This window comes from Aythya ferina (assembly GCF_964211825.1).
Source record: "Aythya ferina genome assembly, chromosome: 2".
In the NCBI taxonomy this organism is placed as follows: domain Eukaryota; kingdom Metazoa; phylum Chordata; class Aves; order Anseriformes; family Anatidae; genus Aythya; species Aythya ferina.
In genome coordinates this window covers 127579082-127651170 of record NC_140297.1, presented here as the reverse complement: position 1 = coordinate 127651170, position 72089 = coordinate 127579082, and the positions used below count along the sequence as shown (strand labels likewise).

Genomic DNA, 72089 nt, shown 5'->3' with positions numbered 1-72089 from the left:
ATCATGGAAGCCGCTGAGCCTGCAGGGGAGCAGAATTTTGGTACCCATATTTAAATGGGGTGAGCAGTTTTTCTCCATGTATAAGTAAATAATTCAGCTGATAGGGTCCCACAATGCTTAATTGTGCTTTTCTGATCAGTTTAGCACCCTTATATTTTTGGCCCATGCCTATATGCTAGTGAATCCTTTCAGAAGGGTTGCTAGTGAACCTTATATGCCAGTGAACCTGTAAGAACTTTTCATTGTTCTGTTTCCTTAATGCATATTTTCAGTTCAATATTATGGGAGCAGTCCCATACTTTGGAAGAAAATTAGACAGGAGTATAATATCTGTGATCTAGTATTCTGTGCAGATCAGACATCTGTAATAAAAGCATTTATGACAGAACAACTGGTCGTTACTCAATGTGGCAGGAAAAGACACAAAGGACCAAACACCTCCTAACTCCACTGTGGTTGTCACAGTGGACTAGCACTGTTTGTGTTTGCTTAGCAAAAAGGCTCTTGACTATAAAATGCTCAGCTTACACCAAACTTTCATTTCCTCCATGACAGCAAAAACTTTGGCTGTGCATGACAGAGAGGAGCTAACATGCAGTATACCCCATCTGAGATGGAGCATTCATGTATCTTCTTTTACAGGAATTAAGATTGTTATCTCATCATTACTATTTTTATTATCACTTGGTAAATTTTAATTGTTTTGATGTGCTCCACCTTGGTTATCACTTTTTTTCTTTTCTTTAATTGGAGAGTTCTGGAAGAGTCCTGCAGGAAGCCAGAGTACCAGAAAGCACAGAGAGAGAAGAAAGACCCTCCTGGAACAGGAGGACTTACTTTTTCTACAGGTTTTCTCTGCATCCCCTGCACATGTTCCCTGGCATGTCTACTCTCTTGGTATTTTCAAGCCCCAAGGGTTCTTGGGTGGCAGGGGAGTGTGTTCTGGGGGCAGTGCAAGGTGATGGATGCACAGCACTCACAGGTTGGCCTGATTAAAGCATGGTTATGGTGAAACAGACTCTGTAGAAGAGTTTCTGAATGTAGAGAACAAGATGGGAAATGAGATCAAGAAGCAGGAAAATGGAAAACAAAGGTAGTATATATAGGGGATGAAATAAATGCATTAAATCCATAATAAGTTTTAAGCTTTCCCCTCCTCCAGCACCTTCTTATCAGATGGGTTTACAACCACAATTAATCATCTCAGTTAAACTGCTGTATAAGCAGGAAATCCTACTGAAGTGGTACCATTCCCTACCAGATTTTTACAGAAACATTTCCTTGTGATTTTCTGCTTTATTAGGATGATACCACAGTCTTGTGGTGCACCCCCTGAAACCTAAATCCAGTAAGAAGCATAAGTGTTGCTAGAAATTTCCACAACAGTGACACTTGAAAAAATGTCTGAAATTCAGATGGAGCTGGACAGCAAATTTATTGAAAAGTATGCAAAAGGGGTTCTAGAGTACTGAACAACTGCAGGGTTTAAATTATGGCCTGTAAAGCATGGTCCCTATGTGTTGCCTCACTGTGGCAAGCAGGTAATGCTTTATTTGGAAATTATTAGGAAGGCATGCCTTCCCACTAAATGATCCTTACAAGCTCCTTTTGAACAATAATACATTTAGCATAAGAATTTGGACTCTGGAGTTACTGAACTTTATGAAGTTGGCTTTGTTTCACTGTGGAACTCTTAGCTTAGAGCGTTTCAGAGTTCTGGCTTTGTAAACACATATGTGAACAAACTTGCCAAAAATAGAAGTGAGATGCCACTCCATTTTTTTTTTTTCTTAAATTATTTTCTATCATTAAGTGTTTCAAGAATCTTTTTGCCATAGCAACAAAAAGAAAAAAGCTTGCTTATTAGATTTTATATGTCACAGAGGGGAAATAAAACCAAACAAATATTACGCTGCACATCAAACCATGCACATACCCAGCATATTAAATAGGGAAAAAAAATCTAATAAAGCTGGATTCTCTCTCATGAAACAGGGAAACAAAATTGTTAGAGATACTGCCCAGATATTCAGATTCAGCCATCCAAGGTTATCCCTGGGAGGCCTAAGCATTCAGGCAGGACGGTTATCCAGAACAGGAGTGTAGAAGATGAATGCTGAATGCATGACAGAAATAGGTGTTGTATGAAAGCCTCAAATAAAGACATTTTCATTCTCATTAAGAGAAGTGTTCTGAAAGTTCTGTTCAGTAAATAAGTGCTTTCGGTGGCACTGATGCCATTCTTCCTCGTAATTGCAGTCTCACTGTACAAACAGTCCTATATATGCAATATCAGTTACATTACATGCTTTAAAAATGTGGATAGACCCCCATGGTTTTGTAAGTCAGGCTTTTTGAGCAGGTTGCATAAGAATTGCAAGAAAATAATTTATTTCCAAAGGTATCCTAAAAAAAAACACACCACCACCACCAACAACAAAACACTTAGTAAATGTATTTAAAGTCAAGGAAATAACAGGCTTAGAAGATGTTAATGTTAGTTTATAGTTTGCAATGTGCCTTAACCCTGCAAGACTTTTAGATTTAGTTCTACCACTGTAATTGTCAAGATTAGTTTTCTCTAATTGCTAGGTTCTCTAGTCAGTCCAGTAGTCTTTCCACCAACATCACTGCAATCTTCTCCCTACAGCTCTTCATCTAGCAACTAATTTCAGTTAGAAGGAACTGAACCTTATACAGTCATCAGTAGGAAGCAGGAGATTACATGGAAAGGTTTATAAGAAGGAGGAACCTTTTCCCATTTGCCCACGGGTCACAAGATTTCTTTTATTAAAACTGGGGATAATAATACCTATCATCTACCTTTCAGGTGAATAGCTAATAAATAGTAGCTGACTGCTGGAATAAAGAATGTACTCAAAAGCTGTATGCTATTAGCATCCAGCTGAAAGAAAAAGAGTCTTCAGTGTAAGACATTAAAGGGTATAGAAACCTCATAGAAAGAAAACACAGGTCTATATTACCAGAGAATCAAATAGGGGACTAATGAACAAGGGCCTGATGTACTGAGAACTCAGAGTTCCCAATGAAGTCAGCATGAGCCTTAGTTGCTTAATATATTTTTAAAGCAAGTCCAATAGTTGTTATTTGTAGGAAACAGCAGCAATAGCATGTGGGAGGCAAAGAACAACATTTCCATTAGTAAAGAAAGATGTCTTTGTTACCAAAACTGTAAAAAAAAAACAACATAGTTAAACCTTCGTTCATCTGAAATATACTGACAACCTGCTATCTCTCTCAATGACTTAAAGGAGGAGGTAGTATGTTTTTTCTCAACATTTAGAAAAGTGTTAAACAGCTTTCCACAAAAGACAAATGTTCAGTACTTGGCAGAATTTCTAGATGCTTGAAAAATTTGAAATTTCTGGTGAACATGGAAGCATTACATACGATCAAGGTTCTAATATCAATGTCACATGAAGAATAGAATTCCTGTTTTATGTCCTGTGATAGTCCATCATCCATTTAAATGCTAATAAGACATATGTATCTGGGTTTACAACTTGTTCATGTTAATCTTTTAACATCCAGCGGCTGAAATTAACATTTCAGTATCTGCTTATTACTGAAATCAGTGGGCAAAAACAGGGCAATGATTATATAAACAACGATTGTTATATGCATGAGAAAATCAAGCACTAAGTTCTAGACATCACAAGAATTTTGCAGGCTGAAGCGGGTTGACAATTTGACCACAAGGCTACCCTGGTTATTCTGTTCCACTGTACTTTTTTTTTTTTTTTTTTTTTTTTTTTTTTTTTTTTTTTTTTTTTTTCCCCAAAGGCAAGTATCATATTCAAGGCCCAACTGAGTCAGAGCCAATGCCAGAGTTTTCTTACAGTGTTATGGGTTTCCAGAGCAGAACTGGGAGCTGGTATGGTTGTGGGGAGTCAGTTATGGGTGAAGCCATTCACACCTATGGACAATACAAGGTACTACCAAAGTCAGTGTAGTATAGAAAATATGTAAGAAAAGGGTGAAAATAGAGCAATGGAATAGGTCAGCCTCTCTTCTGCTCCTCATTGCCTTGTTGCCTAGAGAAGCTGTGGTTCCCCCATCCCTGAGGGTGCTCAAGGCCAGGCTGGATGGGGCTTTGGGCAACCTGGTCTGGTGGGAGGTGTCCCTGACCATGGCAGGGGTTGGAACTGGGTGATCTTTAAGGTCCCTTCCAACCCAAACCATTCTGTGATTCTGTGGTCTACCAAGAGGGAGGGCACCCACAGTGTCTCCACTGCTGTTGCTTACAGAAGGAGATATTCACGTGTTCCTTTTCAGTTTTCTTTTATTTTTCAGTAGATCCGTTAATGCAAATTATCAACTAAAGAGCCAGATATACGAAATGAAACAAGCTGACTGTGGAAGAAATTCAACTTCTTATGCTAACTAAGGATGTAGCCAACATTATTCAGTGTCAGGATATGTAGGTTGTAACACATTAGGTCAGATTTCTGGCACAATTTTTATGCATGGGTGGTTTCAGACATCAAAGGGAATTGCAGTAGATTTATTTCCACAGAAAGCAGGGCAGTTTCTCTTGCCAGTTCCACATTGGCTTGAGTTATTGACATGTGCTACCCAATTGTTAGTCACATATGCTGTAGACATGCTGGAGCTACCCAACACCTGAGGAAAAAGTTGCGTATTCTTCCTAAAAAAAAACTAAAAAGGTAGTGTCTTGAATAAATGGCAGCAAGATTTGACATAAGAATCTGTAGTGTACACAAAGTATTGAAGAATCACAGACTCATTTTCATGTTTGTCAGCAGTTACACACCTTTCTTTGACTGCACTGAAAATGCTTTGATAAGTAGCAGCCTGGCAGTGGGAGTAAAGTGTTTGCAGTGTTGTGTACGTTAATTATTAATTGCAAATAAAGACTGAGCTAGCACTTTTTTGTTAACTCCTCTATAGTTGTCTGTCATGATAATATATTCCCAGGCTTAATTTGTTTAGATCTACATAGATCTTGATAAACAGTAGATAGATGCTGTCACATGAAAAAGATAAGACGCCCATGAGCAGCAAGCACTTAATAAACTTCAGGTGTTTTACAAACAATGTCTACAGATCAGAGTTCACGAATCAGAAGGAGCATAAATCCTGATGTACTTGAACTTCTCCTTCGAAGACTGCAGTGGAATTATCCACATGAACATTTAACTGAGAATGAAATAAGTGTAGCAGTCATGCTCCAGAGAGCATAAAGCACCAGTAATAACCCCACCAGTTTCAACACACCAGTCTGTCAATCTAATGGTAGTTTTTAAACTCTGGTGTATCTTTCAAGGGAAGGACAAACCTTGAAGGAAACTAAAATGTGTCACTTTGGAATGACATAGAGAAAAATTTGGTCTTAATTTTTGTTTTTGTTTACTATGATACAAAAAACATATCTCAAGTTACTTAGTGATCTCTGATGAACACTGAAAAAAATGTTACAGATCTCAGTCCAAGCCCTAGTTGCTTTAATGATTCCTGTAACCACACTGAACACAAAAAAGATGAGATTCCTTGCTTAGTATTTACATTTGGTTTGGATCAACCCTCTAGAATTCTTCAGAAAACTTATCAGTCTGATAACGTGCCCATCTTTCAACATGCTAGCAGAAAACAATGAGAAAAAACAGTAATTCTGCTTCTTTCTTGGGGAATAGTGGCAAGGAAAAAAAAAAAAAAGCTACTTATTCCCTCCCAACCAAATCTTTTTTTTGCAAAGGCCAAGAAAGTATAAATAGAATGGTACAAAGATGCCAAATTTCCATTTAACAGTGCAGAAAGTATACAGGTTGGTTGTTGGCTTCCCTATGATGAAGTTCCCCTGCTATTGCCATTATGTGGCCTGAAATTTCTGTAGGTATCCCATTTGCTTTGGTTCCTGCAAGAATTATCTCTGTGTCTTATTTATATTCTGAGCCTTTCTCACACTGGAGAGGCATAGTCTCTATGTTCATGCTGTGAGGTCTATTTAACTCTCAGTTTATTCACTGCACAGATGATGTGATACTGCTGCGGCTCCCTCATGTTTTTGGCACTTGCCTGGACTGATGCAGTGAATTCAGCTGCATTTTAAGGGTGAAATCGCACTTCATCAATACCCATTTTAAAGTTTGCTCATTTTACACACCATATGCAAAACCAGTGTGGTCCGACTGCCAGTGCACAAGTCAGGTCTGGGTAGCTGGATCTTTCCCTCTGGTGCACTGCCTCTTCCTCAGAGCACACAGAGAAGGGTTTTAAGTTCTCTGACACTAACAAGAAGATGCTTCTTGCCATGCTTGTGAGAAACCTGGTGCATACATGCCCAGCCACTTGTGCTGCATGAGTGAAGAAGGGGATTGGCTCCAAACTGCTCTTCCTGATGTATGTCTGCATGCGGAAATGGTTCTGGTTTCAGAGCCAGGAGCTACCAAGGTTGCACCAGAGGGGCTCAAAGAAGTGTCCTTGTCCCAGGATGTTCCCTACTTGACAGCAACACTGCTCTGTGTTCAGAGCTCTTAAGCCTAGAAACAATCTGCCGCTTCAGGCACTGATTCAGGAAATTTTCTTTTATTTCTCCAAGACAAATGCTCTCCAGTCACTGATACAGAGACAAACAATCCCCTAAAATTTGACAAATCTGGATGATACTTGCTGTTATAATTGCAGTTTTCTGACAAAGGAGAATTTCATAACCTTTAGTCTCCATTTCAGTCAATCAATCAATCAATCAATCAGTTATTTTCTATCAACTGTACTGTTAACAGTTATGAATTGTATCTACCTCATAATAGAAATTGCTTAACTTCTGATCATACCGAGTTTCTACTGATCAAATTCTAGATAATGCCTAAAGAGCCAGATATTTTAAACCTTATTTTATCAAAATACATATTTTATCCAGTCATAGATTTTATTTTCCCACTTTTTTGTTTTTCTTTTTAATTCCATTTTTACTCAGCCTATTTCACAATTTGGAAGTTGATAGGTTCATAATTTCCCAAATTTAATATGTTATTTATGCTTTTATTTCCTCATACTTCCTAATAAATAAATAAACAGGGTATGAATTCGTGAATGTGATTTTACTTATTAAACACAATCCTAATCTTTTTTCCTCAGGGACAATTTCCTCTTTAGTCTATTTTACTAATTGTTGTTTCTTTTCCCCTTCCTAATTTCCTTCCAGGAGATCCTTCCTGCCAGTCTCCTAATTTGACTAAACGCTAGCTTTTGAAGTCCAAGGTCCTTAATGAATTTCACTGTTTGTGACCGTTTTCAGCAGTTGACCTTCCATCTTTAATTCTTTCACTTACTCAAAATCTGGTCCCCATTTAACATCTTCCATTTTACCAAAAAGGGTTTTCTCACCTGTCAGTCTGCCTGTAACCTACTCTATTTCCTTCTCCAAACTTCTCTCTACCCCTTTCCTGGGTAGGACTAGATCCAGTGAACCTGATGTGAAGATCCCACACTTCCCATTGGGTGAGCTGAACACCACTGCTGCCTGCTCTGTCTGTTCAAAGACAGAAAGCCAAAGGATTTTCCGATTTTCCCCATCTTGCTCACAACCATTTGTTATTACTACTGTTTCTTTTTTTTTTTTTTTTTTTTTTTTTTTTTTTTCTTTCTTTTGCCTCTCAGCAAAGACAGTCGGTCAAATCTGACTCTTCCTTCTCCTTGAACATAAGTGTATGGAAAGTTCCAAAATTTAGTATGTGCATTCTGTCCATATAACAGATAACTTACTACCTTTTTTATCCCTTTCTTCTCCATCCTTCCATACTGGTATCCTAACCTTGTGCCTGGTGCTGGTATTTGTCAGAGACAGCTGAGCAGACTAGATTAATCATGGCTGATCCCTGGCTGAAGCAATTCCACCTTTCTTTTGAACTTTTTTTTTTTTTTTTTAATTTATGGGAGCCTATTTATTTATTTATTTATTCTATTTTTTCCTAGTGGAGGTGCTCCTATATAGTGAATTTGGATTTACTGAAAATAACTTTTCTATTCATAGCTATAGACAGCTTAGAAGAATCTCCAGAATGAAAAAAGTTTGCAGAAAAGTTGAAAACAAAAAGCACAAAGAGTTTATTTGTTTTTGGGGTCCAATCCTAGAGAAAATTCCCATTAAACTCACCTGCACAAGGAATGGAAGATTATCCCCCATCAAGTTTTGTAGGAAATCTAACCCCACCCAGAAAAAGAAAGTGTTTCCAGTCTTTGTTTCATATAATTATTTCTATCTGTCCTCTAGAACATGTGTGTTTCTTATGACCACAGTATATTCAGTCTTAGTTTAAACAGTGATAAGTATATTTATAGATCTGTGTAAAACAAAATATTACTAGCATGTCAGCATTTGGTTGATCTTCACATTCTTGGCTTAAAAATGGTTTAAAATAAAACACACATACAAAGCAGGGTTGTTTTTTTGGCTCCAGTTTCCTCATTTTTGCCCACAACAGACCTGGCAGATGTGGGATAGTTGGAATGTGCATATCTAACAATTCTCTTCTGTGCCATCATTTGAAGCTGTAGGAGTGCAGCTATTTGGCTGTAGCACGGAACAGAGTGATGAATGTGATGAAATACAGATTTCATTTATGACCAGGGGATAAACGCTATTCAGGTCACGAAAACAGATTAGTGCATGGGGACAAAAAGTTCATGAAGAATTCATTTTTGGAGGTAGAGAGAAGGGTACTAAAGAACTGCAGCGATTAAACTGAAATGACTTGGTAGTTACTAGGAGTATATAAAAATAAATACGAACCAGGAACCACAAAAGGATGCAGGCTTCTTAATTGCTGTGGCCTTGGGATGGCCTTGCTGGAGAGTCACAGTCTGATTAATCATGATAACAGAGAAATTGGATTGCTTCATGGAAGATTTTACATTCATAGTGTTGTGGAAAAGTTTAAAATTGTTTCAGGGGCCTCATACCCAAGATAAACCCAAAACAAATGAAAAGAAATCAGATAGCTGTAAAAATGAGTTATGAACCAAGACCTTCTCAGATGACTATTAAGCCTTGATCAGTTTATAACAGATCAAAGAAAGTCCTTTCCAGCTTAGGCAAGACTGTTACAGCAGAAATTGTGTTCTTATCAGAGCCAAACCCTTATCCTGAATTCAGATGCAGATGCAAGCTTGATAAATGAATCTGTTTTTAAAGTTGTCCGCTCACAAACCTAAATGTGAGCAAAGGTGTTTTAAAGATGGATTCATGGCATATAATGCCCTGCATCTGTGTGCTGGATCAACTTAAAAATAAGGCTAAAAAGATATGGGTCTTTATAATGTTCAGAAAAAGAAAAGAAAAAAAAATCAAACTGGAAAAACAGTTGTTGCTATTTTAGGAATAGTGGTCCATTCTGAATTTTTCATGAGAGTTTGGGGAGAGTTTTTCTTAGGTAAGAATTTCAGTACTAAGTAGAGAGATATTGGGTATATCAGATAAAAACACTGCTAAGATCTTAATTTAAAATCAAACCTGTTTTCCAGTGTATGTATCAACTTTTTCACCAGCTTAAATGTTTCTTCCAGCAGGCTGTTTTCCATACAGCATTTTCCACAGACCAGGGCTCAGTGGCTGGCAAGGCAAAGAAATTACAACTTTCCAAGTCAGAAGCAGAGAAGAGGGAAATACTTTCTGAAAAAAACTCTATTGTAACCCACATAGTTCCAAAAGGGTGTGTTGTACTGGAAAATCTTTCATGTGAGAGAGCAACCTGATTGTGTGAGGTCCTTCTCACAGATGTCCAGGTGGGGAAAAGGCTTGGCAGCTAATACCGGAATGATATGACCCAGCAAAAGCCAGGAGATAGAGATTTTCCTTCCACACTGGAAAGTTTAAATATTGTTTTGCCTCTTGTCAAAAATGTAATGGATCTGGGAGTGAATGAGGGCAAGCCTTGACTCACTGTGGGAAGGTGGATGTGGGTGTGCAGAAGAGGGCAGAGGACAATGAGAAATAGAGGACTTCCAGCCTGTTCTGAATGTTGAAAAAAAAGCTCAATGTGAGCTGGCAGTACACACTTGCAGCCCAGAAGGCCAACTGCATCCTGGATTGAATCAACAGAGGGGTGGTCAGCAGGGTGAGGGAGGTGATTGTCCCCCTCTGCTCTGCCCTTGTGAGGCCTCACCTGGAGTGCTGCATCCAGGTCTGGGGCCCCCAGCACAAGAAGGATGTGGGGTTGTTAGAGTGGGTCCAGGGGAGGACCACGATCAGAGGGCTGGAGCACCTCTCCTATAAAATAAGGCTGAAAGAGCTGGGGCTAATCAGCCTGGAGAAGGCTCAGTGATCTCACTGCAGCTTTTAAACAGTTATAAGAAAGAGGGAGAGCAGATAATGATAGGACAAGGGGGAATGGTTTTAAACTAAAAGAGGAGATTTAGATGAGATGTTAGAAGGAAATTCTTCAGTCAGAGGTTGGTGAAGCACTGGCACAGGTTGCCCAGAGAAGCTGTGGATGCCCCATCCCTGAAGTTGTTCAAGGTTAGATGAAGTCCTGGGCAACCTGATCAGGGTGGCATACCTGCCCATGGCAGGGAGGTTTGAACTAGGTGGTCTTTAAGGTGCCTTCCAAACCAAGCCATTCTACAGTTCTATGATTCTATGATGATTCTGTGACACCAGCCATTGGCCACCCTTCTGAGAGCCCTGAGATTCCCTGCCTTTTACACAGGGAATATTTTCCAGGGACAGGTTCCACTAGTTTTGAGGCACATATCCACATCTCCAGAGACTATCAGGGAGTTCACAAGTGACTCTGTTGTCATAAAGTTTTCCAAAATATTGAGGAATGGTATCTTGCTATGTCAATATAACATAAAGCACGGGAGGGACATGACTCTGGGCTGAAGGAACTCTGTTAGCTCCTAATTTCTCCACTGGCTTTGGTGGAGTTAGTCCATTTTTTTACTGAGCAACATTCAGCATCTGGCAGAGTTTGCAGAACTTGTCTAATCAGATCCATTTTGATTTGCTGTTTTCAGCAGCTGAGACATTAAAACCATTTCACCACAGTCACCAGCTCCAGGATTCATAAGCAGAGAGTGAAGACATGACTCGTTCTATAATGTCATGCATTCCCATGGGAAAATATACGCCTTTCTGTGTGTACATGTGTGTTCCCCCTCCTCCCCCCCTTGCACAATATTTCTTAAGCTATTCCTTGACCTGTGCTCTATAGTCGGGTAGTTCAACATGCATTTGTTGCATTACTTCTGAGCCTAATTTTTTTAATCATCTAATGATGATGGCTGTCCTCCTCCAAAAACACTTAAATACAATCAGATCCAATTGGTCGGCTTCATTAGAGTGCTGAGCCAGCACGTTGTTTGAGTGCCAAGAGTCAATGAAGCCAAAAATCAGGGTCAAAAGTTGCTATTAGTTGGCACATACCTCTGGCAGGCTTTATAGAATATCCTGATTAAAGCACTTGTTAAGCCTTGACTGAATTCTTTTTCCTCTTATAAATACAGTTTTGTCAGATTTCATTTTTTACTCTCCACACGCCTTTGTGAAGAGGCCTGTGATCAGGATGATGGAGTAGCAACCTGAAGCAAAAGGCAGGATTTCTGTCATACCAGAGGGATTTGTGTCACTCTAGATTATTAACTACTCTGGTGACAGGTGCTATCTTCTGCATTATCCCATGACCATTTCCATGGTACGCCTCGACCACCATGCTGCAATTGCAACATCAAGAGCGGCAACTTTGGGAACTGCTGTTGCACTTTGTCCATAAAACCACCAGATGGTGCAAAGAAATAAATCACCATCAGATGAAAATTTCACATCGGAGCCCATTCCAGCCTGAGCCACGGCTTAGTGAAGCTTCACCTGAATCCCAGCAGAGATAAAGTGAGCTCTGACTGAGAGAAACCAGATGTGATTTTGCAGGCTTTTACGGCAACCCAGGTAGACTGGTGGCTTAGTTTAGTTTTGCTTTCAAGTATTAGATGCAAAATTCAAAGACAATCAGACAGAAAGAAGAGCAATTATCTCAAATTTTTGCAGATCGTAACAGAGTTCAGTGTATGTTGAAATGTGGAAGGCAGGAAAAGGCAAGCACTATCCCGTCACACTCAGTTGTATTTCAAAGTTCAACTTCATGCAAATCTGGGATTAATTGATGGATGAAATTTCTGCCCCAGATGGTGAATATCCTGCTGGTTCTTTGGTTCTTATGCAATTTGTAGTCCTTGGGTTGGATCTGGAAAAAAAAAAAAAAGAAGTCAAATTCAGCTTTTCTGGTCTGTGCTTGGCCCAGGCTCAACAGTTTGAAGTCCAGATCCTTAGGTGTGAATCAAACCTCTCATCCAGGCATTTGGCTTTTGGGTGCTATTTGGACCCGTAACTGATCCAAATATGACACAGTACAGCTGAGCATGTGCTGTTCTGTCACAAAAGGAGGTAATCCAAAGGTATGTGGCTTCAGAGCTTTCCCACTGAACCGGAACACCATTAAAAGTATCATTGATAGAGCCTGTCTCTTCAAAATGAGTCTTACGTATTGTATTATTTGCCTGGTGTGTTTTACATTTGTATTTTTCACCCATATGACAAACAAGGGCTGCAGTTCATTATACCTCCTTTGCTTAACAATGTTTTCCTTGCTCAGAGGGATGCTGGAGTACCATATGCTTGTTACTGCAGGAGAGTGAAGTAAATGGAATACTCATTGCCTGTGATAAAATTTAAGCATTATAAGCTTATCATGCATCCTTTTATTTCTCAAAATTCTTAGCATTTGTAAGGTTCTACTGCATATCCCTTTGTATAAAGAAAGAAGAATTCCTGTACAGATTATGCTCATTATTTTATACAATTTGTGTAGTATTTGTCCTGCTGTGGGTGCTCTTTTATTCTGAATTATGGTGTAGTTTTAGTTATAATGCAACAGCAGCAGCATTAGAATTAATAATATTATGTTTCTGTATCACAGGATGCAGAAACCAGAGGTGTAGCCTGCCAGATCTGCCAAGGATCATATTTGCCCACCCCACCAAAACAAATATCTCAGGAATGGAACAGCAACACAACTAAACTGTAGTGAGGGTTAGACCAGCTATGTATTAGCCTAAAACAGGCTTTCATGGGGTAATGTCAAATGTGTAAATGACAATCACTCTTGAATAAATGAGCAGCCTAGGTAGCATGTGCCTACCAACCTTAGGCAGCAAATTACACTGCTTCTTCACACAGTGAACAAAGACAAGACTTACAGGGACAGAGTCTGCTTAAACTAGACCCTTGTGCAGGATGGCTCCCCACAGGGTCTGTACCTCTTCTTGTCTCTATTGGAAGTTAAAGATACCTAAACACCTCCCATGATGCATATTTTCTACTGATTACTTGAACTTTTCAATTTTAGGTGGGATTTAGTGAAAGGGAAGACTAGCTGCTTGTTGTTCTCTTTCTCTTTCTCTTTCTCTTTCTCTTTCTCTTTCTCTTTCTCTTTCTCTTTCTCTTTCTCTCTCTTTCTTCTCTTTCTTTTTCTTTTTCTTTTTCTTTTTCTTTTTCTTTTTCTTTTTCTTTTTCTTTTTCTTTTTCTTTTTCTTTTTCTTTTTCTTTTTCTTTTTCTTTTTCTTTTTCTTTTTCTTTTTCTTTTTCTTTTTCTTTTTCTTTTTCTTTTTCTTTTTCCTTTTTCTCTCTTTTGGGGACAGCTTTCCTTAATAGCTTTTCTTTGATGACTTGTTCAAATACGAACTTCCCTGCCTCCTTTGGAAGAACCACAGGGCAAGCAGAAGCCATTACAGAACAGCCTTTGTTTTTTCCAGCAGAAGTTGCATTTTCCTGCTGATTTATACCTCCCAAGAATTAACCTTGCTTTCCATGAACATTGACTGCAGAAACAGTCTTAAAAACTACACTCACAAACAGAAGTCTCAGCAGTACCTGGGCATTTATCTAGCTAGTGACATTTAAAGTACACAATTCAAATGTCATCATTTCTATAGCAAATGATAGCTATAAAAATGCCTGTATAATTCACAGAATAAGAAAATTAGCTACTTGCTTATGCAAGCTTCACATTTAGAAAGAAGAGAATAAATCTGTGAAATAAATTATTTCTCTCAAAATAATCTCTTTAGCCCCAGTCTTCAGAAAGATTCTCTCCATTTAGATCTCTGAGTAGAAAATTCAGCTATCCTGCATGTAAAACTTACCTTTGATTTATTTTCTGGAAATAATTATTTCTTCAGCAGTGCTGCTGAAGAGGAAAGAGCTGGATTCTGAATGTCATGAATCACAAAATCTTTACTGAATAATGTTTCAGTTCTCTCTAAACACATTTACCAAATAAGTTTTATTGTAGCAGGGAAAAGAGTAAGTAAGCACTTTGAATCAATAACATCTCTGAATGTTATTGAACCTGATTCTGAAATCCAGAGCAATAGCGATGCGTACAAATAAGAATACGAAATATGTATGATGATAGGTGATGTCATTTTTGGCATAGTTGAATGATGTAAAATACAAATAGGTAGCATTCACTTAAATATGACTAAAGCATATGATGAAAGAGGAAGAGAGGATGCTTAAATTGTGTATGATGCTACTGTAGAGCAGTTATTCTCACAAATAACATTGACCTATTTCTGTCACTGATGTCAGGGTCAGGGAAGTTTATTCCTCAACAGAAGAGAACTTAAAAATAGTGCTTGGAGCTCAGGCTGAAAACTTGGAAACTTCTTCTGCATGTAAGTATTAGGAAGCAATGAAAATATTTCAGGACATATTATTAGAAGCTTACTATTTTTCATAGGAAAATGAAAGGAAAATATGTGATGGGGTCACTCAAATTTTCTTTCTAGGTTGAACAATTTTCCCAAAGGCTCTTTATTCCACCACACACCAGCCAGTTAAAGACTTGAAGTCCTAGTATTTGGCTTATGTCCACATGACAAAAAAAACTCAGAAAGGAAGACTTCAATTTTTGCACCAGAACTATATTCAAAAGGAGATGAAAGGCTCTTGATTTTTTTTTTTAAATACTTTTTCTCTTTCTTTCTCTCATTCTTTCTCTATTTCTTTCTTAAATGCAGACAGCATGTCTGAACTGAGGGAGTGCTCCAATAGAGTGCTGCATATCCTGCATGAATATGCATAAAATGATGAGCGACAAAGGATTAACCACTCTAAAATGCCAATGTCATCATTTATTTTTCACTGTCAAAGAGCAAATGCTCGCCTGCAAAAGAAAGGCCAAAGGAGCTGTATTATCATAAAGTAATCACTCTCTCAGAGACCAGAGCTTGTTGGCTGAAGTTCATGCCTCCCAGTGCTCAAGGGCTGTGATGATCTCATGTTATCTGAACTTTTGTGTTTACTGCTTCTTCTGCATTGGTTACTAAGTGGCAGAGATACATTAGGGTACAAGAAGATTTTTTTATATACTGAATTTATGCACATGATCTTGGAAACTGAAAGAAAGGTTCTCAGCTGGCATACTACCTCACAGACTGCTGTGGCACCATGTTGATTTACATTTCCTGACAATACAGACTGCTTACTGGAAATGCTTTGGAGGAAGAAGGCTTATTTTCCTAAGCTTTTCAAGAACTGGGGAACCACTGCCAGTATCTACCAAACCTGCAGATGATGTAATTGCAGAAAAAGAACTGGTGAAATTGTGAAGGGAATTGACTTCAAACTAACTGTTTGCAGAGAAATGTTTAAAATTGCGGATGCCTCTAGTACTGGCTTACAGCCCAGCCCAGATCCTTTGGTGAATGTAGCAAAACTCATGCAAAGATATCAGGATTGGGTTCATATATTTTTGGCTTTTAAATAATCTATTCCCTCTCTGCAGTGTATATAACATACATCTGAACACTTCATATAACATGATTTAATGAAGTTGTGACTACCCTTGTTTGTTAAGGAAAAACTCCAGACAGATTCTTGTTGGAGAGATAGCATGCCATCAAAGGATCTTCCCTGACTACTCAATTGTTATTTCTTGCCCATGTGATACTGCAACTCTCTATAAATTGTTTTGCTTTTTAGGACCACTGTATGGCTAAGAATGTATGTGTGCTGTGCTTGCAGAAGGTGTGGGAGATATTTGTGTATGGTATTAAAGAGTTACAATCTGTAGGATAGGGATGAAGAACAATGGTTTTATGAAGGTCCAGGTGGCCCAACTGCTAGCAAAAGGTAAGAGGAGGAGCTTCAGGAGACAGGTGGGCTCACACAGGATTGATGTTGTTAATAGGATTAAGAAAAAGTGATGTCATTGATAAGACCAAGAAAGAGTAATGCCACCGAATTAAAAGATGGGTCAAGATGGTCTTCAAAGACCACAGACTGTAATCTGAAAGATAAAGGACACTTGTGGTTGTTCCCCAGATGAATATCTAAGGAACATCCAAGTGCTCTGGGAAGAAACCTGGCTCCACTCCTCAGTGACTCAGTTAGACACCAGACAGAAAGGTGTGCAACTGAGATCAGTGAACTGCAGAGACTAAGTGAGCATATGTTTGCTCCTGCAAGCAATTTTATCTAATAAGAATGTAAGAAGCTCTTCTTCTTGTAATGATATTGCTTATTTAAGATACAATGACTCTAATGTTAAGAACTGTTGGCGCTCATTGTATTAAAAGGTAACTGAGTAACTTAACATTGTGCATACATCTCTCTTCTTGGCCAAATTCCTTTCATTACAGTTACTGTAAGACTTTTTGCCAATGGGACTGTAAGAGTTAAAACCTGTTTTATGTTTGCTAAATGGTAACTACAATTTCACGGAAAGATTATGTGCATCAGTTGGCACATTTTCCAGTGCCTAAAATAATAATAATAACAAAATAACAACAATAATAACAATAATAACAATAATAAACACATATTAGGCTATAATAATGGAAGTGTGGTCTGGGGAAAGCACACCAAAACATGCCAACAACTACCAATGCTTATAGAGTTTTTTTTTTTTTTTTTTTTTTTTTCTGGATTCTCACTGGGTGTGAATCTCATGGCTAAGTTATTGTGGTTCTGAACCCCGGCTAACAGATGGTATTTTAGCACTAGCTTAGGGATGTGTTTAGCATAGACACATAGTTCTCGGTCAGTAGGCAGTATGAGCTCAGTCTTGTCCTCATATGATTTTGCAGACATGCTGTCTGTTGCATTTCTGTAAGACTGAAAAAAATATCACTAATTACCATATAAACAATCTCTGAGATCTTAAGGGCTAATTTCTTCCTTCCTGGTATCTTCAGCTTTCAGCCTAATCCTTTTTAAGGGCAACATTTGTTTATAGAGCATGCTAAACTTACAGGTTGCATATGACTTAGTCAAGTCATATGTTTTCTTTCCATCCTTTATATATTCAAAATATGTATTTGTTTTAATGCATTCAAAAAAGTTTATGTGAGCAATACTAACATAAGTAAAAATCCAAACACATTTCAATACCTTCTGTATCTAACAGGTTTTGTTTTGGTTTGTTTTGTTTGTTTTTTCTTTCATATTTAGTCTTCAATTCAATTCAAACTGTTATGTCTCAACCACCTCTCAATAATTCTGTTTTTGGCCTATCAGTACTATTAGTTAGCTACTCCTTTTGAACACTAAACATTGTATTTCAGGATAACTTTCAAGCAATGCTATACTGGATTATAGCTAAACCTTGGTCTTTGCTGATCCATCCTCCACCTGAAAACAACTGTGTGGTCTTTTTCACATAAGCATTTTGGCACTTAATGATGGATTGTGGTATTTTACTAGCACTGAATCCTTTAACACACTTCAACAAGAAAATTAAAAAGAAGACCTTAAACACATCTGTGCAATTAAACACCCTAAAATATTGCAAGAAATAATTATTTCATGAATAGCTAAGCAAATTAAATCTAGTTTCCTATGTACTTGTGTGCTACATTCCTTCTTGCACTCAGTGTAACCAGCTCCTTCGATATCTGCTTTATGTTTGACTGAAAAAGAAGTGGAAGAGTGCACTGGTCAAATGGATGCTGCATCACAGAGCAGAAACACAGCTGTGTTAATACGACCTTTTCTTCTTAGGGGAACTACTTCAGACTTTCTAAACACTTTCTAATTTTCCTAAAGCTTACAGGAATTAAACGCTTTCAAGGTTTCTCTTTCTGTGTCAAAAATACTTAATTTCTCTCTTTTTTATTTTCCCCCCAAATAGATGTAAAATCTCCATGCCTTTGTCAAATGAATTAAATAAATAAAAGAGAGAGACAGGCAGGCAGGGTGTGTAAGTCTGGCTTCCTTGCAAAACCTGGTTAAAACATCCACTCTTTCAGCAGACTTCATGAATAAATCTCCTAAATCTGCATGCTACATTTTAAAACTGCCTTACCAAAATATATAATTGGAGGTGTCAGAAATGTTGTCCTCTGTTATTTGTGCTAACTGTATAATGCTGGTCAAACACATTGCAATATTTAATACTCCTATTTGAAACATTCAGGAGATTTAAGCCCACTTCTTATTTCCAAATCAAAACTGGCATAAATGTATGACTACTGTTCAATGTAAAAAATAATTAAAAAAAAATCAGTGTCAATGAAAGATATTGAAGAATTTATGACAATGAAAATATTTGCTAACATCTTTGGCCATACTCTTGTAATTATGTCAGCTCCACCTGGCCAAAGTCCTGTAGGACTGCCCCTTGTCCAGAACTCCAGAGCTGCAGCTGGAAAACCCTCAGTGATTCCCTGTCACTTTCAAACATTACATTAAGAACTTTCTTCTGACAGTTTTCTAGCAAACTTTGAAAACTGATTTTCCAGATATTAGGGCAAACCTGCTGCTGCTGGCAGCACAAAATAGAAATCGACATATTTTGAAGAGAAAGAAGGTATCTGCCCCTATGTTTCTCTGGGAATCAGCAGACCTGTGGAAAACCTGACAGGCACCTGGTAAGAAAATGGGCTAATGCTACATCCTCATGGAGCTGGACTGAGTACTTTCCAAAGGTCTGCTGTGCTCCTTGAATCAAATGCAATGGGAATGTTTTGTCCATTTCTAATCCTTGCTGGAACCAGTCACAGTTTCTGGAAGGTATTTGCCTCTGGGCTAATAACATTCATGCATATCAGCTGGGTCCAGGACACTTTGGCACAAAATATATGCCAGAATAATGTTGAAGAAAGGTTATTAATTGCTATCACACAGAGAAAAAGCAACATTATTGGCATGGGAAAGCACACTCCAAGAGGTGGTCTGGCATTTCCTTTGCAGTCATTTGATTGCCATTTCTTTTTTTATGATCAGGTATCATGTTGGATGTTTTTCTTCTTATGAAGGGCATATGTTAAATACAACATGAACTCTCTGCTCCAAATTCCTATGTAGTAATGGAAGCCTAGAGTTAACTCCACAGTTTTCTGAATCTGGTTTATAGAGCTTAATCAAAAGAGCTGCATAGCTCTTCTCATGTATTTAAGAGGATTGTAATATAAATGAAGCAAAGGAAAAAGTGGGTCACAACTTTGGCAACCCTTTTTTCTTCCCTCTATTTTTGGTCTCAGAGTTAAAGCTTTCAACATTTCCTTGTACGGACAAAACAATTAATAAAAAAACAAACCTTGCAGTGGAGGCAACCATACAACTAAAATTACTTTACTTTACCAGTGAGGAAAATACATTAAAATGGGCAACAGCCTGTAAAAGCCTCAATATCATACCACATATGGTGTGAACTGATAACATTAGTGTAGGTGATCTGCAGATAATGTCTGGGAAATGTTAACAGTAAAACTGTATGTGCTGAAGGCCTCCAAAGTTTAAATAAATACTCCGAGTAAATGTTATGAAAACCTCTACTCCTTTCACGAGAACCTGTTCCAAGAAGGCTAAATGAGATATAGTTTATTTACATGAATCCCATTCTGATCTTCAATAAAAATAAAGTACAGGCTGTGTTGGACAGGATGGTATTGCACACTTGAGCAGGAGAGGGGACAAATCCTGTTCATCTCAGATATATGCCCAGCCTGGAAACTGAAGGTATTACCTTCCTAGAAAGGCAAGCAAAATTTTGTTCTATGTATGCTCCAGTTTTGCAGCTTCCAGAGTGCTTAAAAGTGCAGGTTCAATTGATCCTCCTGTTGGAGGGAATCCAGCTTAACATATTCCCTTTTTAAAATCTATAAAAAGTAAAAAGGAAGGGAACCTGTTCTGAAATGCTGTGTTCACAATGAGGGAGAGGGTTCCTCTGATCACGGCTCGGCAGGACACTGTTCTGTGCTCTGCAGACCTTATGTTTGCCATAGTCTGGCTAGGAAATAAAAGCAGAGAAGGTTTAGTGAGCTCATGTGAAGGAGCTGGGACATGGAAGCAGGTCTGTGGTGTTTCTTGGGCTGGAGGACAAAGCAAGTCTTTAGTTGGGGATAGAGACACGAAGGTTCAGATACGGCAAATGGATTTTTTTTTTTTTTTTTTTTTTTTGAGCAATTACAGGAACAAGGTTTCATTTCTTGTCTCCCATCTTCCTAAGAACTCTTTCTCTCACAGAAAATGCCCAGCCACCCTCCTGCATCTCCCTGTTTGTGCAGCATGTGTGGCCAACAGAAGAGGAAGCAGGAAGGAAAAGGGCAGTGTCCATGGACGTTTTTCCATGGTGGACTGCAGTGCAAAACCAGCTGGAGGAGGGAGAGGCAGGGGAGGAGGCTTGTTGCCAGCCTGGGGTGGGTTGACCAGGGGCCAGGGTGGCAGGGCGTCAGGGAGCAGGGAGCCACCTCCAGCCTCGCCGCTTGAGGCCTCCCTATAGGACTTCAGCTCCTGGCCAGGAGAAGGTCCCAGTGGGATGAACACAAAGTCTGGCTCAAGCCAGCTTTCCTCTCCACCCCCTGCTTCTCCAGACCTCATTTACACTCGACTGAAAGTCCCACTGTTTTTTATTTACAAATGTACATGTTCCTTTCAGGTTCTGGATCAAAGTTTCCATAACCCCTGAATATCATTTAACATGGCAGGCCACCAACATGCACTGTAGGCTGTTCTTCGTGCTCATGGGGAATGGGATCAGGCCTTGATACTGTAATTGCAAGACATTTCAAGCTGGCATAGAGGTGGGGACAATGCAGAGAGAGAAGCAGATGCTGGGACCATAGGGAGGGCAGAGCTGCCTCATTCAGGGCCAGTTGGTGCCATTTTCTGTCCGAGAGAACTAGGCCATTTGATTCACCCTATAATCATTTTTTAAGGATTCAAGCCATGACATGACCAAGCAGTTAAAATCATACCCGAATGATCCACGTTTTCAATTCTCGATTTTTAAAATCTGAAATTTTAAAAACAGAGCCACATTTGTCAGTCTCTAATTTAAATGAACATCTTCAGTTTCATAAACAATTTTGCTTTTGGGCTGATGTCAGTGGTGTGTCAGGTCTCATATTTATGACAGAGTTGCAGAACCTGAATTAAATAAATAATTCTGAATCATGAACATGTTTCACTTTTGTAGTAGTTTTTACATAAATAAATATTTGCATTTGATTAGTTTTAGCTTGGTTACATGACTGTGACATTAGCTTTTCTTGGTGTTCATTTAGTATGAAATAAACAACAAAGAAAAAACATGACACATGACAGCCATATAAAATGGAGCTGGATAAGCAAATTGCTCTTTGGATTTTTGTGCTATCTAACTTAGGCAGAATACCTAAAGACAGGAAATAGACTTTTGTTCTTTGCCAGGCAGTGTGCCTATCTATAAACAGGTCACACTGAGGGGGGAAATAACAGTGAAGAATGTTTGAAATACCAGTTTTTCCCTTCTGGCTTGTGTTCATGCCTGTTTTTTTTTGCATGATCCAGTTTTAAAAACCTCAATGCTAAAGACAATGTGAACTGTACATTGTGTCTACTATCATCAGAGTATGATAAAATCACTTTTGAGATTTTTTTTCTATATTAACAATTCTATTGCTATATTTTACATAAGTGAGGCACAATTTATTTTATTTTATTTTGTTCTGTTTTGTTTTATCTACATTGGCACACTTGATATTCCCAGAATATTCACCCAATATTGAAATTTTTCTATCAGGTGAAGTATCTGTGACAGATAAACTTCTGAAAAATTGACAGTTTCAAAACAGTCCTTTGTCCTCACAGACTGCCAACCTCAATGACCTAGAGTTAAAAAAATATTACTTTAAAATAAACTAAAAATATTAACTTGAGTATTACTTAAACATCATGCTTCCATTGACACAAAATCTGACCAATTTCAAATTTCAAAAATTTAAATATTTCAAAAAATTGACCAATTTCATTCACCTGCACCATTTCCTTTCATTTTTATTAGTTGTCCAAATCTTGGAGGCAGCTTTGCAAATTCCAGTCTTGCTTTTTTTTTTTTTTTTTTTTTCAGTTTGATAGGTTACACTGAAAACAGATAATAGATGCTAGGTTTTTCCTGCTACATTCGCAGTACTGCCAACCACAAACATAAGGAAAACAGGAATATAATATTCATAGCCTTGAAATGCTGTAAAAATCATGAAGAAGAAGAAAAAGTGGGTTATTCATATATGGCTTGGGATTTTTCAGCTCTGAGATTGTACTTGTCTCCCTCTTTTCCTTCTTTGTCCACAAGTAAAAAGTTGAAGCTTTGCTTTTAATGCAAAGAGACCGTCTTGTGAAATAGTTTTAGCTTCCAGACAGAATTGTGAAGCTTTAAGAAAAAAAAAAAACACATTAGAAGTAGTGAGGCCTGTGATGAAATTGTGAGAACTGGCAACACCTCAGACAGATTTGTTCTACATTTCTATTGAAGCTAAAATGAAAAATGCCAAAACTACGCTTCTGGTACAAAAAGTGATAAACCAGCATGAAACAGTCTTGCCCAGTCAGCTTTTTTTCAGAAATGAAGGACAAGTATCTTGTAAAAGATCTGCTCACAGTTCCAATGAAGTTTAATTACAAGATCAGCTCTCACTGACTCTGGCATTAAAATAGTGTGCTCACTTAAGGGGTTGTTCAAGGGAAGAGAGGGTACTCTAGTACCAAATTTAATTTTGGATATTCTTGGGCTTGAGAAGCCTGTATCTCTTTAGAAGCATGCTGACATAAATATTTTTCTTACTGCTTCCTTATCAAGATGAACTTCTGCTATTGGCTTTGTTGTGGAATATTCACAAGTTACGCTGAATATTGTGCTTTCATTTATGTTTAAGAGAAATTGATTTTAGCAAGTTAAATGATTAGCAATTGTTTAGCAAGACAAATTAAACATTTAAGAGAAGCTGAATTTAGCAAACTAAATTAATTTTTTGAAAATTGTTCAAGAAAGTGAGTTTGTTGGGCAAGGGGTCTTAAGCCAATGTAAGGTCATGCTGCCATCAAAAAAGCCAGTGCTGTCATCTGCTCTAGTTTGTACATGCCCACCATGTCCTTCTTGTTAGCACTGGCAATTATGCAGTCTCAGAGCTGATGGATCTCCTTGTACAGCTGCCTGACAATCAAATCGGTCCTCAAAAAATAAATACATACATAAAATATTAGCATTTAGTTGACTAATTAAGCTGAGCCTAGTCTCTGTTTGTCTCAAATTCAGACTCGGTAGCAGAAATGTGCTTGCAGTGATTGTGGAAAGGAAGGACTACCCTCTCAGTATAAACTCAAACTAATCCTGAAATTTAAGCCAATCCTGCAACTGTACTCTGACACTATAAATTTGTCCAGAATAGGAAAGCCTGGGTGGTTCAAATTGTGCCGCCTTTCCACTGCTTTGACCTTTAGGAAACCCTTCCAACCTGTGCAAACTGGCCTTAAGAAACAGAACAGATGAACCATCAGTTCTCAACTGGTGGTGTTTTACTTCCTGCAGGCACAAATCACTCTACCAGGTGCTGGAATCATCTTTCTTCCTTAAGTCTGCATTGTACTACTGTAGTAAAAGTGAATGTGATCACAGTAAAGAATGGTTTAGAAGTCATGACAGCAACTAGCTCAGCATTAGCTTCTTCATTCTATCATAGTGAAAAACTTTAAAAATTTTAGGGTGTTTGTTTGATCTTTACTGTATTTTATTTTCACCTGCCTAAAATACAATTTAGTTTAATATTAAAGACAGGGTTCCATTAACATTCAAATGAGCAAGCTGAGATTGCTACCAATACAAGGTTTGTAACTTACAGTAGCAGAGAGTTGTATGTACTTTAATGAAAAATGTAAGCCATTGATTAAAAAATTTCTATATCACAAAGCAAATTCCTCACTACCTTCCTTGACAGCAAGTAAAAATGAGTGCTTGAAAATTTAAGAAAGAAAGTTTTCTATAATATAACCTGAAACTCTTCTGTGGAACAGAAGATGTATCTATTTGTGTGGCACTGATCAATTTTGGCAAATACCTGATGAATTCTTCTGTGTCTTTTACTTTGCTGCTAAATGGGGGCAGTGAAGCCAAAGTTATTGCATGTAAGTGATATGTAAGTCCAGATACACCAACAACCTTTTAATGTAAACAATTGACTACATAGCAGTTAGAACACTTTGACATGCTGTTGTCAAGAAAACACCTATTTTTTTTTCTCATCAGCACTAGTTATATACTTGATAAATATCGAGCAATTAAAATACATTCTAAGACAAATCCTTTGCTAACCTCAAACTTACAATATTTCCTTCCCATGTGCACCAGGCATCTGTAGTTTCTATCCTTTTTCATTGTGTAGCAGGCTCTTGTCACACTTTTTTGCCTGTTTTTCTTCATATAGTGCACAATCCAAAGAAACGATATGGACAGAGTTCATCATCTCCATTTACTCACTGTAAATAAGCTGTGCAGAGTGTTCAAGTCCAAGTAACATATAAACATCGATGTTTGACAGAGTGCCGGTGGCTCTAAAGCAGAGAATACTGTCAAGGTCACTAGATGTTTGACAAGTTGTGAAAGGAATTCTTTTCACTTCCTATCACTGCAGACATATTGCATTAGTTTGAATGTAAGGAGAGCTGCATTTAAAGTCATAAAGTAGTACTGGTCTAATGGGACCTCTGGTCATCATCTAGCCCAAGGCACAGACAAGTTTCAGTTTACATCTGGTTGCTTGAGGTCTTGTCCAGTCTAATTATGAGTATCTCAGAAGATGACAGTGGTCATTCAGATGAGACCATGAGCAGTAGGGTAAAGCAGTGCTTGGAGTTTTTGCTCCCGTCCTTTTGAAACTGAAGGTCTCTCTATTTCAGTTCACTTCATCTTGAGGATAAGATGGTAATCAAACACTTCTGTAGCTCAGTCTGTAGCACAGTGATGAGGGTTGTGCAAAAGGCTTGCGTAGCCATGTGCAACGATTTTAAAACACCTTGTTAACCTGGACTGTCTGACAGAAAAAGGCCATTTGTTTTGTCATCCCTATCCTGGGAGAGATTACTGGGAACTAGTGAACCTGCAGTGCCACCCAAAGTGTGATGTAGCTTGCCAGATTGCTCTGGTGAGCTGTATCATTTGCTTGTGGTCAGACTTCAAGCTCTCCAACACAGCACTAGTCCATACAGATGTCCATTTCTGAGACTGTGTTGCAGCATTGTTACAGGGATGTGTTTGTTAGCTTGCGGGTGGTTTGGTTACTACCGCCAATAACTCAGTCTGTTTACAAACATGCCACCTTTTGTCTTAGGATGCTACCAAAAACTGGGACTGCCTTACGCTGTGTTGTCTCTGTGTGTGTCATGAATCCATATGCTACTTGTTCAGGGATCAGTTTTAGTCCTACTGCTTTAAATGAGCTCTGTTGGGAAGTACTCATCTTCTACTTTTAAATCTGGTGATGTATAAAGCAGTAAGACCCCATTTATATATATATATATATATATATATATAAAATCCAATATATTTATATAATATAATATAATATAATATTATATATATATATATATATAAAATCCAATCCAAAAATAAAATATATATATTAAATCCAGTTCCTACCTGAAAGTCACAGAATCATAGAATATCCTGAGTTGGAAGGGACCCATAAGGATCATCAAGTCCAACTCCTGGCACCACACAGGTCTGCCCAAAAGTTTAGACCGTGTGACCAAGTGCACAGTCCAATCGTTTTTTAAATTCAGACAGGCTTGGTGAAGTGACTATGTCCCTGGGGAGCCTGTTCCAGTGTGCAACCACCCTCTCAGTGAAGAACCTCTTCCTGATGTCCATCCTAAATTTCCCCTGCCTCAGCTTAACACCATTCTTGTGGGTCCTATCACTGGTGTTTACAAAGTGTAGGTCACCTGCCCCTCCACTCCCCCTTGTTAGGAAGTTGTAGACCACGATGAGGTCCCCTTCATGGGGGAGAGGGCCTAATGTTTTTGCTGGAGTTGTACAAGTGATTGATCTGCTTTTTGTGAGCAGCAAATCCTGTTCTGCAGACAATGAAAACCTTTTAAAGTGAAGTGTCCATTTCCTTACCCATTTCCTTACCAAGACACTTCCAGAGGGGATGGGAGCTGATTTGTAAGGAGGCCAAGAAACTTAATAACATAGAAAGGAAACTTTTTTTTTTCTTTTTTTCTTGTAAATATTTGCAGTAAAGAAGATGGAGGCTCTTTCAAGCATGGCAGCTTAATGGAAACTTCCATTTCAATAATTTTTTTATTTTTTATTTTTGGCATAAACTGTAGAAAAACCTGCTTAATTCATGTTTTATTGTGGTACCACTTCCAAACCTGTTTTCTTTTCCTCGTAGATAATGAAGTTCACTTTTTTTTTTAAATTATTTTACATCCTGTGCTATGGGCACTTGTTTTATGCACACATGTAAGTGTGTACACATGGGAGCACTCTGGGAGAACTTTTTCTCTGAGGACAAGACAAGGAAATGGTGGAGGCCAAGTCTGAAGTCTCCTGCTGTCAGTGATTGAGATTCAAATATTACTTGGGTAAGCTCTGAGCCTTTATGTGAACATCGTATATCAACTGTGGATATGTCAAGGCCTATAATATTACACAGAAGCTTCAATATCTCTATGCATTAGAAAAACCATTCTCATGACTTTGCCCCTTGGGCAAACGCTGTCACCTCAAAATGGGATAACTTATGGGACATTGCAAGTCTAGAGGCTGTTGGCTATTTCTTTCTCACAGTGCAGTTTGGTCCCTGTGGGATATGAGATGATTATTTTGATTTCATCCCTAGATTTGCCCTCATCACTAGTCTTTTCAAAATAAGAAAACGTGATGAATCAGTTTTGTTATTCTTATCTGTTGATGCCCCTGTAATTCTAGAAGATAGAGTTATTCTTGGCAGAATAGATACCGTCTTCCAGCAATTGTACTCTAGAACAGAAATAAATGAGAAAAAAAAATCTTTTTTTTTTTTTTTTTTTTTTTTTCTTCTCACCCAGTAGTTTGGAGCATGGGAGAAATAGAAATGGGAATGGATGATCCTGACATAATAATAACTGCAAACATATCCCAGCACTGGACTTCAGGTCAAGTAGAATTACAGAGATGAAGAAAAAACAAGTATGCTAAGAAATAGAACAAAATACATCAACTAAAATTATACCAAATTTGGAAAAATCTTTTGTGCATGAGCTTGTTTGTAAAACTGATGCACTACCCATCTCCGGCAAACTACTGAGTATTTTTTTTTCCAAATTCTATCACCACTTACCCTGGGAGAAAATGTTTGCTGGAACTTGCTGTATTTCTACCAGACTTTTAATTATCCTACTGGGATGCTATTTACAGCCAGCATTTTAAGGCGAGTCTTGGAGGTGCAGTTCCCATTAGCATTAATGATGTGTGCATACTGTGAAGATAACTATAATCCCTTTGCAGATTAAACACTTGGTGCTGTCAAAACTTTTCCTAATGTTGTAAATCTGAAGTCATTCCTTCAAAATGGGTGTATATATATTTTTCTTCTATATGAGTGATTGCAGTATTTTTGACTGCCTTGGGTGAACAGAAAGATCTCTCTAAGATTGATGTTGTCTGAAAGAAAACATAGTTATGAATGGGTGGCATGGTTAGTGTAGGTGTTCAGGATCTTTGAATGTCACAACAAAGAGTCTCTGCAATATGTTATTCTTGGAGATAATACAGTTAAAGTGTATTAAAAGATTTTTAAAAATATTCTTCATACTGATAGCTAGATTGCTAGAGAAAAGGGAAGGGAAGGGAAGGGAAGGGAAGGGAAGGGAAGGGAAGGGAAGGGAAGGGAAGGGAAGGGAAGGGAAGGGAAGGGAAGGGAAGGGAAGGGAAGGGAAGGGAAGGGAAGGGAAGGGAAGGGAAGGGAAGGGAAGGGAAGGGAAGGGAAGGGAAGGGAAGGGAAGGGAAGGGAAGGGAAGGGAAGGGAAGGGAAGGGAAGGGAAGGGAAGGGAAGGGAAGGGAAGGGAAGGGAAGGGAAGGGAAGGGAAGGGAAGGGACTCCCATTTTGTGTGTTTATACATTCAGTGCATCAGGAGGACAGTTTTGTGAGTTTCATGAATTGTGGACAAACACAGAATATGATCCCAGAATATGATATGAAAAGTCATGTTCATGTGCAGATAATTGCATGTGGAATAAACATGATAAACGTGTTTCAGACATCGAGACAAAACTGCGGGTATCCTCTACCCTGGAGACTTCTGCTTTCCTCCTAAACCAGAGAGAAAGAAATACAGCCAAAGTACTGACATCTTCAAGTTAGATAACAAAACAAGACATTTAAGAGAAAGAGATAAACAAATCAAGACACAATGAAGGCCTAAAATAATTTTTCTCTTTAATATTATGCAACTACATATATATAATACATACATTTAAACACAGAGATATTGAGATAAATTCATGCCCATGGATAAGTGGGTTTTGTGGGTGGGAAAAGCCTGCACTAGTATTGGCACTGACTGTTGAGATGTCTGTTCTGCTTCATCTGCTGCAGGCAAAGCTGAACTGTCTCCTGTCCAGTGTGGGGCTGTGTCTGCTTTTGAGATCCAACCCCTCCTCCCCAACAGGGTGTAAATCCTAGCCACATTATTACCTGTGTAAAACACTGCCTCTTCCTTCCAACCATGCAGTGACAGTAAATTATAAAATAGTTTTTAAGGGTCATACATATAAAGATTTAGCTTTTTCAAAGCATCTTCATAACCTCTGCTATTGTGTTATCAGGTTTTTGAAGTGTAGCTTCTTTCTTTTTTCCAAATCGTGTGGTTTCAACAGAAACTCAGTGCTTGTAGGATACGTACCTTCTTTCAAGTCCACCTTTTATCAGTTGGTTCTGACAAAAGTGGAAAGATCAATAAGTAAGTCTTAATTCAGCAGAACATGCAAACACACACTGAATTTGAAGGATATAATTGTTTGATTAAGATCAATGGGGTAGTTCACATTTACACATAAGTCGAGAGAAAGCTTTGTTTAAAAACTGAAATCCTGTTTTGATGTGACCAATCTGACAACAGGTACACACAGAAGGTGGAAGACGGCACCTCCAACCCTCTTTCATAATATTTGAAAGTATCTTTTGAAAAAGAGAGAGGAAATACTGGTGTTACACACCAAGAAGTACACCAGGAAGAAACCCAAATTCATTCAGGGCCATTTTATGAAGCGCTAAGCATCCAGAGAATTTCTTAGTATATGAACCGGTCAAAACACTGGGTGGCAGATCTCAGTGCAAAATAGCATATTTCCATGGAAGTCACGAGGAGCCACGCCAACTGAGGCAGGGGATTGACCTCTTCTTTAAAGATCATATTATTTATCTTTAAACTATACTGAGGTTGTGTAAGTGGAACTGCAAAGCACTCAAAAATATTTATACTGCAGCAAGGGGGCCTTTTTGACTCCGTGATCACCACTTCTGCCCTCACTTTCAGTCAGTGCTTCAAATAAGGAAGTATCTGTTACAAGTAGCCCAAAAAAGGAAGCACAAAATAGTCCTGACAGTGGGGTGAGTGCTAGGAAAACATAAACTCTCTCCCAGGTCCCTCACGTGCACTCCTCTGCCAGTCTGTGAGGGGCCTCTTAACTCCCTAAGGAAAGCATTCAAAACTGGAGGTCGAGGTAGCTTGCCAGGCAATAAGTCATTCAAGGTCTTTGCTGAAACCTTCCTCAAATCCAGCTGGCTGCCTCCACCCACGTACCACAAACCCGGTACAAGGAGCGCACAGGGCTGTCAGGCAGTGCCTGGCCATGCCAGGGGCACAGGGAGCTGAGGAGGCTCCTGAGAGAGGCCTCGAAGGTTATGGTGTGAACAGATGGGTCATCCTAGGGTAGATCTCCATGACAAGCACATCCACTGAACTGGATCCGTCACTAAAGTAAATCAGTAGCTAGCAAACTGGTTTCCCTGCTTTATAAGACAAGTTTCTGCCACATGTATGTATTATAGTTCTGTGGTGTCTTAGTGTATATTGCTGTCAAGATAGATTTGAACACAAAGAAGAAAGCAGTAGTGACTAGGCTAACCCCATACTTCTGAGCTTCTCTTGCCTACAGAAGTGCCTACACATCTCTTGTGGATCTCCAGGTCCTGGCTCTGGTACTTGCAGTTGGAAGACTCCACTCAGATACTGTGGTGTTGAAAGGCCAGAGTGGGCCATGGTGCAAAGACTGAAGCAGAACCTCTAATCAAGCCAAGCACCAAGGCTCATCCCCACTGTATCTCTTCTCTTTGCTACCCAGCCCCATCCCTTTCCAGCTGGTGGTCACTGGTGCATTGCAGCGGGTTTGTAGTTATGCTGCTGACAGGATCCAGGGGTGAGAGACTGAAGCTACGTGTATCACAACATGTCTATTTGGATTGCTGTAGAATCAGATGACTTCTCCATTATTTCAAGCCAATGCCTGATTTCCACCTAAAAAGGTTTCCCTGCTTCAGTGGTTATGAGCTTGTGACCTCTCTTGTTTTTCTATGGACTACTTATAAGATGATTAAGAAAAGTACATTTTTGTATGCTAGATATAGTGGTAATTCTGCAGAAGCCTGTGCATCTATGGGAATATTTTAGGGACCTATAACTTGAGAAAGGTTGAAAATGTTTGCGACTTTAAATGTAAGTCATCTGCCTCTGCATGGGAATTATTTTGTGAAGTGTTAAAAGCCTGCATTGCACAGATGACAGATGACTGGAAGTAACCTTTTTTTTAAAACCTCTTTCTGAAACACTTGGGTTCTTCTACTGAAAAGAGTATTAGGAACCATTTTGTATATGCAGCTAGAATTGAGCCTACACTTGACATGTCTTGCTTTTCTGAATATCTGCTTCTGCTGTACTTGTCACCACATTATTAAATGAACTTCCACAGCTGTGTTTAACAACATGAATAATATTTTATTTATTTATTTATTTATTTATTTATTTATTTTAATAGGGAAGTGTGCATATTGAAAGGATGTTTTTTCATAAGTTTTTGGGGTCTCTTTTGGTAAACCTATATGCTTGTTTTTATTTAGGCAAGATCAAAGAATGAGGCGGTAGCTAGAGTATAGAAGTCACTTGGTTCTTTGGGACAGCCCTTCATTTCTGGTGGATTCCCCCCATTTTCAATATAACTTCCACACAGAGAAGCTCTCCCCTTGTAACAGAGCCCTCATCACCTCAGAGGAGTTGAATGGTTGACTAGAGCAGAGGCATGGCGTAGGACTGGACTTTGGACAAACATGAAGAAAAGTATCAAGACTGTGAGCTTGTTTAAGCTCTGAGAGGTGCCTTATCAAACATCAGATCTGACCAAAACTCAAAAGCTTTGTTCATCATTCAGCTCTTCAGCAAGAAGTATTTGGATGGATGAAATAATTCAGAATATTCTAAATGCTGCGCAGGCAAGGTGTTTTTGGTTCAGAATAATTCTCTGCAGCTTGATGGCCAGTTGTCCCTTCTGCAACAACAGTGTTCCCCTGACCTAGGTGAAGTGCCATAGCTGTAACTAATTGGGCTGAGCATGCAAACTTTCACTGCACATAGCCAAAGAATAACTCTGGCTCCAAATGTTTTTCTCTGAGTACATTTTCATGGTACCTGGCCCCATTTTAGCTTGAACAATACATTTTTTGTCTAGAGACACTAAAAATAGTTCATGTACTAATTAAAAAAAAAGAAAAAAGAACTGTGACAGAAAACAATAAAGGCAAGGAAATGTGAAAGCATTTTAACATAGCCAGCAGCTTCCCTGGCACCACTTCTAGCTATGAAGAGGGTTATTAGCAAGCCCAGAATTATATAAACAACTTCCTCTGCCAGCCCCTGTACACCAGAATCATCATTTACTTTCAAATTATTCAAGTCAGCAAAATCCACCTTTTCATTAGACCAGTAGAAAGATTGGCAGAGGTTTCTAAAAGTAGGATTATGATCAGAAAAATGACTCTCTTTCTCAACAGTTCAGCGCCCTAATTTTATAAACTCATTGTTATTCCTGCGTTCCTCGTTGACAGAAAAGGGTGTTTATCCCTGCTAGCACAGTGCGCTCATCAGTAGCAGGCCAGGCAGCTGCATTCTTCCCTGCAAAATGCACCATCATCAAAATCATCCACCATCTCCAAGATGCTGAATCTTTGCTACTGGAGGTGATAATGGAGAAAGAAATAAACAGATTGAGCTTTGGACTGTGCTAAGTGTGGTTAGAATTTAAACCAGCGAGCAGTGCAAATGTGATCTAGAGTTACTGAGAAATTTTGCATGATTTTAAATAATGAATCCCAGGAGAAGTTATGCATCTGTTCAGCTTTCTAACAGGAAAAGGAGCTGAAAGGGCTCCTACATCAAGGTTCCTATTTGCTGTAGGTGTGACGGAGCAGAGTGCACGGTCCCACGCTGCGAGGGAAGGAGAGGCTGGGAGTGTGGTAAGCTGTGGCGCTGGGAGTCCTCAGGCAAAGCAGGAGGCCCAGGTTCAGTAAATTGTGTAAGTTGGAAGGAGTGTACAGTCCTACAGAGGGGTATTATGCGCCTTGGGTTATGCAAGTGCTTAAGTGTTTTGCTGGATACAGGCCCTAATCTCTCACTATCATTGTCTCCTATCTTTAAAATGGTAATAATGATACCTCCATCAAGGCAGGAAGCAATTGATTTAGTCACAGTTACAGAAAAGAAGAGGTCTATGACTATCCAAAATAACAAAATAGCAGGAGAAACAGGGGAGTATGTGGAATAATATCCTGCGATACCAATTTTTATAAGAAGCAGTTCTGTTTTAGAGAGTGATTAAGTTAAACTGCTACCTGCTTTTGCTCTAGCTGATCATGTGCATTTGAAAAAGAAAGCTACCTACTAAACTCTGCAGCTAAGAAATGGGAGCAAAGTGTATCTGTTCCTTGCACATTATGAATAGATGCCTTCACACCTGAGCAAAGCCTCTGAAAGCACAAGCGTCCTATTTGGCCTGAAGAACCAGGACAGGCTGTCTGAATAGCAGCCTGACTTTACAGGAGCAGGAGTTAGCAAAATCGTTACTTTATGCATCACTGCTTTCACTGCAAACACTCTTTGTCAAGCACAGCCAGGTACTTACTGTGCTTTCTTGAGAGTGGTCCCTGGGGAATATTGTTCTCAAAATCACTGAGACAAACAATACCTGGAATGACATCATGATGGCATTTCTAGGTTATGGTTGCACCTAAAACAAAGATAAAATAAGAACTAATGTGGAAGGGTGCTTATGATTGTGATACTATTATTTCATAACCCATAATCTGTTTATTCAGACAAAAGATGTACTTGTAGCCTGGAAAACTAAGGGGGAATTTCCTCAAAGAGTGCTGGCTAAGCCAGTCTGACCGTGAACTGACTGGCTGCTGGTGGAGGCAGTCCTTCTTCCTGCTGCCTCACTGCCCTGGGCTACCTCCCCTTCCTCGTGCTGGCTCAGGTACTTCAGTTCAGTTCAGCTACACAAACCTGTAAAAAACAAACTCCAATAAAAGCCAGAAAAGGGATGTTTTTCAACCCTGATCTGCTTAGGCTGGGCATACAGAATTGCCTGACATTTTCTGCTCAACAGCAGCTCTGTGTTCATCCCAATATTTAGACATTTCTCCAGTAACTTGCAAGGAGGGTGGACGGCCTTTAGAAATCAGCTAAAAATATCCTGAGAGATAGCTCTGCTCTGTTCCCACTATCCTCTAGAATTCAAGCAATTTCATGCATCGTTACCAACCCCAACCAAAATCAATGGTTGTAATTGAGACACAGCGAGCAAATGTAGCTCCCATGGCAGGGCTCCATCTGTCAGGGCTTCCAGGACTAAGTGGATGCAAGGTAAAGGCTGTTTTTACAGCAAATTACTTTCCTCTGATACAGCCAGGTACTTAGCATGCTCTCTTATGAGCAATTCAGTGTAGAACAGCTCAAGCTGGTCATTGAACGTGTAACGGTATGGCCTATATAGCTATAAAAAGCCCTCTTTCATGCATCATCTACAGTGTTCTTACAGTGACTGATTGTTAGTGAAGACAAATTGCTCCTCATTTTTCTCACATATGAAGTGTTGCTATTGCTTTAAGCCACACCAGCAAACACCATGGTTTGACTATTCACTTTAGTGGGGATTAATCCTTATCAGGAGAAGGTCTGCTTTTTGGGAACAATGGGAACAAAGGCTTCTGAAGACCAACGCAGGTTGTGGCTGACTTCGGTGCTCCTAGGAAGCACATCCTGTAGCAGAATGGAGACAGCCCGCAGCCTTTGTAGTCACATCATTTACTGCGTAGTCTCAATTTAAAATTTAAGCAAGTTGCTTTTGGAAGGGCATTTCTGTAAAATAAATAAAGAGCTGTGCGCAAACACAAGTCTAAAAGGAAAAGAAATGCCCTGCAGGATCTTTGAAGTCTTCTCATTTTGTTGCCATCAGATTAACCTCCCAGCAGCAAACAAAAATGAGCTCCATTTGTGCAAGTTAGGACCTTCCAGAGAGTTTGCTGCTGAGGTGTGGGCATGTGGAATGCTATGGGCTGACAGATAATATATCTGAAAAGGACTTTGAAGTTGAGCTGAATAGTCCTTATATCAGGCCTTCAAAGGCACGGTGGCTGTAAGTTAAACTTGAAAAATAAAAGAAAGGTATTTTACTATCAAACATATATTTTGTTCCCAGACTCAAACTTTTCCCAGTTGCAGGTGTTTTCAGTCTTCTGCCGGATGTCATGGGTAGAGGTGCTCCATGGGAATGGACAGAGAGTGAGGGAGTTTGGCTCTGCTTTATGTTCTTTACAGAGAGCATAAATAACCATAGTAAATAAGAGAGCTGGTAAGAATGGTAAATAATAGAGACTAGTTGTCTTTCTAATTTACTGTTGGAACATATTTGGCTCAGTTCTGTCTTTGTGGTATTAAAACCAAGGCAAACTCCATTTAAGGCAATAAGGATACTTTGGTTGGAAATAAAAAAATACAATGGAACAAGACTCATTGGAACCATCTACACGTTGGAGAAATTAGCTGAAAAACATATTTCACAGTTTTGGTTTCTTTTCCTTTCTTACCATACAATGCTGCTGTTATGTTATAGTTTGGGAACTTTGCTTTTGAGTACCAAATGCTAAAATAGGACAGAAGTCATAGGAAAATACATAAATGGCTGGCAACTAGAGCTAGACTGTGGTTTTTAAAATCCCATAGCTCACAGCAACACCTTGTTTTAAGAGAATTACAGTACAGTCCCGAGATTCCTCCTCACCTCTGGGATTAAAAAGAATTATTTTGGCACCGAGGGCATGTGTGGAACAGATGACTGACTGCCTCCACTCCCTACAATGCTCCTCCGTGCTTTATGAGGAAGACAGAGCAATTTCATGCATTGCTTATCTTACCTACACATCCCTTTTTACACCAGCCTTGCCAGGAACTGCTTTTCCTTATAATTAAAGATATCTCCATGACAAAAAGGTAGCCAATAGCGGAGCATGGGCAACACCTACTTTCTGTGGACCATCTCATGTCAAACTAGAAAGCAATCTCTGTCTATTTTGCCCAAATTGCCTGTAAGGGTTTCAGTGCTCCTTCATTGCCCAAGAAAGCATTGCCATGGTTCTTTGTCCTTCATACTCACAAATGAGCCAGCACTACTAATAGTGAGGAACTAAACTGGAAAAGGGAAAAAGCAAGGTATTTGCTGGAACAAAGAGTGAGCTTGTTCTCTACTTTAATTAAGATTCTTCTTTCCGGTTACTTTGAAAAAATTGCTTTATTGCACTTAGTAGAAATTTTAACACTTTTCATTTATATTCTGTCTTGTTCAGCTAGGCTGAACTACAGATGTAGTTTCTTGGTGCTTTTTTTGCCTTTTTTTTTTTTTTTTTTCCTTTTGTAAACATATCCACTAAGAGAAAGTAGTTCTTTATTTTGTTCCAACCTCATCCAAATTTTAATAAATTATCCCTTTAGCATAAATCATCTGCACACAATTTATCTGCTCATAAAGTCAGTTCTCACATCAGTTGGTTAATATTCTGCCTTTCAGGTGAACCACAGGAATCCAATAATAGGAAGGAAAATATAAAGAGGCCTTCTTGATCACACATTGCCTAGTACGAAGGCAGGCTGCAAGTCTTGTTCTCCTCTCACCTACCGCAGGAACTCCCCCTGACTTACTCTGTTTGTTGGGTCAACGTTGGGCTGGCAAGGTTCCAGTGACTTCATTATTGGCACACTGGACCCAGTCCTCCAGGCTTTAAATAATGTTTTAATAACATCACTGTTGTGATGGGTAGAAGAAATTAAACTCTGGCTGTCCTGAGCTGTCTCAGGGTGTCCAAGTACCCACCACATGCAGCAGATAATATAACAGACTGTTACCACCTGTCTCTCTGTGGCTTTGGCAGATGTCTTTAGCCTTAGTAGCTGAGTATCTGCAAATGGAAGTGTGCAAAGCTAACATAATTTTGCAGTCACATCACCACTTGCTTTTGGGATTTGATTTTTGGCTAAAACTACCAGGTCCTGTTAATCCTGAAAAGCTCTTAGGGCTGGATATAACTGAAAGCCAGAATAAAAATCTTCATGTTTTAAGAGATTATTTGGGACCTACCCCACAGTCTTGTGCACCTGCCAGTAGAGGTTGTTTTGTTTGTTCCAGAAAAAGAGCTTAAAAAAAAAAAAAAAAAAAAAGGAGAAAGAGAAGAAGAAAGAGAAGGAGAAGGAGAAGGAGAAGGAGAAGGAGAAGGAGAAGGAGAAGGAGAAGGAGAAGGAGAAGGAGAAGGAGAAGGAGAAGGAGAAGGAGAAGGAGAAGGAGAAGGAGAAGGAGAAGGAGAAGGAGGAAGAAATAACAGACACAAATGCTTCTTTTTCTCCAGGCTATGTGAGATGTCCCCTGACATGTGTAAGTGCCTGTACCAATAAAGCACGTCTGTGGAGCTGTGGATGCCCCATCCCTGGAGGTGCTCAAGGCCAGGCTGGATGGGGCTTTGGGCAACCTGGTCTGGTGGGAGGTGTCCCTGCCCACGGCAGGGGGTTGGAACTGGGTGGTCCTTCACGTCCCTTCCAACCCAAGCCATTCTGCGATTCTCTGACTGTGTAGGGTTAGTGCTGTGCAGGGCACTGCTGTCTGTGCCACCTCAGCACGGGACACCAGTGCGTGGATCACCACCGCGCAGCTCCCGCGTGGGGTCATCTCCGTGGGGGCCACCACCGTGTGGGACACCCGCGGGGACACCCCCGGCCCTCTGCGCGCCTTCCCCGTCGGGGCAGGAGGGCCGTGCCGTGCCGGGTGGGGAAGCTCCAGGCAGGGCAAGGCAAGGCAGGGCAGGGCAGGGCCGGGCCGGGCAGGGCCGTACCACCGCCCCCCGCCCCCGCTGCCCGCCCGTCGAGCCCGCCCCGCGCCGCCGGGAGCCGGGAGCCGGGGCGGGGGTGCCGGTGGCGGCCGTCGGGGCGGCGCGGCGATGGGCGGCGCGGCGCTGAGCGGGGCGCTGTGGCTGGGCCTGCTCTGGGCCGGGGCCGGGACCGGGGCCGGGGGGGGCTGCTCGGAGCGGTGCTGCGAGGGCCGGGACGCCGCCTGTGTCAGCAGCGGCTGGAGGGAGGACGGCGGCTACGGCAGCTGCTACTGCGACGGAGGCTGCCGGCGCGCCGGGGACTGCTGCCACGACCACGGCCAGGCGTGCCCCGGTAGGTGCGGTCCCCGTGGGGGCAGGCTCGGCTTCGGCCCGGGGCAGGAGCGGGGTGGCTTTGGGGAGCAGGCTCCGAGGGCTGCAGGGCTGCCGGCGGCGTGCTGGGATGTCAGGGGTCTCGTCAAGGGGCATGGACCTCGGGGCTGGCACCAGCAGCAGGCAGAGGGGCGAGGAGAGGGGCTTGTGGCAGGGTCTGACAGCTTTCGGGGTCTGCTGTGCCTGGGGTTTGCAGGTTGGAAGTTGTTTTCCCTCTAAAACGCAGCGCTCCTTACTTTTTGCTCGCGCTCATCCTAAATACACATCTATTAGGTGGTCGCCGTCCAGCCCTGCACTGAGCAGCCCTGTAGGGTTTACACCCCTGGTGTCTCAGCCCTACAAGGTTTGTCCACCCTCCCTCTGCTTTACCGGTGCAGGGCAAGGAGTGGGGCAGCCCAGCGGCTCTTCCCAGCTGGCTGGGTGCACGGCAGCCCGCATCCCAAAAATCATCAGCCTGGGCTGTGCAGTCCTGCTAATTAGGGTGTCTTAGCGGGCTCGGCACTGTGCTGGCAGAGCTGGGGAGCAGTGGGGCCCACGTTTTGTGTCCCTCTGAGAGGTGGAGCAGGGCAGAGCTCGGAGTCAGGGCATGCAGGGGGAGCACGGTCCCGTCATCGACCCCTGTGCCATCCGTGTGCCAGAATAACAGGAAGGGAAGGAGAGCATCACGTCAAAGAGAAGGTGCCTGGTGGCATCTTGTAAAACTGGCAGTTTTTTACTCACTGATCTCTTGGTCAGGAAAAGCAATAGGGGGAGAACTGACAAGGTGCTTTCTTGTCCTGCAGTCATAGCATGCTGTGGCTTTTCAGTAAACCAAGTGACATTAATTGAAATTCAAATATGACAGGAGAAAGCTAATAAAGATGCACAGTGCTAGCGTTAAGATGGAGCTGTAATCTGATTAAAAAATCCACGCTCTTTAAAAAGAGGCTCAAGCTTGTGGGTGAAAAGTGCTAGTTCAGACAGTTTTCTTTCCATGACTTCAATCAGGTGCCTTGTTGTTACTGAGGCTGTATTTGTTGTCTCGGGCTCAATGGTGGTGGCCTTGAAACGCGTGATGTGTTTGCGTGGTCCTTCTGCTGTGCCCTGTGGGGGCGGCAGGTGCTCCGGGTCTGGGCAGGGACCTGCAGCCGTGGTTGTCTGTCTGTCCCTCTGACACCAGAGCTGGAATCACTGGCTAGCCCCTCTGGGGAGCTAAACCAGCAGGGAGCTGTTGCTGTTTTCTGTTTTGTCCATTTCTGGCTGGTTTGAACCCCTCCCTGCCCAGCCCTGTGAGCACCTGCATTAGTGCAAGCAAGGACAGCAGGACAGCATTTTGGCAGCCCAGACAGGTGGTCCTCTAACTCATACATCTCTAAACCACAAAACTGACCACAGGAAGGCACATGATCATTTTTGCAAACAGCCAGCAAGTTCTCTCTTGTATAACCAAAAATACTAAAGTGCAGTGGGATTCTTCATCAATGTGGACAAGGATGGTGTTCAGTTTTAAAGTAGTCTTTGTTCCTGCTGGGTTCTGAAATTTTACTGTGACGTGTTTCTAAGTGTTATGTTTGTGTATGGAATGAAACCAAGGGTGTTGATGGCATAGTTTGTTCTGTTTCAGATTCAGAGGTTAAAAAAAAAATTAAAACAGGAATGTGCGGGAAGGCAACTGATAGCTCTTGTGCTACAGCTTTTTTTGTCATCACATTCCCCACTCACGGGTTCAGCACAAGCAGAAATGACATCCTTTTGCAAATACTTGTACAGAACAAAGTATTTGGGGAAAGTGTCTACATCTTCAAATACGTATCTGATCAAGAAGTGTTCTCGGAATCATACAAAAACAATGCTTCAAAATAATAGAAACCAACGTGAGTATTTAGGTATTCTAAACCTGCCAACACTATGGTGAAATTCTGTCATTCCTAAAAGTCATGGGATGCCTGGTACTTTATAAATAGATGGCTCGGCAGAAGTCTGTGGGCTGCCGAACCTGTGTCCAAGGGTTTTGAAGTAAATTTCCTTACAGTTCTTTAAAAATAACTTCCTTATAGCTCTAGCAATAAAGAATGGGTATTTTTGTGCATTGAGAGCATTTTAAACAGAAAGTACTGTACAATGAGAAAGCTTGGTAAAACAATGACCCCATCATTTGAGTGGAAATGGTTATTCTGAGAAAATCCACAGACCTTTACACATTACAACATATGTTGTGCAGTGATTCAGTGAAGATACTGTAATCCTTTTTGTTCCGGAGATGGGGAAAAAAAATAAATACGGTGTGACTCAGAAAAAAATTGATTCACAGTGCTTTATATGAAATTAAAATAAAAGAAGTCCTGACCACTCAAGCTGTATTTTGTACGGAAGCAATGCAAGTTTTCTGTGTGCTTTTGAAATTCCAAGTGTCTCATTAGCTTCTGTGTTTTGGTAGGTCCCTAAGCACAAAGCCCATCCTTCAGGTTCTTTTGACTTGTATCCTTCTCTTCCAAATGAAGGCTCATTCTTTTAGTGGATGATCATCTACCAGCACTGTGTTAACTAAGCCAGATCGATGGAAACCTAGACAGAGACCATAGAGATGTAGATAGGGGGCCCTGACACTTTTTGAATGTTTGTGTTTGAGACGGCACCGTTACTTTTACGTCAGCTCTGGGACATAGTCATGTTGGAGAACTTGACATCTTTCCAATGAGGCACAAAACGATGTACTGTCCCTTACTAATTGCTGGCTACTGAGTTCATGAGCGACATCACTGTCCCTCTGGCTGAATTCCATTCTAGCAACCCAATATTCTTATTATTCCACATGACTGAGGCAATTCATACGTCTTCTTCTCAATCTTTACGATCATAAAATTGCCATGTTTTGCTGCAGATGACTACTAGTTCACTGTCAGCTTGGTTTAGTTCCAGTAAAATGTGAAGTCATCCCTTTATCTGTTATGCAGCTGCTCAATCCCTTTGGGAGATTCCTGTGTAGAAAATGTGATGTAGACCTGGTATTATCAACAAATCAAGGTGCTACCATGCGATTAAAATGACATGGAAGTTCTTGCTTCTGCAGGTCATTCTTAGAGCCAGTGCGGAACAGAGGCAACAGATAAGGAAACCAGGCTAGATGACAGTTATGTCCTGTGGGTGGAATTAAGCTGTGTGGTGAGACATTGACATCAATGCTTGTACAATTAAATAAAATGTGGCCAGACTGTTTTCTCGCCCTATGGCCAGGTGGAAAAAGTCTGTTACGTCTGTAATACATATAATATAATAATAGCACTTGTCCTGGGATCCCATGGGGAGGTCTAAGGCATTTTTACTATCACTGTTTTTTTTTGTTTTTTTTTTTTTTGTTTTTTTTCTTTCCTTTTTTAGTTCAAAGTGTCCTTGATTGCTTGTATGCCTGTTGCTGTTGAGTCACCCAGAAAGCAGGCAGTTTGGTCAGAACAGGTGCAAAGTGAAAGGGAAGGAGGGGAGTTGCAACAGTGTGGTATGGACATCTGCCAGGTAGCCTCTGCGGGGGTTTTATCTGCTTTATGATGTCTCTAGAGCCCTAGGAAATTAGAGATTTAGTGACAGGGCAAACTCGGGATTTTCTGCGTCTTACGAAAACAGTCACGAACACCACCGAGGTTATCAGATTTTATTCCTTCTTCCCCACTTCTCATACTGGCAGAGTCCCAGAGGGCATGCAGTATTTTTCTGAATGACTAGCTTGGGCCCATCAGTTTCCTGCCACACTGATAAAAGAATGTAACTAGCGGTTAAGCTGTAAAGCTTCCTGAGGATTTATATTGTAATCAGGAAATATAGAAAAAAAAATACAATCCAAAACATGTGATATGTTCCAGTTGCAAGCTGATGGGAAACAGCGTGCATGGGAAAGGCAAAAGCTTCATTTAACTAGATAATGAGAGGTACAACTCAAAACAATTCAGAACCAATTGAAGATACCCCAACCATTGATTATAACATATTTCGTACCATTTCCTAAGTACCATGTTGAAAGACTGCCTTTAAAGGAGTGGGAGAGCACAGAAAAATGTGATTCATGCTGAACAGAAAATAATTTTAAGCCTATTTGCAATGTGCAATGAAAACAAATGTTTGAAGAACTAGGGAATTCCTATATCAATAAGAAACCGTAGTATTAGCACAGGCACATTTGTTTTTTTTTTTTATAAGACCATCTGCGATAGTACTTAATTTACATGGCAATAATTAGAATTTTATTGAAAAATAAACCTACCAAAAAGGCAGCTAATATTAGGGAAAGCAGCATGGACTTGTACACAGTGCTGCAATGTTTAGAGGGCTTGTTTTACTTCATGGTCGAGGTAAGCAGGAGACACAGCCTTACCTGCTCACTGAGTACCATAGTCTGCAGGCCCTGGACAGATACAGGCACAGCCCAGAGGAACACACCTGCTCAGCCTGGACCCCCTTACCAGATGGCCTCCCAGCAAAAGCGGCTGTTGGGAATGGGCTGCTGCTCAGATCGAATATCCTGGGAGGCCACAGGTTAAGTACTCATCATGTAGAGAAACAACTGCTTGTCCTTGGAGGATTCGTCTTCTTGATAGATGCCCCTGTGCAAGCCATTTTTCTTACCTGTCCTTTCAGTGCTCTGCCTGCCCAGGCTGCATGGACTTGAAGTTCCTTCTTGGAGGGACTGTACATGTATCTGTTCCTTTGGTAAACACCCAAAGATTATCCTCACCCAGGTGTTGAAGAGCTGTAGCATTCTTTTTGACTACTAAAAACAAAATTGTTAGACCACAGAGCTTTCAAAACCTGGGACTTGGTGTTCTGTACTAAGGTTAATGGACAAATAAAGCGAAGACTTCAGTGTTACCTAGCTTCTTACTCAGGAATAACACATTCATCACCTCTTTTCTGGGAATTGGGCTGCAAAACCTTTTCTTCCAGGGAAGATTATTTGTATCTGCCTGGAAGACAGTTGACATGCTGCCCATGCTTACATTGGCTAGGCTAAGACAGAGCTACCATTTTGTCAGAATATAAATAGAAAATTCAAGGGAAGGAAGTCTAGACTGGAGAAATACTTATCATGCTTAATGTAAATTAGAGCTACGGGGAGCATACCGTTATTAGTAGATGCACTACAGAGAATAAAATAAGGAAGGAATTGGCTAGTGGGTAACAGATAGGGTAGATCTGAGCATTTTTGAGATTCAAGACAGTATCAAAACTAGCAGATGCTTAGTCTGTCATTTATACCTCTTGGAAAGGCTGTGAAAAGTAACAAATATGAAATAAGGGCTCATTCTCTACATGGTGTGATGATTATTATTTTTTTCTTAAGAACTTGAATGTTCATTAATCAAAAAAGGTGTCAAAATCTGTAAGTGGGCTAAAGGTTTCAATAGTTACAGGAGAAATACCACAGAATACAAAACAAAGCATTTCTCTTTTTTTTCCCCATCTGAAACCTTCAGTGAACTCACCTAATATATGCCATTTTAACAGTTAAAGGAAGAAGTTGTCCATACCACTGATTATTAAGCAGGTTTAGGATAGACCAAGGATGCAAGTGTATGACACCTCTGCTCTCAATGCTCTGCAAGAGAGAAATGCGGTTTCTTATGATTCAAAGTTCACTTTGAAAATAATAGCAGTTTCCCCATAATGTTTTGGAAGACATTTGGGTTAAGTTCAGAGGAAGTTTGCGATCCATGTGAACTAAAATTCAAATATCCAGTGGACTATTCTACATTTGAGAATGAGCAAAAAAAGGCCTTGAGATTGCACTTTTAAACGCTTTATTTAGAACATTTAAACATCTATAACTGTATCAGTACAAACACAGAAATACAACCCTACACACATCCCCGCATTGCTTTGAGACTAAACAAAATCAAAATTGCAAGTAAGAAAGCAAAAAAACAGGCACGGTCACATTACTTAAGCTTTTGAGAGCACTTATGATAAAACTGAAGTCTTTACTCGTGATATTTCAATATTGCTTTTCAGCTCTGCCATGCGTTGTTGGGGAGTGGAGTCACTGGAGTGGCTGTGCAGAGCAGTGCAAACCCAACCTACGACTACGCAGGCGCTACATACAACAGGAACCTAAAAACGGTGGGGAACCGTGTCCTGCTCTGGAGGAGAAGGCTGGCTGCCTGGAATACCTGACTCACCAGGGCCAGGACTGCGGACACGAACATGGTATTCTCTCTTTGCTTTATCTGGACACCTGTCCCCCTCAGAGCCTTCATTGTTTTCACTGAAGTAAACGTACAGAAAAAAACAAACAACCAACAATCTGCAGCTATTTGGTTAAAAATAAAATTTTAAACCGTGTTTTCTACTGTCATTTGCTACTCAGTCTTGATTCATTTAAGTAAACAACTAAGCTGCAAACATTACTTCAGTTTCTTAAGCCCCGCAGTAAGTATCAATTTATCTCTGTGCAGTTAGAACACAAATTTGGTACAAAACAGGAAACAGAGTCATTGTAGGATTCCAGCCCATCCTATTTCCTCATCATGGACTAGATGGCAGTCATTGCTAGATATATTTCTTCTTAATATGGAGAGAATTTAGCAGTAGGGAAGGAGGTCGAAGCCTGATGTTGCTAACACTTTATCACTTTTCCAATAAAGCCAGACAGCATCACCATCCACAAGCTCTGATTCATTTACCCACTGTTACAGTAGTTGAAATATGACTCAGCTGTGTCTTGCTGCCTGTTTTCTTCCTCAGTCCCTGCTTTCATAACTACCTCTGAATATGGTAAAGAAAGAAAACGACGAGCAGCATCTTCTTCCTGGTCCTCAGACAAAGAAGAAGCTGGGTAATCTATTTATCATATATGCATGTGGGTCATCTTGTTCCATAGCCAATAGCTGGCTACAAAGAAAAATATAATTAAATTTGCTGTAATTCAACAAGCTGCAGCTTGTACTGTTTTTCTCTCCTGCAGTTCATTTGCATTTTCTAGATGTTCTTTGTTACTTGTTAATTGTCCGGAATCAAGTATTGGGGTCGTGGCAAATTTGAGGATAGAAGCTTTTGAAAGCAAACAGTAAATAAGGCTAAACCCAAACTCAGTAATATCCATAAAGTGTAAGCCTGAGAAATTAGACTTAGATCTCTGAACAAACAAAACAGGCTGGATGCAATTGGTCTCAAGAGCTTGTTTTTAACATTGACATGAAAAGCAATAAAAATCTCTTGTTTACCAGTAGAGAGGGTTGTCACTGGTTCTGTAATGCTCATAATGCTTTTCCCTATGCTGCTCTCCCCAGAACAGTAAAGCTTATAGGTATTCTTAAAGCTTCTCTCCCATTTTCTCTCTTAGTATTCATAGAAGAAAAAAATACAGGTTACTGAGGTCTGTTTTTCAACATAATTTAAGAATACAGAACACAACCAGAAAATGAGATAATACATAAAGCATTGGACTGTGGCATGGAACGTGGGAAACAATTTGCTTAATGTTTTAAAGATGTCATTGCTCAGGTTAGGGTCAGAAACAGACTTTTTTTTTTTTTTTTTTTTTTTTTTAGCAACAAGGATGTCTAACCTGCACTTCACAAATAACCACCTGTGTGATATATAAGTACATTTAAAGTTTCTATCTAGCTTGTGCTTTAGCAATCACAGCTAATTTAATACTTTTCTTTCTGAGCAGTTACTGTGTGGAATTTAAAACTGAATCACTTTCACACTATTGTGCTTTGGAGAATCGGCCATATGCTCGATGGATGCAGTACCTACGAGAAGGTCATACTGTATGTGTGGCTTGCCAGCCTCCAGCTATGAACACTGACACTCATCGTTGTTCTGGAGATGGCCATAATGCAGATGGGTAAAGAGAACCTTTTTTTTTTTTTTTTTTTTTTGCATTCTTCTGTACCAAAACCCAATGCAGAACTTAAGGTCACATTAAAAGCTGTGCTTATTATACCTAAAAAATTAAAGATTTCAGTTTTCACAGAAACTGCTGTGTAAAATACTTTGCAAAATTTTCAAATACTGATGTATTTAACACCCTGATAAAATTGGTAATTGCAATATAAAGTTCAGTGTGAATGCTTTACTTAATATCATATGGGGAAACTGCAACTTCTGTAGTGCAAGAGGTCTTTTTACAGCTATGGGCACTCTTACTTAAAAAAGTCTGTTTTCTGCCATAATCCATAATCCTGTTTCTAGAACACTAGTATTGAAAGAAGGCATTTAACATTTGTAACGTGTTTTTACTTAATCTATATATTTTATACATATCTCCATGTATCTATCACTTAAGACGCATGCTATGTAATACCTATACAACTGTTTATGCAACCCATCATCCTGTATACTCTACATAGGAACTTAGTGCTTGCTCTAGAACGCCTACAAGTATAATGAACATCTTAGTCTTCAAAATGCTTTTGAACTAATTAACATATTACATTGTTAGGCAAATCTACTCTCAAACGACATTATAGAACATAACCTACTAACATGAAATAAACATTTTTTTGTGTGTGTTTGTAAACACATTAATTTGTAATTACTCACTTATTATCACATTTCAGAGGTAAAATCTTACGCTGGGAAGCAGTTGGCAACTCTCGCTGCCAAGGAACCTGGAAGAAGATTCGGCAACTGGAACAGTGTTCATGTCCCCTTGTGCATAGCTTTATTTTTACGTAAAAGTTTAGAAGACCTTTAAAATAGTAACAACAAAAAATAAGAAAATTAACACCAATGCAAAAAACCCTGCATCTTTCTGCTGTATTTTGTGGAGCCTAAATGAACTTTAAAGGAGTCAAACTTTTGGAAGAAGTATTTTGGGCAAAGCTCTTTGCCTGAATACAAAACGCTAAGACTGATCTTTGTACTAGAATGCTGTACGCAAGTTCCTATGTTTCTGTTTGTAATTAAAGAGCTAATGTTTCTAACCATAGTAGCTTCTTTTTCTAAGATTCTCATTCTTTACAGGCTATAGTCCTGTTCACAGGCACCAATCCTACTCAGTAGTGAGCCAGCCAAATGTTCTCAGCTCTGGGAATGGTTACCATCATTATTAAATTGTAAGGGTGAATAAAAATGAAAGTTTGCGAGCTAAAACCAGGCTTCAGTTTAGATCCTTTGTTCCTTCCCAATATCATCTAGACAGTTGTTTATACTGCAAGTGGGTAAGTATTTTTTGTCTACATTGCTGTTTCCATGTTCAGCCACCCTCATAAAAATGTGAGAGTAGTCAGTATCATTAAGGAAGTAGTCTCGCTAAGGACTTCATATCACTAATATACAAAGTGAATTTTATGGCAGACAAACGTAAACAAGATTTCTGCAAAGAAGCAAACAGTCTTGAAAAGACCCATTTCCTTAATGAATGGTAATTTATTTAATCTGCCTTGACTAGAATTTTGCTACAGCAATTTGCTTGCTACAATTAAAAAAAAAATAATTAATCTTGCATCTAGGAATAAGCAGTCATGACTAAAGCCTTGGCTAAAAGCCAAAAAATCACTTATTAGTAGTTAAACTTGCTCATGTACAATGATTAACACAGAAACCTACAATATTAGAGCATAGGCAAAGATGCTATGCATGTAGCTCAAATCCTTGTTTTAATACCTATTATTTGTGTTGAATTATTGTTACAGCCATTGAAGAGACTGCATACTGCAGGTCTCACTTGTCACACACCTGCTATGTTTGTTTTTGTTTTGAATTGTTGGCTTACAGCTGCTCTAACATTCCTTGCTGAAGTGCATAATCTGTATTTTATCAAGCTTCTGAAATTCACCATGTGTCCTAAAAAGAAACGATGCCTTAAGGTTGCGAAGTTTACTGTTAAGGCACGCAGTATCTCTGTGGAACCTAAAAGAAATTGCGTGCCACAGTTGCAAAAAGAAACCTGAGCATGTTGGCAAGAATTAGGAAGGTGATCCGTCTCAGGTCCTTTCCACATTTAAGAGTAGTACACAAACCTTTCTAATGATACTTAACCATTTAAACTCAATGCAAACAGGCTTACAAAACAGAAAGTGCAGAGATAATCTGAATACTTCATGAACATTTCTGCCCTGAAGAATGTATTTCTTCTTTTGTAACCACGAAGAACACCTCTGAGAATTTTATTTTATTATGACCAGTTCAGATGGATGCTTTTCCTTAATACGTTCTTGTAAAATCTCCAAGGACAACAACCCAGAAAACACCTGAAGAGATTCCACTTTTAAAAGAATGCTGTGATATTTAAGTTCTAGATTCAAACTAGTATGACAGTGGGAAGTGTGTGTTTCCTGAGGTCCTGGAATTCTTTTCCATACAATCCAAAGCAAGAGAGGCAGCATAGCACCACCACCCATCTCTTACAGTCTCTCATGAACAGGACAGTTACAGTAACCAACTGACACCTTGATGCAGGCAGCTACCCATCAGAGGGTATCTGTGCTTGCTAGTGCTGCAGAGAGTGTAGGTAAGATAAAACCTGTTTCATGGGCTGTGCTATCAGTGCCAGAACAGAGTCCCGCTTTGGCTTTCTAAGAAAGGAGCTTCCCCTTCTCTGCTGGTCCAGAAGAATGCCACTTCTCAAGACAGGGTAGGTAGCACAAGATAGTCATGAGAAGTTAAGAGCTAGTATCATGCTGTTACTTCTGTATCTTTTCCATTCTCTTCTGCAAGATAGTAACCGCTATTATGCTAATAGAAATAATTTCAAAATAATCTTCCTTCTAGTACTTAAGCTTAACTCTAAAAAAAAAAAAAAAAAAAAAAGTAATAAATAAAAATACCCCAGCATGTTTTCCCTCCGATTCATACAGAGAACCTTTAATATTTATAAACATAAACTTACATGGGGTACTATATTTTTAAACAGAAAAATTAGCAATAACAATACATACATATTTTTTGGTATGACTTACTGACAGAGATGACAAGTCTGACCGAAATTTCAAAGTGAGGTGGAAACAGATTGGAATGACTACAGTAGAAACTAAAACGATAAAGAGCTCCATCTGATTACAGATACAAGCCTTTAAAAACTACAGAACACTTGACTCTTTATTAAAAGCCTCTATTAAGCTAACACATTGCCAGTTACTTAAGACCCCTATGTATGATTAATTTCACAATCACTATAAGAATTTTCACATTTCGAAAATGAATCCGCCTCTCGCATATAGATAGAAGACCAGGCTTTATATTTAAGTCATCATTACGTCTGTTTCATGTTTTAGGGCAGCAACAGTGCTGGAGACTCTGAGACAAAAAGAAGTTACTCTGAAAAGCTGAACAAGATCCTTACGTAAGGAAAGCTCGAGAAGAGTTGATTCCTGTTACCCAAATTAGTCTTACTTGATCTTGCACAGTGTTCTCCAACGGTCTTTTAACATGACGCTAGTTCGGTTGTTGAAGTCACCATGGACCAGAATTTTAGCCCAATTGCCCACTCCAAACTTCCTTACTCCTGATTTCAGTTTCTTGTCTTCTTCAAGAGTCCATGGCTAGGGGAAGAACAGAGAAAATACAGGATACTGAAACAAAGATATTCATGTAAGAACAAAGCTTGTAGCAAATATATAGGTATTTATATAGCTGTCTAGTTACTACACAACATAAGTTTTAACTGTCAGTAGGCTCATTTTGATTTCTTTTGAGCACCATAACTTGACACTAAATAGAACAAGAAAGGTTATGACTCAAGTGTTAAAACACAGTAGCAGGCATCACTTAGAACAAAAACTCATGCTTCAAATTTCACAAGTTACAGGAGGAAAAAAATCCTGAAAACCAGAAAGGCGGCATGCAAAGTCTGGCTTCAACCCAAACACGCTTTCCAAAATTTTACTTTGTAAGCTAATTGAGCCAAGACAGACTGATTGATCCTAGCATGTGTCACAAAAGAAGAACCATTTTGTGACAGATTAACTTGCAAACTACGAACTTCGACACCATTCACCACCAACAACGGAATTTTAGTGTGCTGAGAAAAAACAATTCCTAAAGCTAAAATGCTGATAGAAGCAAAATCATACATACAGATTTACAAGTGACATCAGCCATACCCTCTGATGACAGGTATCTACACCTATTTTAGCTTATTTATTAAGCCTACTAAAGTCTCACTGTCATGACTCACGGGATTTTTAACCTCTAAGTGATGCCATTTCTCTCATAAAAGGAGAGAAAATTACTTGCAGTTACACATCTACAAGCACTTCCTTACATCTAAGTTCTCCAGCGTAGCAGTTCTTCCTTAGTTGCTTCTCAATACAACTATCTCAATACAATTTTAAAAGTACACACAGAAAAGAAAGCTGAAGTCTAATACTTGATAAAAAACAAACAAACAAACATATTTTTTAAATATTGCAGCTTTGTAGGAAAATGTACATAGGTAATAAAAGATTAAAGATCTTATATATCTTATTTTTAACCAGCGCATTTTTAATATAGTCATACGTAGTCATTATTTCACTCTGGAATAGCAATTCACAACTTTAAAGAAACTATTTTAAAACAACTTATTGTACCAGACTATAATCTTTTATGCCTTCAAATTCTTCTTTGTTTAATACTGAAGCAATCATACCGATGCATCCTAAGTACACCTCCTCAGACAAACTGACTGCACATCTATACAAATAAAGAAGGAATTTGGAGCAACTGTTTAAGAAAAATATACCTAAAAAGTAAGGATCACTTTCTATTTCAAATTGGAGCTTGATAATGTGTTCTGTTCAGATATATTCCCCCAAATCTGAAGTGTAGACTCCACTTACAGAAAAAATGTTAGCTCAAAATTTTAATGAGATTGAGCTGAGAAGTACAGAAAATTGTGCTCTGTAGGTGTTCCATTTAACTTATCTGTGTTCGTTTCTGCATCTTGCACCGGAGAAAGCCTGCTGCTCCTGATGGTCTCACAGACCACAGTAAGTCATGACAGATATAAATGGTAATTTTTCACTGGGCTCTTGTGGGCATTGAATACCAGCACCTTCAACACAAAAATCTAAATCTAATTCTAGTTGCTGGACTTCTACAAATACATGACGTGCACATGTATTTGTGTATGTCATGAGAACTTGACTGCCAGAACTATAGCCAAGAAGCTCTCTTTAGCATTTCACCAGTGCCTGTGCTTTACTCATTTTGGAATTGCAGTGCACCAGCAAAAAAAGTCAGTGTTTTTGTTCATAGCAGCAAATTTACACATGCAAGTGATCAAAAGCACTGCAATTATTTAGTTTTGTTCTATGTGACTGAACATGAAGCAAAATAGTTAAAGTATCATAGCCCTTTGCAGGTCTAACTAGTTAAGAAGCATTTGCAACTAATAATCTCACCAGTAAGCACAATTTAATTAACAAAGGAGCGAATTATTTCTAAAAGCGTGTCCTTTCTAGAGCCTCATTATGTGAAAAATTGAAATTGCTGTTCTTATTTAATGTATCTTGTTTATCTGACAATTTTGGTGAAGAATGGGTTGCATAACTGCACTGATTTTGACTGGGATAGAGTTAATTTTCTTCACAGTAGCTGGTATGGTGCTGTGTTTTGGATTTGTGACAAAAACTGTATTAATAACACCAATATTTTAGTAGTTGCTGAGTAGTGCTTACAGCACCAAGGGCTTTTCTGCTTCTCATGCTGCCCTCCAGTGAGCAGACTGGGGGAATGCGCAAGAAGATGGGAGGGGACCCAGCCAGGACAGGTGACTCGAAGCAACCAGAGGGATATTCCATACCTTATGACGTCGTGCTCAGGAATAAAGGCTGGGGGAAAGGAGGAAGAGGGATGGGGATGTTGTCTTCCCAAGTAACTGTTAGACATGATGGAGCCCTGCTTTCCTAGGAATAGCTAAACATCTAGCTGCTGACAGGAAGAAGTGCATGAATTCCTGATTTTGCTTTGCTTGTGTGCAGTCCTAAGGACCTAAGGCACACCATATTCACAGAATCACAGAATTTCTAGGTTGGAAGAGACCTCAAGGTCATCGAGTCCAACCTCCAACCTAACGCTAACAGCCCTCCACTAAACCATATCCCTAAGCTCTACATCTAAGCGTCTTTTGAAGACTTCCAGGGATGGTGACTCCACCACTTCCCTGGGCAGCCTGTTCCAATGCCTCACAACCCTTTCTGTAAAGAAGTTCTTCCTAACATCTAACCTAAAACTCCCCTGGCTCAACTTAAGCCCATTCCCCCTCGTCCTGTCACCAGGCACGTGGGAGAACAGGCCAACCCCCACCTCGCTACAGCCTCCCTTGAGGTACCTAAAAAGAGCGATAAGGTCACCCCTGAGCCTCCTCTTCTCCAGGCTGAACAAGCCCAGCTCCCTCAGCCGCTCCTCGTAGGACTTGTTCTCCAGGCCCCTCACCAGCTTCGTCGCCCTTCTCTGCACCCGCTCAAGCACCTCGATGTCCTTCTTGTAGCGAGGGGCCCAAAACTGAACACAGTATATTCAGTGGGATGTATTTTTTAATCTTCTACTACTTGAACCTTCAACTGGGAAAGCTGCAACCATGTCCCTCAGCCACGTGGTACAGACACTCCACAGCTCTAGGTGCACTGAGTTGGGCTCCTGGAGGTGGGCAAGAGCTGCTAGAGGAAGCAGCTGCTCCTAACATCCTTTAACAAATTGGAAACGAGCAGGATCTGGCCAAGTTGTGAGTATTCCCAACATCAACACACCCATGCTCCTTATATGATAGGGGACTGATCCTTTGGTAATGTGCTTACAGCATTAAGTTTGTAAGCAAACTTACAAAGCATTATATGAGGGAGGATGTGCTAGTAAAATCCATGGGCGAATTCGAAAAAATTGAAGAAAAAAAGACATTTACACAACATAAGAACAGTAAGAGGTGTAGATGGCTCAAGCTGAAGGTCTAGTGGCTACAGTCTGTCACTGGGGTATGAAAAGACAAGTATACTAAAATATGTACAAGATCTCTTCATTAGTAATATATCACTTTTAGCTATCAAATGGATAAGTAGTACTGCCTGTCAGGCAGGAAGACCCAAGATATTCAGGCTGAGCACTCTGCAATTTGAGCTTTCCCATCTACAAAGAATCAGATAGTAACAAAAATGCACAGCTATAAATGAACAGCCTCAGCTTACAGAGATTTGAGCTTGATAAAGCCAAATCCTAGAACTAATATAGAGGAAATCAGTGAATTATGAGGAAACAAATCACTTCACTCAGCAAATAATGTTACCTAGCAGAAATGTAAATCTCTTGTGACTCCTGTCATCTGAGAAATGCATCCCCATCCTGCTTGTGAAAAAGAGGTGGCTGGACGGGGCAGCTCAGGGTAAGTCAGTACAACTGTCAGTGCCACAACAGGTCCAAGGATGCTCTGGTAAGTCACTGATCCAAGGAGATACTTTTTTTTCCCTTCTCATTTTCTCCTTCCCTAAGGACTAAGAACCCATCGACAGATCCTTAAAAGATTCTGCTCTAAGAACAACAAGGATTCATGCACAGAGGATGACCAGGTGACAGTTTCAGCACTGTCACATACAGCTTTTTCTTTGGCTGCACCCTCACTCCCCTGAATTCATCCTGATGAAGGTGAAGCAACAGTGAGGGGGGGGTCACTGCAGGGGAAGAGACATAACATTCAGCCTGATCAAAGTTGTATTCTGGTTATTCCGCGACAAGTGAAAATTTGGAATCTACACACAGTTCAAGCTGAGGTACATGAATATCAACAAACTTTGTATCTCAAAGTTGTTCTAACTTAATGTAACTAACGGTGCCCTTTTCAAGAAACTATGATCCCTGATACATGCCTCACTGACTAGCCAGTGAAAGAATTGTGTGGTAGTAGTTTAGCTGTCTTTGTAAAAAGAAACCTAACACTTCCCTAAAATTGTCTACCCTTTATCAAAAATACCTCCTTTACCCAACACTTCGTGTTCCACAAATCTTTTGCAACATCAGCATTGACAGTATTGTGTTAAAAAACAAACAAACCACAACTATTATTAAAAGACCAGAGACCCCATTGAAATCATCTAGATCATCTCCTTTCACAGCACGCCAGAAAACTTTCCTAAGTATAATCTTTATTCAAGTACCACAGTTACGCTTGACCTACTGCACCAGTTAATTCAAACACTTCCAGCACAGAGACAATCACAACTGTTGTTACTTGTTGTAGTGATTAATTACATTTGCTGTTAACATTTTTTTTTGTTTGTTTTCTGCTTTTAAAATTGGTAACAGCAGGCTTTCTTTGCAGACAAGTTTCTGCACTTTAACGTATAACTGTGCAGCCTGCTGTACAGGTAAATCAGAAACTGACCCATTTTTCCCTCTTCACCAAGCAGCTATATTGATCAGTAAGTTGTCTCCCCACACATGCCAACAAACTGACTGTGCTCTGGGATGGCAGTTGTGTGGACTCCGGCACTGCTGTTACAAGCTACCAAGACTGGTTGAGAGACCAGACATAAAGCAGCACTGTGCTTGAGCTAACATAATCACAGTGCCTGGCCCAGAGCAATCTGACCTTTGGCTAGCTCAGAACGCTGGCAGAGCAAACTTCAGTTTGCCAGACAGCCTGCGTAAATGCACCATCCCTTATCAAAAGATCTTGTTATGCCTCAGAGCCAGTTTTGTTCTAGCTATCTCCTTTCCCTTGTGCATGCTGGGACTCTTTGCTCTGAAACTTTCTTCAAGTTCAAATATGTGGATTTTTTCTATACAAGTCTGACTAAATTCTGAAAACTCAGATTTTTCAGACATTTAAGCAAATTGTCAAACTGATTTTAGATAATTCCAAGGACTGACCATACACATATAGAGAATAGGTTGAGTACAAACAGCTCCCTGACGTCTTTGTGACACCTGCATCCCGTAAGAATTCAATTTAGGAATGAGAAAATAACGTACGTTTCCTTTCAATAGCACTCCAGACTGCTGTATGCCGTTAATTGAAAACGCAGCAATGAAAGGCTGTAAACAGGCACTGAACCATTGCAGTGAAATGCCATTTACAAAACAAGAGCAAACAATGCTAACATTGAAAGAGGGACTGGATGGAAAAGGAAGTTCTAGAAGTCAACAGCTCTGACATTCACAGCATTCTTTCATGCATGTGGACTATCTTATACAACCCAGATAATTAAGCAGAGGTGCAGATTTATTGTTTAAAAGGCCAATTATCATGGCTTTCTACGCAATATTTATGAGGTCTCACTAGTATGGCATAAATATCAGAGCAAATGCATAGTTTTCTAAATGTTCAGATTGAGTTTTAATTTCTTTCAAGCTTTTACATTTTTTTCAGAGTTTTCACTATCAGATACCCTTTTCTATTGCTTTCTATACATTCCATAAATTTACATTTCAAATAAGGTTGAATTTAGAATAACAGAATTAAGCATAGAGCATTTTTTTTCCAATGAGATCTTTGCACAAGCCCGAGGTCTCAACTCACTGTTTGTAGCCATCTCAGTAAATACTGCCTGAATAAATAAATACATGAATATAAAGCTGTCATTAATTCTGTGTCAATTGGGGTCCAACTAGTTTCAAACTTCATGTTTGAAACAAGACTGACAGAAGTGTGCATGCCTGTCAGCAACTGGCTGACAAGATACCTGTCCATGTATGAAATAGAAAAAAACATTTATTATGCTTTTGAATGCAACAGGCAAATCCTGTGAGCATTGATTTTTTATTTTTATTTTTTTAAGGTTTTTAGGGCACTGACTGTATTTGCAACTGCTAAAGAGACTCTCAGTGATGTAAAGATTCCTAAGATTTGTGAGAAAGTAAAGAACTACGTGTTTATACATGTATGTAGCTAGGGGCTCAACCTCCAATATATGGTGGTACTGTATCTTAACAGCATTAGAACTCTCATTAGGACCTCAACCAATTTGAAGAAAGAATACAAATGAAGATTTAACCAATTCTTCAACTTCACTAAAAATTCTTAAAAAGATAGGAATAATTACAACTCTCCTTGAGGACTGTCTGGAAAAGAAAACATAAGCCAGTTCATCCTTTGGTATTATATGAAAAGTTAAGTATCAAAATGAACACCAGAAGAATGAAACAGCCTGCACCAAAATGAACACATTTAGTTAATGGCACAAACTGTTAACAGAAAGACTCCATATTACTTCTGATGAGATTCTCTTAAGAGGAATACATTTATTTAATATTAATTTTGTTCAGAAGTGCTTTATCATTTTATCATAAATGAAGAAAATGAGCTATATACAAGCTCAGTTTGTAGCAGTTAATCCCTAAAATCAAATCAGCTTCAAATTCACTTCTATTAAGGAATACACGTCTGTACTTTTCACCTGTAGGGAATTATAGAATTGCTGAATATAATGGAGTAGGTTTAATCATGAAGAGAGTTCAAATGACTATTTGAAATGGAGCATTATAAAAATCTACTTTTTTTTTTTGCTTATAAAATCAAAACAGTTTAAGTAAATACCTCAGACAAACAAAGTTTGGATTTATTAAGTTATTAAATCTCTATTCAGCTTCCGAGTTGGAGAAAAACATCTTTGATGTCTTATGGGCAAATGACATACCAAATTCTTTAACACAAAGTTTTACTATTTTTTATTTTTAAATAAAAACTTGCACGTTTTCAACTTCACAAAAACATCTAAAAAGACTCAGACTAAGTTTTAGCGCTAATAATATTTGAACAAATTCAAATCTCATGAGCATTAGCAACAATACTTGAGATAGTACCAGAAATACTTTTTTTTTTTCCCCCTAAGACAGAAATTAGAAGTTAAACAGTCCCAGAAGCTATATAGCACAGCTTGAATAATGTAAAGAATCTTAAACCCAAGAATTTTGAATGCTGAGTCTAATACAGCTGGAAAAAAAAAATCTACTGCAGGGCAGACTCATTTTCTCACTACTTAGAATAGAAATCAAATACAAACCTGTCTTCTTCGGCCAGAACTCCGACTATCTACAACTTCTTCCACATTTTGCAAGCTGTTCAGACCTAGAAACAACATACATCCAGATCGATAAGGAGTCAACATTAAAGCAGTACATTCTAGCAATTCTACAGTTCTATTTCAAATGCTAACAATTATGTGAGACTACAATATACTGTTTTGATATGCTTGGACAGAGTGGTAAAATTTCAGTGTTCATATATGAATATACTTTTATATATGTATACACATAATCTCGCCTTAGTCCAAAGACTAAGTACTCTATTCAAGAAAGTGACTATTTTGTATGAGACAGAGCTCACAGAAGAGTTATTTTACGCAATTAGGTAAAAAATGCTATGTACCAATGAAAAATTTTTATTTTACGCTTAAAAAAAAAATATTCCTACTATATGCATCTCTTTCAGTTTAGGTAGAGAGAATAGAAATTAACCAGTGGTCAGAAATATTATACTTTTTGCATAGGTTCTATCTTTTCCATAGAAGATATGTGAGGTTCTAAGGCAAGTAACCATGCTATCCTAACAGTTCACCCTTCCAAGCACAACAGAAGCAACAGATAACTGTGGGTAGACAAGTAGATATGTCAGAGAGCAGCTAGCCATGTGTGGCTATAACATCATCTCTTTGTGGTAATCAGGTACTAATGATTTTCAGAACCTTGTAGGTGTGACAAAATCCATGACTTAAGCTTTTAGGAAAACAGTACCAGGATGATGCATGAACAGCCTAACCCTGCATTTTACTCTACAACTTCTTTTTTTTTCTGTCAGACAGCCTCTTTCCTTCCGTCACCCCAATGTTATCTAGGTTGGGCGCCCAAAAGAGACAAGTCTTATTACTATGTCTACCTTCTTCTGTACAGAATACCATCTAGTAAAACAAAACAAAAAACACAGCATAACAGAAAACAGAGAATGATTTTGCAAAATTAATTGCCAGGGAACTTTAAAACATTTTGTAAATGCAGCAACACTCCACACATGCAGAAACCTGCAGACAGAAATCAGGAGTTTTCTTCTCACCGTAATCATGTTTGTAAGAATCCAATCATATTGGAGAGCAGTTATCAAACCACCAACCCATTTGGAAAAACAATGTCTGACATGGCTTTATCTTGAAAGTATAAAAAGTAAGCTAACACTCACTCTGAAGAACGCTATGTGCTCTGAATTTCCCCATAGAACGACGCCTGCAAAGAATACAGAACTGAAGTAAAAATACAAAAAAAATAATCATGAAGCATGTATGACCAGAAGTCACACAAAAAATCATTTTTACCTTGATTTTGCTGCATCTTCAGGTAACTGATTTGTAGTACTTGGTTGCTCTTCTGTAAATCTTAAAATAAATAAAAATAATTTCCTAGACAACAACTTGCCATTGATGTGAATCAACAGTATTTACATTAAATAAAATCCCAAGATTTCTCTACAGAAACAGAGGCATACAAACGCTAACTACATCAATCTACTTACTTATAATGCTACTGCTAATACTGAAAGTCTCGAAAAACACAGAACTTGTTCATGTAAAATAATTCCTTCCAGAAATTTACAAAATTATGCAATTACAGAAGTAACTCCTTAAACTTTTCCATAACATGACATGCATTTATTTGAAGATATGATGCATTTCATTTATTTTACTTACCTTACTTTTTGTTTGTTTGTACATTCTACATCAATCAGTTTTCTTAACTAAATCATGCTAAGTATTGTAGGTATAAAACTGCAGAAACACAAACTCTATCCTGACCAAAAACCACAAAAACAAGTGGAAAAGCAAGTGGCAATAAACCTAGAATATCAGCATTACTTAAAGGACAGTCAAAGGGGTAAAAAGGTAAACATGTTTCAAGTTTCCTCAGCACTTCTTATAAAAGTATTTATTTTGACGTTTCACATTGCCAGAGTCATACCCTATGTTCTGTCTATGAAGCTACATATTTATTTATCATAATAGCAGAATCACTAAGCAAGTAGATCCTGCATTTAGCTGTAAGGAAAAAAGTAACACAATTCCCTTTCCTTGTTCTCTCTCTTCATCAGATGACCTATAGTCTGAAATTAAAGACTAAAACGAGCTCAATCAAGTGTAAAGGAAAACTTCTAAGAAGCATTCCAATGTTTTTATTGTTATACAAGACGGACAGCTGTTTAAACTGAAAATCATGCATCTTCAGCAAGTATTGAAACTCAGTGCCAAGCTATCTGATGTAAAATGCCAAGAATAACAACTACAGAAAGGCTAATACTTAAAAATAGAGAATAAATTAGTAGTTCACTTTCTGTTGGAGAGTGATTTGGAATATAATGTCCTTCCTTCTACTTACTCTTAATTCTACAGGTTTCAAGTTAGTATCCAAACATGTTCCTGCCATGGTTTTGGCTGGGACAGAGTTAATTTTCTTTGCAGAGGCTCACATGATGTTGTTTTGTATTTTTGATGGAAACAATGGTGCTAACACACAAATGTTTTTAGTTGTTGCAGAGCAGCATTTAGAGACAAGGACTTTTTATTGTTTCTTATGCTGTCCTGCCAGCTGGAGGTGCACAAGATGCTGGGAGGGTACACAGCCAGGACAGCTGACCTAGACTGACCAAAGGGATGTCCCACACCATGTGGCACTGTGCTCAGCAACAAAAACTGGTGTAAAGAAGGAGGGGAAGGGGGGACATTGGGAGTGATGGTGTTTGTCTTCCCACAAAGCCGTTATATCTGTTGAGCCCAGCTCTCCTGGAAGTGGCTGAACACCTGCCTGCCAACGGGAAGCAGCGAATGGATTCCTTGGTTTGCTTTGCTTGTGTGTACAGCTTTTTCTTTGCTTACTGAACTATCCTTATCTCAACCCTTTGAGTTCTCACACTTCTACCTTTCTGATTCTCGCCCCCATCCCACCTGGGGTGAGTACATGAGCAGCTGAGTGGCAATGAGCTGCCTGACAGGGTTATATCTCATCAGCCCCTCAACACTAAAATGCTAAATACATACCTTTGTGTTGTTTCCAAATCATTTTCTTCCTCTTCACTGGCTTTCACAGTTATATTCTGCAACACTACTGCTTCCAGTCCTTTAGACTCTACCTGTGCCATGGCTGCCTGTGAGAAATGGAATTGATGATTCAAAATTATAGCAGCCAGTACATTAATTTTAATATAAGCTGCTATTTAGGTAAGTGTACTCTGCATTAGCTTTACTAACAGTACTTATTCCACAGACCCTTCAAAGGGTATTATCACTAAAGTAATTTGTTTCAGAACAATTGTAATGAGGTAGGTTGAAATCCATCAAAATCTTTACCAGCTAGTAATTCAGAGAAATTTCAGTCCAAGCCACAAGTAATATTTATATGAACTGAACATACTGATGATGTGTGAAATACATTGCAGAGATCAAGACTGCAAATACTACTGAAGTACTCTGAAGTCTTTTTTTTTTTTTTTTTTTTTTTTTAAGACTAGAGTACAAATTGAAAACGGACAGTCCTCACACATTCATCTAGTTACACTGATGTTAGAGCATGGCAAGATCAAGAATACTTACAACACTTTCAAAGGTACGTCCAATCAAACTTTAAGCTTGCAAAACAACTTCTCCTGTATTCACAAAAAATATTTTAACATCCTATCCTGCCTAAATTATTTTAGCCACAAATTAAGATGATTCTTCCTCCTTTCTCAAGGAGAGAGGGATAGTCCATTATTTTATAAAATTGCTAGAGTATTATGAGATTAGTACTTTTCCCCAAAGTTCCTCTTATCTACTGGATATAACAACACCTTAAAAAAAAAGTCCATATGATGTCATTCATGCTACTTCGCCACTAATGTTCTTCTCTACTATCTTAAGGTCTACTTACCACTGAAGTGATATAAAAACTCTATCTGTGCACCATAATTACTAAGCAGAGCCAACCACTTTCTAACACTGTCTACACAACCCGAAAGGAGATCTATTTAGCAGTGCTCAAAGATGACTAAAAATCATAACAGTTCAGTGTTGACAAGTTCACTGCAGGCCCAGAATGAATTCTCTTTCTGCTTAGCCAGTTGCTCCCATTTTTCATCCATTTATTCTTTTCAGGGCTTGATTTTGCCTCCTGTTAGTTTTCTGTCATCTGTCCAATTTTCAGTCTTCTTGAAATCTTAACTTGTCCTTCACAGTAACTTGCGTAATCTCTCAACTTTTGTAAAAAACAGATAATGTAAAAGCAGTCTCTATTTCATTAATTCAAACATGAAAATACTGAAAGTTTTTTCCTGGTTACAGAATACTTCCACTCCCAGAAATTCCATAACTGCTCAACTTACCACATCTTTCAGCTGTTAATTTTCAAAATTCTGTCTTTACAGTCGTTGATGGTACCAAAACACGAGTGTAAGAGAGAATATGCTTCCATATAAATAACTTGTAGAAAGGATTTAATTTAAAAAATTAACTAATAATGCATTTTAAAACGTAACAGTAACTTTCAAATTGTACTTCTCCCTAAAACTAGTTCTTTTTAAGGACTACTAAGTTATTACACAGAAAAAATTATAAGTATTCCCTGAGTGATCCTATTTGGATGGTCTTTTTTTTTTTTTTGCATTGAAGTATCTGCAGATTGTTCTTAGGGTAGTTTACCTCTAAGTTTCTTGAAGTGCAAGAATTTCATCAACAGTAGGAGTTGCAACCTTGTAGATTCCAGGCTTGATAGTAAGCTAGAAAAGGCAGTCTAGAGAACAATCTAGCAATACAGACCTTTTATATTTCCACATACGGCACAAGAAGAAAGAGTTAAAGCTAAGGTGTTTTTCTATAGAGAACACAGTGTACACTGCTGGGAAGCAGTTATTTGTATTGTACAGAAAAGAGTGAACTCTTTACACCGTGCTATCCTCTACATCCTGGAGTAATTCAGGCTGAAGTAAAAATTTTTTAGAAGTAAGAAGATTGCAACTTTGGTGCAGACAGTAAGAAGGATGTGCATACAGGCAGTAGGGAAGCAACACAGAGCCCAGGAATGGAGGTATGCAGGTATGGAGTATGGGGCCTTCTCTGACATCTCCAAACCTCTCTCTCTTCTTAGATTCAAATAAATTGCTTTGAAAAATAAACTTGAGGACTGGCAGCTGAGTAAAAGCTACTAAAAAAAATATTTCTCATATTATACTCTGAATACATTTGAGAGTTTCTCTAGTCTCTCTGGTAATAAAATGAAAACCCCAAAGGAACTTCAAGTTTGTTTATTTAGAATTTACCTCTTATTACCTTTAGATGTCTGTGTTTTTGTAATTGAGTGACTCAATATTCTTTTATAGTGAGTAAACATATGGGAAATTCTTCACAATCCTCCTGAAGATGAACTGCAGGAGGAATGTTGTTCTTGCCAATTTTAAATCACTTTTGAGCAAGATGGGTTCTAAGGAGCTTTTTTTATTTGCAGGAAAAAGCAGTAAGAGTTTTCAATCTCTAACTCCTCTGACATTCCTAAAGCTTTTAAACACATTAACAGGTCTTGATCTTTCACTGTTAATTTAAGAAGTCTTATAGACTTAAAGAAGGCAAAATAAACATGAAATATAGTTACATTATCGTTCAAGGAGTTCTAAGATCAGAACTGGTCCTCTTCCTCTGGAGTCTTATTCCTACCAACTTTCTCCTAATCATAAATTCAACTTTTTTTTTTTTTCCAATTAATAAGATCAGCCATAGGAAGACAAAGCTTTCCTTTCATCTAAGGCAGTAACTGAACCTAGTGTAAACAGTTTCCTTGAAAGTATGCATCTCTTTTGAAATAAGTTTTTGAAAATAGTTTGACATACCTGTAGTAAGAAGTTTTTTTCATTTTCTTTCATGAAATGTTCGACGTAAGACTTGACTTTACTTATCAAAAGGTTGTAATTGAAGCTTTGGAGAAGGGGAATATATGGATCTTTGCTTTTGATTATGGTTGCCAGCTTCACTCTTAAAGGCTAAAAAAAAGCACATTTTCATGTGTCATATATATACATATATATATATGTATCTTGCAGTAATCTTAACATCTATGATAAATAGGACCCACACAAAGCTAAAAAAGATCATCATGTAGTTTTCTGAATAAATTCACACTACAGTTTGAAAGGGTTCTACTGTGAACTAGGCACAATGCCAGGAGTTTGCTTTGTTTACATGCTCACCAAATATTAGGTGTAACTTCCCAGAGATGCACACTTTCATTCCACTTATGAATAACCTTGAAAGCAGTGTGGTCAATGGAGCAAAATGTACACCCAGAAAGGGCCACTCATTACTGGGTTTCTTTTCTCATATACTGCCTCTGCAGACTGACACTGAAACAGGTCTACAGTGTTCAGGAAAAGGACTACTTAGTACAGCAGCATTAAAAGCACAAAAGTACTCATAATTAATCACATTATGTTTGTCTACCAACCACTCTGAATCATGCAGAGAGCAACACAGCCAGTATCTAACTTGTGCACAGGCTGCACTCATGTTTACCAACTTGAATACTACTATTACCTCAGCCTACATCAGTGCAAGGACATCGAGGCCCTGGAATGTGTCCAGAAAAGGGCTACAAAACTGATGAGGAGCTTGGAATCCAAGTCCTATGAGTGGCTGAGGGAATTGGGGTTGTTTAGTCTAGAGAAGAGGATGCTCAGGGAAGACCTTAGTACAGTCTACAACTACCTGAAAGGAAGGTGTGAGGAGCTGGGGGTCCACCTCTTCTCACACGTAACTATGACAGGACTAGATGGAAGGGCCTCAAGTTGCACCAGGTGAGAATAAGGTTATAAATTAGGAGACATTTCTTCTCAGAAAAAGCAGTCAGTTATAGGAACGGGTTGCCCAAGGAGATGGTGGCATCACCATCCCTGGGGGTGTTCAAGGAAAGGTTGGGCATGGTGCTTAGGGACGTGGGTTAGTGAATGACATTGGTAGTAGGGGGATGGTTGGACCAGATGGTCTTGGAGGTCTTTTCCAGCCTTAATGATTCTGTGATTTTCTGAACAGCTGAATCTTCTGAAAAATTTATCTCAATGTTATACACATACTACTATTTACGTAGAACACGTGTTCTAATATACCACTGGAACATACAGGCAGCATTTTTGTCTGTCTTCTTTTCACCTGCAGCCCTTGCCGTCCTTTGTTCTTTTTTTCATCCTGTTTTCCTCAATGGTGTAGCACACTGTGAGGCATCATGTTCTGCCTCCACAAAATGCAAGGGTGGGGAAAATGAGGGGATTGTCATTACTTCTATCTTTTAGCTGATAAATGAAGCACAAGTAAAGAAGGACTTATGCAAGCACTGTACACATTCAAAAGAGAGGTCAAAAGTCTATATACAATCTGCTTCTTTCTTCTATTTTTCAGCTTCCTATAAGCAGTCCCCATTACCGCAATGGTCTACAGGTTGCTGAAGTTATTACGATAAGTAGACTTAGGGTTTTCAGCAAATTCAGGCATGTGCATTAGCTATTATTTTAAACAGACATGCACTTAGACTTGCATCTTCATGAAGCAATGACCATCAAACCAGGAAGGGGCCTGGCCCTGATGTTATCTGGTCCAGAAAGAGGCATAACAACATCCACTCTGTAATGGACGCTAATGACCCTTCCTTCCTTCTGGTGATTCAGTCTGTAGAACACTAACCAATGGAGAAGACAAAGACCACGCTGCAAAGGCTCAGAAAAAGTCAACAGCCCAATTAGAGCAGTGGACCCACCATTTCTTTACCAGCGCGATTATACTGTGAAAACTGCAGCATCATCTTCCCAGAATTCCTCATCTCTCATTCAAAGTGGGAAAGGAGATTAAGTTTAGACCGCTGCTGCCCACAGTGAAGAACAAATGCTGCTAAAAGCAATCATTTTACTCCCCCAAATCATGCATTATTTCTATCATTTCCCTTTCTCCAAATATCCTTTTGCACTGAGAGCTGCCACAGGTATGAAAGTGATTGCACCTAGTGGAATTAGGATAATGCTATGCAGGTAGCATTTGCCACCTTTGGGAAACTGTTCTCTTCTTCTCCCCTAAAATAAAAAAAAAAAGCACGTTACTACCTTATCTGATTCCGAGTCCGTAAACATCCTTTCAAGAACTTCAGCAGCCTCCTTAAAATATCCTTTTTCCATATGGACTGCTACAACCTACAAGCAATATAGTTACACTTATAAAATAAGCTGAAATACATTTCGCCTGAAAAAGAACAACAAAAAAACACCACCACCACAAAAAAAATTGGAGGTCACACTTCTGTGATTTTGTGAGACTTCCAAAATCCTGAAATCTATGCATTTAGAAGCATGACCAACAATTATTGAGTTATTACAGTTAGTTCTGAAATAATATTAAACATCTTGTATAAAGAGCGGGGATTTAAAGACAAATCCGATGCACTGATGCAAGTTTTCCCTTACTTACCTTTTTCCTCTCCCTTACCATTACTTCCATCTTCCCCTGAAGGACATTTTCAGTCCTAACAGTTGTGAAATATCCCTCATGTGCAACTAAATAGAGTGCTCTCATTTGCAACAGTAATAAAAATGTCAAGTGGTCACATTAAACGCAGTTAAAAAGAGGACACATCCAATTCAGCATTGCACTGAAGCACATTTGTGATTATGCATGTAATATTTCAGACAATGATTCAAAAAAAAAAAAACAAACAACAAAACAACTGGTAATTATTTCTTGTTAAGCACAGATATTTTGTGGCTATCTCCAAATAAATAAATAAAAAAAACACTTAGAAGAATGAATATAAATTGTTCTGTCTTAACTCCAGTTAAACAGCACGTCCACACTTAGTTCTATCACATTAGGAAAGAACAGCAAAATGGAGTTGTTAAAGTGTTTCTGAACATATAACAATTTTATCATGGGAAAGTTTGAGTTTTAAGAAAATTCAGAGCAGGTCAAGATTTTTTTTCCCCGAGCACTTTTAATCTCAAAACACATTTCTCAAAAAAAGAAAAAAACAAACAACCACCACCATCATTACCAGGAACAGGTAAATTTATACATGTTTCTCACTGAAATTAGAAGTGTTATAATACAGAGAATTACTCATAAGCCAAAAAAACTCATCTGAAAGTAAAGCTATTCAAGCTATATTTTAAAGCTCGATATAAATGTTTTGAAATTGATATCTCAATTGATATAATTTTTTTTTCCAAATTATCCCAGTTTGAAATTCTTTCAAAACCTGCCAAACAGGAACCAATCTAGATAGGGAAAGGTTTCACATACAGCTTTGTTTATACTGTAATTGGAAACAGGACAAACTCGGAAAATTCAGTTTGGATTGTTCATAGCCCAAGCTCCGTTTTAGCAGAATGAATAGCTAGCATCCTGAAGTGTTTTGAATAAATAACACAGACCTGAATTTGAATCAAGCGACGAATATCTTCATGAAGCTTATCAAATTTACTTTCTTCCCTCTCAAGCAAAGTCCAATAAGACAGCGCAGATTCCAAAGGTGAAATTCTTGGATCCTCTTCAAAATTGCATTCTTAGGGGAAAAAACTAGAAATTGGTATTTGAAACAAAACTTAAAGGAGGAAGCTAAGCATATTTCATTATGTATACACAATGAAGTCCTATGTACTATAAATCATTACAAATCCTTTCTCCTCAAATAATTTTTAGTCTCCTTTTTCAGGTGTGTTTAAGAGACTTGAAGGAATCTTCTCCTTTTTAGAGCCTCTTTCTTCCTGATGTTGCTAATAACAATATTGTTGCATTTTTAAGAAAGATTATGCATCTTCTACTTATCATTCAATTAAAATGCTACTTGAAATAGTGCTAAGTTTAGCGTTATGTATTGGGGATGGTATTAATAATACTTTTACAACAAGCTTGGCATCAATTTTCATAACATTTAGTATTGCTGCTTTGGATTTGTAACAAAGCACAATCCTGATCTCTCTGTATTACCATGTCTTAACTTTTTGTTGTATTTGAACAGGTTAAAGTGAGAGGGAAATTCAAACAACGTAACACAGGACTGTTGACTGAAAAAGCAGAAGCAGCCATGTCATTGTGCCAATACTAAGGTTTGGGAACATTCTCAGCAAGCAGGATCAGTGACCAGTTCCAGACAAAACACAGCCTATGCATGGTTTGGGTTGGAAGGTACGTTACAGATCATACACTTCCAACCCCCCCGCCATGGTCAGGGACACCTCCCACCAGACCAGCTTGCTCCAAGCCCCAGCTAAACTGGCCTTAAACACTTCCAAGCATGCAGCATTAAATTAAAGCAGAGTAGCTGCTTTTAATTTTATAAAAATAAGTCTTTGTTGCACTTCTAGGCTAGAATACACCTTTGTTCTTCAATGCTCATACTGGCAAGACTGCTTTTAAAAATCTTAAATCTCACTAAGTTTTATGAAGCAGCAAAGAAGTTAAGTCTTCCAAAAACTTGTGCATGGGCACAGAAGCGGCTCAGCCAAATTAGTGAGTTGTGGCTAACTTAAAGCCAAACAAAAGACACTACAGTGAATAAAAATCCCAAAGACAAAATGCCAGTCAAAAGTCTTATGACCTTCTGTAAAAAGAAAGGCCATTAAGCTTTTCATCCGTATCTTGCTCCTACTGTCTGTCCCACTTTAATTTCTAGATTTATAATTGCAGAAAGAAACGCCCCCTCTGCACTTTACAGATATTGCTTACTAAGAGCCAGTCAATCTTCTCAAGTATATTTATTTTGTCGATGCTGCTGTGACAGAAAGACCCACAATTTGACCAGCATAAGCACATGCAGCATATAAGCATTCAAACTTTGTGCAATAAAATCATCACAGGGTAATGCTGGTCCTGCATATAGCTCAGGTGCATGTGGAACACTAGCAGTCTAAGTGCAGAGATTTCAGCCATTTTATATACATAAATACACACACATTAGAAGCAATGTGAAAGCATATCTAATACACATCTGTGCAAGTTCATTCAGATCTACTTAAACAGCAAGTGGCCAAAAAAAAAAAAAAAAATCAGAGTATTTACCAAGTTTCTTTCCATTTGCAATTCTTATCAAGAGCTGACAGAGGTACACCATTTTTTTCTGATGTGTAGCTATTTTGGAGAAGCCATTAATAACAGCTGGAAAAGAAGGGAAAAAGTTAAGTCAGTCTTGCTCCAGCAGTGCCACAGTGTGGCTACAAATATACTAGACAATGCATTATCAGACTAAAGATGCTTCATCAGATCCCTAATGAATTAGAAATTTAGCAGATTATCAGTTAATGTTCTTCCCTGTTCTAAGAACACAAGTCATATTTAAGCACTTGACCATAAAAATGTATTCCTCTTGCAGTTCGCAACAGTAGTTTAGAAGTGGCAAGATGCATCACCTCTTTTTTTTTAAACAAACAAACAAACAAAGAAAAACAAACAACAAAAACTTAACACTACAGTATCTTACATAAACAAATAAAAGTTTGTTTTGCTCACTAGCTTAGCAGAAAAGACCGACAACTATCTGCTCCAGAGAACATTTCCATGGAGTGCCCACCCAGCAGAGCCCCAAGCAGACTGTTAACACTTACAGCGTTGCTGTGGCAACTGGCAGACCAAACGCAATAAAGCTACCAGAGCTTAGGCAGAAACCTAAACCCACAAGGGAAATCCTCCTCATGGGGTTGGAAGGTCACAAGGATTACTGTATATTTCAGACAGGGAGCTGCGGTGAGATTATTTCCATCGTGCTGATTACTGTGAACTTTACATTTTAACGTGCTGTATGCAGTAATTCATCTTCACAGCACAACATGGAAACATTCAAAACGAAAAGCAAAGAACCTGTCAAGCTGCTCACCTAAGACAGCTGCAGACTGAGCACCCTGTTTCAGGACGTTTCATAGGCAGCCTAGCTAAAGCCATGATTGTGCAGCGGGGCATCCCCTGCATCACCCCCAGTTTTGCCCTGACACACCCAGAACACAACATGCATTGGTTTCCTTGCTCAGTAGCGTATGAGCATGCCCTAGGGAACAGTGGATAAGTATCCAATTACAAACTAATTAAGTAATCATGCAGGGTTTTCTTAATCTACTATCAAGCAGGATATTGTCATTTGGGCTTCGAAGAACACGTTTTCAATTCTGTTTCTGTGAGGACAGGTGATGCAAAAGCTCTAGCCAAAATCGGAAGTGAAAAAAAAAAAAAAAGCAATACTGCTTAGAATAGCAGTGAAGTGCCACTAATTTATGCATCTCCCATAGCAGGCAACACAGTTCAGCTTCAGTAAGTTTGGATGGTGAGTTTGTTGCTAGAGATCCCCATGCCCTGAAGATGGAGCCAGAGCTTGGGAGTTTCTGAAGCAGGAAGAAGGCTGCAGGTGAGCAATGCAACAGAAAAAGGAGCTCAACTTAGCAAGTGGCTTGAAATCATTCAGCTTTCTCTGCTCCTCCATTTGCTTTTATGGTGCATCTACACTAGTGTTAATTCAGGGCAGGGCTGCATTTTTAAACAAAATGTCCTGTGCTTTGGATTGTATCACAAAGCAGTCTTGATTACAGGCACTAAATTCCCTTACAGCTATTCCAAAGGAGAAGAAACCTTGATATGTTTACAGAGTGAAAAATAGGTCCAATTATTCACAAGTAAAATGACAAATATTAATCGACATGGACTTATTAAGCTTTTCTAGAATCTGTTTCTCTGTTAATTCATTTGTTAGAAGTGCCCTTGAATATAAATTGTTCCCCTCTCAATAGCCACTTGAATGTACTTAATTTCTTAGCTTTTCATTAGAAGATCTAGAAACTCTGTTCCATGTAGATACCTAAACAAACTAGTTCTGGTGACAGACCCATCAAAGCAGGATAAAGGTAGGCAAGGCACATAATGCTGCCATGCTGTCTTTGAACCACAGACTACCTAGACAGGTAAACTATTTCTACTTGGTAGTGTACTGAGCTGCATGTAAGTATTATGCATCCCCTAACAAAATAGCTCCTTTTACAGTTTTGCATTTGCTTCAGTTTAAACTGACTTTCAGGCTGACTGCCAACCAGTATATAGAGTCTCATTTTGATGTATACAAGAGTAACAGTTGTATTCCCAACAATAACAAAACAAGGTTTTCTAATGCAGTCTTATAGGTGCACATAGCTTTTTCCATAGATTATTACACTCTTGACTTAATAACCTTACAGCACCAACTCTGTTAATGAACTCTCACATTCCAGATTTTCTATTATTTCCCAGTTCCGTGTAACTTTGTATTCTGCACAAATATTCATTGTAAAAATTGTTTCTACTAACACAATCTCCTAAAGTCTTCCCATTCTCCTTGGGAGATATTCCAGTCTGCGCCTTGTCTCTGCTTCCCATCTGCCTTCATGAAATTACATAGCAATTCTCCTACTGAGCTGCAGCCCCAAGGCTGAGAAGCACCATTAATAATGAAATCTAACAGCCCCCCACTTGGTGCATTTCATTATCTTTAGATTTCTTAATCTCACTATTTCTCATATTAATCTCTTTACTATTCATTCTGCATACCATGGTATTCAGTTATTTGCAAAAACTTAAATAAATCATACCTATTGCTATTCTCTTGACCTTTTACTTTGGTTAAGAAAAAGAATCCTCCAAAGCTCTAACCTGGTACCTGATTTTTTTTTTCCCAACAGAAAAAAATCACTGTAAATCTATCAAATCTGAGATCAAGACAATTTGTTCTATTAAAAATCCTCACTCTTAAGTGTTCCTAATTTCAAATACAAACTTTTCCATTCACAATCCAGCCATGAGGCTTTGTTCCACCTGCATCCGATGGATTCTAACTACTTCAAAACCTTTTAGCATTCTATCAGAAGCCAGGACGTAAACTCAGGAACCCGGTTTATTTAAGTTACCCTAACTTTTGCATCTCCTTACTAAAACCTCTTCAACCTTTCAGCAGCCCTGAGCCACCAGCAGCTGAGGCCTCAGGTTCTGTAACAGGACGGTACATACACCACACATACTTCACAGCACCAGGGTGATGCAGCCAGGCCGAGCAGAGCCCTCCCTCAGCACCCAGCAGCTCGGCGGCTCCCCAGATCTCCTCAGCGCCGCCACCCGCCCCCGCTGAGGGGACGAACCGATAGCCCCGTCCTGACGGGGAAGGGACGGGAGGAGCTCCCTCACCCTGCGCCACGGCCCTCCACCGCCTGAACCCGGCGGCGCGGCCCTCCACGAAGTGCCGGCACAGGCAGCAGCAGCTCAGCTCCAGCACCCAGCCCGCCGCCACCGCCTCCGCCGCCGCCGCCAGCGCCACACGGTCCCCTGAGGCGCAGTCGCCCTCGGCCGCCATCTTGGAGCTCGCCCGCCAACGCGCCCCTCGCCCCGCCCCCTCGCGCCCGGCAGCCTATCAGCGCGCCCGCCTCCGCCTCCAGCCCCGCCCCGTTGCTGGGCGGGCGGCGGGTGATGGGGGGGGCGACCGTTAGGAACCGTTAAGAACCGTTGGGACCGTTGGCCCAGGCCCCTCCCGGCCTGCTCCATGAGGTCTCGGCCCCAGCGTCCAGGAGCGAAGCTCAGCGCTGTGTCGCTGGAGCAGCTCTGACCATTGCCTGCCATACCCGGAGGGGGTGCTGCTGCAGGGCTGTGGGGTGCACGGGGCTTGGTGGGGGACTTGTGGGGCAGGAACAAAAGGCACACAAAGCAACAACAACAAAAGGATAAGGATATGGAGGAAGGGAAAAATGTGAAAAAAAAAACAACAGGAAATCTGATAAAATAGTTATGTGAAAATACTTGACTGGCTGCTACACTTGTCTGTGCCTGATCAGTGCAGTGACTCCTATCTTATTAAGTTTGTTTCTACCTGTCCTACAAGGGGCTCTCAGTGCTGTGTGCATGTCCGGGAATGGAGCTGTGAGTGCTGCAACTGCAACTTGCCAGCAGCTGGAGTGAGTGCAGGTGTTGCCCAGGGAGGTAGTGGTGTCACTGTCCCTGGGGGTGTTCAAGGAAAGGCTGGGTGTGGTGCTCAGGGACATGGTTCAGTGGGTGACATTGGCGGTAGGGGGATAGTTGGACCAGATGACCTTGAAGGTCTTTTCCAACCTTAATGATTCTGAGATTCTAAGTGAGGGTGTGATCACAGGCAAAGAGCAG

General features: G+C 39.5%; 2 protein-coding genes across 3 annotated transcripts; one reads left to right on the top strand and one right to left on the bottom strand.

The window, feature by feature from the left end:
* The first annotated feature begins 37789 nt into the window (after positions 1 to 37789).
* Positions 37790 to 46970, top strand: SBSPON (somatomedin B and thrombospondin type 1 domain containing). The gene is made up of 5 exons (XM_084511018.1): positions 37790 to 38035; positions 44050 to 44244; positions 44782 to 44872; positions 45713 to 45889; positions 46605 to 46970. Exons 1-5 carry the CDS (start codon positions 37813 to 37815, stop codon positions 46720 to 46722), a joined length of 804 nt encoding a protein of 267 aa, XP_084367144.1. The 5' UTR covers positions 37790 to 37812; the 3' UTR covers positions 46723 to 46970.
* TERF1 (telomeric repeat binding factor 1) lies at positions 43822 to 71316 on the bottom strand. Of its 2 annotated transcripts, none has more exons than XM_084511017.1 (11): positions 71124 to 71316; positions 67992 to 68087; positions 66365 to 66495; positions 65045 to 65131; positions 62792 to 62941; positions 59976 to 60082; positions 58263 to 58322; positions 58130 to 58173; positions 56961 to 57025; positions 49381 to 49529; positions 43822 to 48774 (listed from the first exon to the last, which is right to left on the bottom strand). In XM_084511017.1, the coding sequence occupies exons 1-11, from the start codon at positions 71287 to 71289 to the stop codon at positions 48756 to 48758; spliced, it is 1074 nt and encodes a 357-aa protein (XP_084367143.1). In that variant the 5' UTR covers positions 71290 to 71316; the 3' UTR covers positions 43822 to 48755. The 2 variants fall into 2 exon arrangements, with proteins under 2 accessions (XP_084367143.1, XP_084367142.1); XM_084511016.1 differs by having other exon boundaries at positions 43822 to 46735.
* Positions 71317 to 72089: the final 773 nt, after the last annotated feature.

What these genes read in the sequence shown, in the direction of transcription:
- SBSPON (XM_084511018.1), top strand. Translation starts at nt 37,813, where the DNA reads ATGGGCGGCGCGGCGCTGAGCGGGGCGCTGTGGCTGGGCCTGCTCTGG. An exon ending in CCACGGCCAGGCGTGCCCCG is followed by an intron (nt 38,036 to 44,049) that starts GTAGGTGCGGTC and finishes ATTGCTTTTCAG; the next exon opens with CTCTGCCATGCGTTGTTGGG. An exon ending in GATGGCCATAATGCAGATGG is followed by an intron (nt 45,890 to 46,604) that starts GTAAAGAGAACC and finishes ATCACATTTCAG; the next exon opens with AGGTAAAATCTTACGCTGGG.
- TERF1 (XM_084511016.1), bottom strand. Translation starts at nt 71,289, where the DNA reads ATGGCGGCCGAGGGCGACTGCGCCTCAGGGGACCGTGTGGCGCTGGCG. An exon ending in GTGGAGGGCCGTGGCGCAGG is followed by an intron (nt 68,088 to 71,123) that starts GTGAGGGAGCTC and finishes CTTCTTTTCCAG; the next exon opens with CTGTTATTAATGGCTTCTCC. An exon ending in GAAGATGCAGCAAAATCAAG is followed by an intron (nt 58,174 to 58,262) that starts GTAAAAATGATT and finishes TATTCTTTGCAG; the next exon opens with GCGTCGTTCTATGGGGAAAT.